We start from the raw sequence: 65,393 nt of genomic DNA, 5'->3' as shown, positions 1-65,393 counted from the left end.
CCGCGCAGCGAGAGGGAAGGTGACAGACGCCGCGCAGCGAGAGGGAAGGAGACAGACGCCGCGCAGCGAGAGGGAAAGAGACAGACGCCGCGCAGCGAGAGACGCTGAGCGACCGACAGGGAAAGAGACAGACGCAGCGAGAGGGTACATTCTCCTCAAACCCAAGTCAGCCTCGGAGTCTGCGGGGCTGCAGAGTATCTCACCTGGCACTTCCTGCAGCTCGGAGTCTCAGGGACTCGCCTGCTCACATGTCACCTGTGTGACACACCTATGGGGAAAGACGCAATGCATTCTGGGGCACGTAGTTCCATGTTGGGTTAAAGGCTGAATCACCTTATCCGGGGAACCTCACTCCACCCGCCAGACTGAGCCCCAATGCTTGCGGGGTGTGAAGATATCACAGGGCCCCATAATGTGCATAGAAACAGCAGGATATGGGGCAGTTGGCAGGGGAGTGTGCGGCAGTCTATTTGTTATGAAGGGCGGCACAGAGCCGGTCCTGTATAACGAATAGATTAATAAAAGAGTTTGCCCACGCCCGGTTTTCCGTTCGGGAGGAGGGGAAACACGTTAACGTTTCACACGACAATCTCCGCGTCTCACTCCGTGTCGTAAGGAGAGAACTGAGAGCCCAGCGGAGGGGAAGGATTTCCTGCCTGTGCCCGAGGGAGGAGCTGATTGGCTTCCCGCTCATTTGCTCTACATGCATCTGAGGGGCGGGGTTAAGGAGCGAGGCTTTGGGCTCCTCCTGCCGACTTTGTATTTTTCGCGTTATATTAATGAGGGTGTGTCAGTCACGTGAGCGGGATCCCCTCTCTGATTGGCTGCCATTCCAAGTGCGTGCCTTCCGGTCTGCGGTCCCTCACTTCCGGCGCGTGTGTTGTCGTTTAGTCTACGCTGCTAAAACTCTCGATTCGGCCAGGTAAGTAACCCGGTCAAACACCGTTGGGTTACGCTAACCAACAAGCCGTGTAACGCTGGCCACTAACCAGTACTTACCCTCCTTATCTATGCACAGATTGCCCCCGCTAATAACCGGTACTAACCCTCCTTAGCTATCCACAGATTGCCCCCGCTAATAACCGGTACTAACCCTCCTTAGCTATCCACAGATTGCCCCCGCTAATAACCGGTACTAACCCTCCTTAGCTATCCACAGATTACCCCCGCTAATAACCGGTACTAACCCTCCTTAGCTATCCACAGATTACCCCCGCTAATAACCGGTACTAACCCTCCTTAGCTATCCACAGATTACCCCCGCTAATAACCGGTACTAACCCTCCTTAGCTATCCACAGATTACCCCCGCTAATAACCGGTACTAACCCTCCTTAACTATCCACAGATTACCCCCGCTAATAACCGGTACTAACCCTCCTTAGCTATCCACAGATTACCCCCGCTAATAACCAGTATTTACCCTCTTTAACTATGCACAGATTACCCCCGCTAATAACCAGTATTTACCCTCCTTAGCTATGCACAGATTACCCCCGCTAATAACCGGTACTAACCCTCCTTAACTATCCGCAGATTATCCCCGCTAAAAACCGGTACTAACCCTCCTTAACTATCCGCAGATTACCCCCGCTAATAACCGGTACTAACCCTCCTTAACTATCCACAGATTACCCCTGCTAATAACCAGTATTTACCCTCCTTAGCTATGCACAGATTACCCCTGCTAATAACCGGTACTAACCCTCCTTAACTATCCACAGATTACCCCCGCTAATAACCAGTATTTACCCTCCTTAGCTATGCACAGATTACCCCCGCTAATAACCAGTACTAACCCCTCCTTAGCTATGCACAGATTACCCCCGCTAATAACCGGTACTAACTCTCCTTAACTACCCACAGATTACCCCCGCTAATAACCGGTACTAACCCTCCTTAACTACCCACAGATTACCCCTGCTAATAACCGGTACTAACCCTCCTTAGCTATCCACAGATTACCCCCGCTAATAACCGGTACTAACCCTCCTTAACTATCCACAGATTACCCATGCTAATAACCGGTACCAACCCTCCTTAACTATCCACAGATTACCCCTGCTAATAACCGGTACTAACCCTCCTTAACTATCCACAGATTACCCCCGCTAATAACCGGTACTAACCCTCCTTAACTATCCACAGATTACCCCCGCTAATAACCGGTACTAACCCTCCTTAACTACCCACAGATTACCCCCGCTAATAACCGGTACTAACCCCTCCTTAGCTATCCACAGATTACCCCCGCTAATAACCGGTGCTTACCCTCCTTAACTACCCACAGATTACCCCCGCTAATAACCGGTACTAACCCTCCTTAACTATCCACAGATTACCCCCGCTAATAACCGGTACTAACCCTCCTTAACTATCTGGTTAATTACCTGTAGCGAGCGTTGCCCGCGCCCCCTGATAGCGGCTGTCCGAAGGGCATCATTTTCTTGTCTCCCCCTCAGGATGTCGAAGAGGAAGGTGACGTTCGAGGACGGCGCTGGTGACGAGGAGCCCAGTAAAAGACGGGTGGGTAATGGAGATGATGATCGGGGAGCTCTGTGATAACCGGGCCAGAGCTGGTTAACGGTTTGCTCTGCTGTTATATGATTGGCTCCTGTGCTGTTAGACCCCTCCCCCGGTAGACGTTACCGTCTCCATTCCTTCCTCCAGTTGGCTGAGGAGGTTGGCCGCCCCGGGAGCCGCTTTAAAGGGAAGCATTCTCTGGACAGCGATGAAGAAGATGAGGAGGAGGAGGAGTGCGGCGACTCCGGTAAATACAACATGCTGGCACCGGAGGACGTGGAGGGTGAGTCGCTGAGTGATCCTCAGCCTAGTGTGTGTGTGGTGGGGGGGTCCAAAACACAGGTATTCTGGACTTTAAATGTAAATGATGGGAATGTTTTAATGCATGTTTAACCCCTTGCAGGACAAGAGAGCGCAACCATAGAGTCTGAGGGGGGAGTGCGGATTACTCCATTTAACCTGAGCGAAGAGATGGAGGAGGGGCACTTCGACTCCGAGGGCAATTACTTCTTGAAGAAGGAGGAGCAGATCCGGGACCACTGGCTGGAAAACATCGACTGGGTAAGGCGTCCGCTCCTGCGCCGCGGACGGTTCAGTCCAGTAAGAATCTAAAAAGGTGTCTCCCGCCGCAGGTCAGAATCAAGGAACGGGCTGAGCCCACCCTGGCAGAGGCAGACGAGTCCGATACCGATGAAGGCCGAGCTCCTCTGGGGATGAAGGCTCTTCTGGAGGGGATATTGGAGCTGCTTCTTCCCGGAGAAACCGTTGCCAAGGGCATTCAGCGGCTTGGGGGGTCCGGGGAGAGGAGAAGAGGGAAGGGGAGGCGAGAGAGAGGAGGCAGGAGAGCGGGACGAGGGAGAGGACTGAGGTCCAAGGAACGTGACGACAGCCCGGCGGAGGAGAAAGGAAGGGCAGATTCTGAAATGGATGTGGAAGAGAGTGGGCCTGATGCGGGGCAGGAAAGGCGCAATGTACCGGGGGGGAAACAGGAAGTGCGCGGAGAATCCACAGAGGGGACAGAAGGCTGTCGTGAGGGGCAGAAGGTCTCCGAACCCGCGGCGGAGCCCCTGGAGCAGCTTATATCTCTGGCCGATCAGATGGTGGCCATCGGCGTGTATGAGGTGTATCAGGACACGTACGAGAAGCTGGCCTACAGGCTGCGGGGTCTGGCGCCCCCACGCGCCGTCGACATGTTTGCGGACGAGGAGGAGGCCCGAGAGGAAACAAAAAGAGGTGAGAGTCCGTGTGAGCCCCCCTAGCCCAGCCCTGTGCTGCGCAGGCTTTAGCGAGGTTGTAAGCTCACGTGCCCGTTTCTCTCTCAGCCTCGCCGTCTGCGGATGACGTTCTTTGGGAATATAAATGGGAAAACACGGAGGAAGCGCAGCTGTACGGCCCGTTCACCAGCTGCCAGATGCAGGTAAGCCGCTGCCGGGCTGGGGGGGCTGCCGGAGGGGGCTTCTCTGCTTGGGGGGGGGGCTAATGCTTCCTCTTGTTTTCTCTGTTCCAGGACTGGGTAGATCAGGGGTATTTCCAGGACGGGGTATACTGCCGGCGGCTCAGCAGCTCAGGAGGGCAGTTCTACAATTCGCAGAGGATAGACTTTGATCTGTACGTGTGATACTCGGCGTTACTAAAGACTGCCGCCGTGTCCCTGCCGCTTGTTTATCAGACGGAAATCAGACGCCGTCTTCCGGTTGGCCGTGAGTGCGGGGACGCAGCTGCAGCCCACGCACAGCGCTGTGTATATTGAGTGTGAGTGTGAGTGTGTGTAGGTGGAAGTTGTAATAAAATACTTTTATTTCGGTTGGGAGTCTTGATGCTTCTCGTTACCCCGCAGTAGGAGTCTTTCTTTCTCTCCGCTACTAGGTGGGGGCATGGAGCGTCTGAATGCGTCACGCATGTTGGGCCCAAGAGCTTGCGCTTGATAAAATACAGTAACATGTCGTTAATGGGAGGATGGAGGCCCGGGACGTTTTCTTTGTAGCCGTCGTGCGGCCGTTGTTTGAATTTAGAATATAATTATAGAATAGGAGACGTGGGGTGAGAATGCGGCTCCGGGAGCCGAGGCGATCTCTCCGCACTTTGCTGCGGCGTTTCATTCGGTTACCCTACAAGCTGTCAGAATTAGGGGTAAAATATATTGTTATAGCGCCATCATATGCTGCAGCGCTGTATACCGTGTCCCGGGATTGGCGATCGGCTGAAAGGCAGAGCGTTAGAAATGGAAGATTCTCACGGGACGCAGGTGCTAAGCGGAGACCTGGGGGGGGACACCGTGCCGGAGGTCTTTTCTGTATAAATATCTGCGGGGCCGATCTAAATACCCCCCAGTGACCCGCTCATTAACTGTACAAAGAACGAGGGGTCGCCCTCTGAGACGGGAAGAGCGAAGATTTCATCCAGAACAAAGGAACTAATCCACTGCGGAGAGGGGGGGTTCTATCAGATACCCCGGCTGCCTCCAAAGGGGTAAAAGCAGAGCATGCAGGGTTAGGGTTAAATGCAATAAACATTAATATTTACGGTGTCTCCATCCAAGCCCATCAGCCTTTTGGAGTCAAGGATTATTTTCCCCCTATGTTTTTTTTTTCTCCTTTCGGTCAAAAGCGTGACTGATCAGTAGTCGGCAGGGCAGCTAGCAGGGCTGCTCGGTGTGTTCTAAGGTCAATACATTCATATTCCGGGGCTCTGTAATACCCCTCAGGATGGCCGTAGAGAAGCGGTTAGACCCCTGGCCCCCGTTGGCTCGCTCGTGTGTTACGGGTGAGGGGAGGTATCAGGGCAGAACCCGTGTGTGGCCAAGGCCAGGCCCTGGTCCCCAAGTCTGAGGTTTAGTGGGTGCTGGTGCGTGATCGAGTCAGGCGGGTCGGGCCCAAAGCCCCCCCCCCGCGCTGCTCCAAATTCGGCTCCTAGAGGGTGGAGGTGACATCAGGCGTTCTGATAGGAGGGCGGCGAGAGGATGCTGCGTTGGGGAAGGGGCTCTCATCACCCCCTGCTGGGGCAGTCTCTGTTGTTAGGAATTGCCCCATTTGCCCTCGAGGTTTAGGCCTGTGATACATGCGGTTAATGTGTGTGCAGCGGGGGCCGCGATGAGCCGCTCTTTGTCTCCACCAGCTGTGCGGCTTTTGCCCCCTTTACCCCTCCCCATTTTATAAACCTTTTTGCATGCTGAGAAATTGCAGGATTTCCCGCCTCTTCAGCTGAAAAGGAACTGCTGCCTGCCCAGAGTGCCCACACAGCGGATCGGCTGCGCCGGGACACCGGGGGGCGCTCTTGTGGATCCCATTTCATCGTTTTGCCCGAACCCCCCCGCCCCGGGATGTGTTCTGCCATCAATGCACTCTCGCGCTCTCTCTCATTCGCACGCACACTCACTGTCATTCACTCGCACGCACGCCCACTCTCGTTCACTCGCACGCACACTCGCTTTGCCTCGCACAGTATAATGACACAGATGAACGAGTTTAAATGTGTGCTTTAATTGCAAGCGGCAAAGTCTCCCGGCCCCCGAGTCCCGCTTCCCGCGTCTCCGGCTGCATCGGTGCCCCTGTGTCTCTGCGGCTGTGTTTGTTGCCCCCTGCGTGCTCAGGCGTTGCAGAGGGATTCGGTGCAGCAGGTCACCACCGTCAGCTTGCCCTGCTTCTTCTTCGCAGCCTGGCATTTCTCCATCGTGGTGCAGAGTCGCTCCCAGACTGTGGGGAGAAGAAACGGGCGTCACACGGTGATATCGGGGTGGAATAGGGGGCACGGGGGGGCTTTCACTTACCCATCACCCCCTTGGTGGTGCTGGCGTAGTCGTTCCTGTCGTTCTCCGTGCCCGATGGATCTTGGATGGCGCGGTGGGTCCGTTGGCACACGTTCTCGCCGGCTTTACAGTTGGCCACGTTCCATTTCTTACAGGCGGGGGGGCCGACGCAGCTGTGGCACTGAAATCCTGGGTGCGGAGAGGGGGGGGGAAACGTTCAGAAGGCGCTCGCATGCTACATTCTGCCCCTAATGCCCTTGCCAGGGGTATCTAGGGGGGCAATGCTATTTTAACAACTGCGTACTTTCTAGGCTCCATCTTTAAGGCGCGGCGGACAGGAGTTATTACCGCTGGGCAGCGGATTATTACCCCCTCCAGATGTGGCACCCCTGACCCTGCAGTAGATCATGATGTAATTGGTAAGGGCCCCGTGTGATGTCAGGGGCCCCGTGTCATGTCAGGGGCCCCGTGTGATGTCAGGGGCCCCGTGTGATCTGGACGTTTCTCACTTACCGGGTTTGTTTGCAGCCGCCGTGATCTCTGTGGAGAAAACGATCAGAATGAATGAGAAGCAGCGCTGCGTCTCTCGCCTCTCCCCGAGCAGTCCCGCTCCGTCAGTCTGTCTCACGGAAACGCCTCGTCAGTCCTGTCTCTCTCCTCCATTCCCCTGCCTCCCTTTTGTCCCCCCGGTCTTTCCCCGTCGTCTCTCTCTCTCTTTCCCCGTCGTCTCTCTCTCTCTCTTTCCCCGTCGTCTCTCTCTCTCTCTTTCCCCGTCGTCTCTCTGTCTCTCTTTCCCCGTCGTCTCTCTGTCTCTCTTTCCCCGTCGTCTCTCTGTCTCTCTTTCCCCGTCGTCTCTCTCTCTCTCTTTCCCCGTCGTCTCTCTCTCTCTCTTTCCCCGTCGTCTCTCTCTCTCTCTTTCCCCGTCGTCTCTCTCTCTCTCTTTCCCCGTCGTCTCTCTGTCTCTCTTTCCCCGTCGTCTCTCTCGCTCTCTCTTTCCCCGTCGTCTCTCTCTCTCTCTTTCCCCGTCGTCTCTCTCTCTCTCTCTTTCCCCGTCGTCTCTCTCTCTCTCTCTTTCCCCGTCGTCTCTCTCTCTCTCTCTTTCCCCGTCGTCTCTCTCTCTCTCTCTTTCCCCGTCGTCTCTCTCTCTCTCTCTTTCCCCGTCGTCTCTCTCTCTCTCTTTCCCCGTCGTCTCTCTCTTTCCCCGTCGTCTCTCTCTCTCTCTCTCTTTCCCCGTCGTATCTCTCTTCGCCGCCTCTTTTTCCCTTTCCCCGCCGTCTCTCTCTTTCCCCGTCTGTCTCACCTAGGATCAGGGCTGCCAGCAGCAGGGCACACAGGACGGCCGCCTTCATGTTTTTTGCGCTCTCGGTCTGTGTTCTCTCGCGCTGTCTGTCTCTTTATATATGCGGCTGTCCCACGCCCTAACCCTAACCCTCCTCCAGCCGCTCACACCCAGCCTCTCCCTGTCCCAAAAACAACACGGGCAGTCACGTGCGAGACACTTACCACCTGAGGGATGGATTAGCCTCTACCACCTATGCTGGAAGGCGGTTCCACTTACTTCCCTCCCTCTCAGTAAAGTAAAACTCCCTTCCATTTCTTCTCAGCCTCTGACTCTCTAGTGTTAGATTCCGGTCTCTTGTTTTCTCCTCCTTTGAAATAAATTCCCACCTGTCCTTTAGGTATTTAAATGTCCCCCCCCCCCGGTCTCTCTCTTCTCTCCCCACTCTCTTTTTCCCACCACCCCCTATCTTTCTTTATTGTCTCTCTCTCCTCTCCCCCAAGCCGGACATATTGAGACCCCTCAGTCTCTCTCTCTCCCCCGTCTCTCTCTTCTCTCCCCCAAGCCGGGCATATTGAGACCCCCCAGTCTCTCTCTCTCCCCCGTCTCTCTCTTCTCTCCCCCAAGCCAGACATATTGAGACCCCTCCGTCTCTCTCCTCTCTCTCCCCCGTCTCTCTCTCCTCTCCCCCAAGCCGGACATATTGAGACCCCTCAGTCTCTCTCTCTCCCCCGTCTCTCTCTTCTCTCCCCCAAGCCGGGCATATTGAGACCCCTCTGTCTCTCTCTCTCCCCCGTCTCTCTCGTCTCTCCCCCAAGCCGGGCATATTGAGACCCCTCCGTCTCTCTCTTTTCTCTCTCTCCCCCAAGCCGGACATATTGAGACCCCCCGTCTCTCTCTTCTTTCTCTCTCCCCCGTCTCTCTCTTCGCCGCCTCTTTTTCTCTTTCCCCGCCGTCTCTCTCTTTCTCCGTCTGTCTCACCTAGGATCAGGGCTGCCAGCAGCAGGGCACACAGGACGGGCATATTGAGACCCCTCAGTCTCTCTCCTCTTTCTCTCCCCCAAGCCGGACATATTGAGACCCCCCCGTCTCTCTCTTTTCTCTCTCTCCTCCGTCTCTCTCTTCTCTCCCCCAAGCCGGACATATTGAGACCCCCCCGTCTCTCTCTTCTCTCTCTCCCCCGTCTCTCTCTTCTCTCCCACGAGCCGGACATATTGAGACCCCTCCATCTCTCTCTTTTCTCCCCCCCCCGTCTCTCTCTTCTCTCCACCAAGCCGGACATATTGAGACCCTCCCGTCTCTCTCTTCTCTCTCTCACCCCGTCTCTCTCTTCTCTCTCTCCCCCCGTCTCTCTCTCTCTTCCCCCCCCTCTCCTCCGTCTCTCTCTTCTCTCCCCCAAGCCGGACATATTGAGACCCCTCCGTCTCTCTCTTATCCCCCCCTCTTCTCCGTCTCTCTCTTCTCTCCCCCAAGCCGGACATATTGAGACCCCCTCCGTCTCTCTTTTCTCTCTCTCCCCCAAGCCGGACATATTGAGACCCCCCCGTCTCTCTCTTCTTTCTCTCTCCCCCCCAAGCCGGGCATATTGAGACCCCTCAGTCTCTCTTTCTCCTCCTTCTCTGCCACAAGCCGGACATATTGAGACCGCCCCGTCTCTCTTTTTTCTCTCTCTCCTCCTTCTCTCTCTTCTCTCCCCCAAGCCGGACATATTGAGACCCCCCCCCCGTCTCTCTCTTCTCTCTCTCACCCCGTCTCTCTCTTCTCTCTCTCCCCCCGTCTCTCTCTTCTCCCCCCCTTTGTCTCTCTTCTCTCCCGCAAACCGGACATATTGAGACCCCCCGTTTTTGCTGATTATTTTTATTCTGTAATCTGCTCCCCGTTTTTGCCTTCTCTGAACTCTCTCCAGAATGTTGATATCCTTCTGTAGATGGGGTCTCCAGCACAGTATCCACTACCTCACATGAGATCCGTGGCCGGTGGCCGACTGGTTTGGGTGGCTGGCCGTTTTTTGCTGCCGGTTGCCGTGGGAAACGCACAGCCGCCATGTTGAAATTGTGCTTTTTTCCCTCCCGTTAATTTGTTGCTGATGAAGGGGATGTGAGTTGGCTTTTTTATGGGGCGGCTTTGGGGTAATAAGCAGAACCCTTACAATACCCAAACGGTAGTTGATACCTGGAGTGGATCTCCAGCATGCTCTATCCTGACGATTAATTAGATGCGATGCAGTGAGGGTTAGCGTGGGGCCCGTGTGTCCTGGCACCCGGCGGCTGGAGCGGGGCCCCGGTCGCTGAAAGGTGTTTTGGGGGACTCATCGTCTGCTTAGTTAATTCTTTTTTTTTTTTTTTTAGCTAGTTTCACGTTAAAGGCTTTTGGAATTATTCCTCCCCGGATTTAGGGATCACACGGCTCTGCTCTGGCAACTAAACCCCCAGGATTACCGGAGTCCATCTGTAACTAGTCCTCTCTAATCCCCACGAGTCCCGTGGCAACTAAACCGCCAGGATTACCGGAGTCCATCTGTAACTAGTCCTCTCTAATCCCCACGGCAACTAAACCGCTAGGATTACCAGAGTCCATCTTTAACCCCACGAGTGACTCCTATTCCCGGTGTCGCAGCCGTCGCAGCACCCCATGTCGTGCGGCGTAGCTGTGTCGGGGGCAGGGTGCGGTGCTCAGAGAGACTGCACGGCGTGTCCCCAACATGTTAACACATGTAGATTGCAGGCATGGCCGTGGGCACAGGCAGCCGTGGCAGGCGTGTTCGCACACGTGAACGGCCGGCTTCATTCCGTGGACTCCAGAGTTTCTCTGTTTATTTGTTATTCAGACGTGTGGACAGAACAGCATTTAGTAGACTGGGCCCACGGATGCCCCCTCGTCTGTGGCCCCCGCTGCGTGTCCAGGGGCCCCCGCTCCTGCTACGGGAAATGTTATTGGCTTTTCCCAGCACCGGTTAACCTCTTGTGCCAGGAAAGGGTTAAGCAGCCGCGGTGTCTTGTTTTTTGGCCCCCGGGTACCGCGTCCGCGCCCTGTATGATTCATGTAACAGCAACCCGGGCCAAGAAACATAAAGTCCCTGAGAAACCGGCCGCTCTCCGGAGGAAACACCCTGTTTATAGGCCGCCTGATCCCCCGTGCCCCGCCCCTGTGCCCCCCTCCACAAACGCCCGCCATGCGCAAACATCCCCAACAAAGCGGTCATTCATTGGTCAGCGAGAGACGCGGGGTCTGCGCGGAGTGTGTGCGTCTGTACGGCATGCTGCCTGCGAATGCTCACAATCGCCCCTTTATTCCGGGGCTCCCGTCATAGTTGCCCCCTGCAAGGGGTAGCTTCCTAGCGAATGTCCCAAAGCGGCAGCTCCGGGGCTTCTGCTTCTCGTTTGCCCCGTGCGAGCCTGTGTTCCGGGGCTATATCCCAATTTGCCCCCGCGTGGGGTACGTGTGGAATAAACGGTCCTCGGCTGCCAGCAGAGCCGCTGTCTCCTCGTTGGGTATCCGGCAGCGACCCCTCCTGGCCGCGTGGAAGACGGCAGTCACCGTGGGCTGAGTGCCCCCTAGTGGTAGGGGAGAGGTTTCTGTCACTGGAGGAGCCCCCGGTGCCTGCTGGCCCTCCGGACACGCGGAAACCGGTAATAATGTCCCCCAGTTTTTCCAGGTCCAGTAATCCCAGCCTAACTAATGCGGGGGGGGGGGCAAAGCTGCTGCCGTATGTGGGGGATGCGTAACATGTATGAGATGTAACGTGTGCGTGTATAGGACGTGTGCTGCGTGGGACTGTTTATGTTGGGTGTCGTGTTACATGTTACGTGTAGTCAGTGACACAGTCTGTGTGGGCAGAGCTGGTAAATTCCCCATCGTGTTTCACGGGGTCCGGGTTCTGCTGGATATTGGTGGTTCTGACCCAGAATCATTGTGCGGCCCCCCGCTTACAATGGTACGGCCCCCGCTGCTGCTTGTGGAGAATTGTGCCGCCCCGCTTATAATGGTACGGCCCCCGCTGCTGCTTGTGGAGAATTGTGCGGCCCCCCATTTATAATGGTACAGCCCCCGCTGCTGCTTGTGGAAATTGTGCGGCCCCCCACTTATAATGGTACGGCCCCCGCTGCTGCTTGTGGAGAATTGTGCCACCCCGCTTATAATGGTACGGCCCCCGCTGCTGCATGTGGAGAATTGTGCCACCCCGCTCATAATGGTACGGCCCCCGCTGCTGCATGTGGAGAATTGTGCCACCCCGCTTATAATGGTACGGCCCCCGCTACTGCTTGTGGAGAATTTTGCGGCCCCCGTTGCCCGTTTAAATAAAACAGACGAGAACCCGTACGAAACAACAGCTTTATTTAAAAGGGAAGAGTCCGCTGCCGCCCGGCAGTAATACTGACGGCCAACCCCGAGCTTTACCATAAAAGTTGCCCCTTTTACACACAAGCCTTGGGGCATGTAAAGTCCGTGATAACACAACACGGGATGAGAGCCGTCCCCAGCGCTCTATCCCAGGAGACGTCTCCAGCGGATGAAAGGATGACAGAGGGCGTCGGGGCCGGAAAAACTTTGCAGATTGAGTGTTGGGGTTATTATGAGACTTAGCGGGGGTCTCGGCTTCATCGTTCTGTTCCTGACCAGGAGAGCCAAGCTGTGGCCGGGGCAGCCATGTTCCTTCCGATCCATCTGGAGGCCGTGGGCTATGCGTCCTCCAATCGTGGTGCAGGATGCCGTGGGAGGCGATCTCAGCCAATCGCAGAATTCCATGGGGTGGGTGATCATCACGGCAAAGGATCCAGATGTTGTGTAAAGATGGACAGACAGGCGCATGCCCGCCTGCTCCCGGGATTAGATCGCGTACGTTCCCTGATCTCGCCGGGCGAGACACAGAGATCTCCTTCACGCCTCAAATTTCTGGTAAATGGATTCAACGTACAGAAGAACTTTCTGCCAATCAGGTCCCTGCGGCTGCAGCATGTGATCCGGAGTCTGAGGGAAGAGGTCGTCGGTGAGTGAGGCTGGACGGTGGGGAGAGGGACAAACTAAGAAGATACTAAACTGCGGACTTTAGGTCAATCTACCAAATAACCACCTCTGACTGGGCATACTCCATGCGTGTACCACACCTTCTCTGATGTAGTCCCACTACAGTCACACTACTCCACTCCACAGACAGGACTGGTTGAGCGTTGTACGAGAGAGATCCTTGGCTCAGATGACCAGATCAGACTTCACTGGATGTCTTAATGGTGGTAGTGGCGGTGGCTCTGGGGCAGCAAGTCTCATGCATTAAGGGGCGGGGTCAGGGGGAAGTGGGTGTAACTGGAAAGGACTGGTAAGTCAGACTCAGTGGGGCGGGGTCAGGGGAGGGGCGTGTAACTGGAAAGGACTGGGAAGTGAGACTCACTGGGCCGCACTCACCAGACTGGTCATCTATCAGAGCTCACTCGAGTGGGGAGTGGGAGGAGGGGGGGGTCTTACTAACCAGCAAGGACGGGATCCCCGCGCTCTCCGCAACCTGCAAGGCCAGCTGAAGATTCCTCCTCTGTGCAAAAGAGAGAAAAAAAGAGAGATCGCCGCTAGCAACCTGCTGGCAGATAAGATCCATTCGCTCCGGCAGCGACCTCACGCACGGCCACATTCCCTCAGTGTATTAACCTCTACCACTTCTGCTGGATGGCTCTTCCATGCACACACCACCGCTAGTATAAATGTCTATGTGTATCTCTCACAATGTAGCAGAGATCAGCTCTGCATGCTGATTGGATGCATGTTGTCTGGATCCACTGGCCAGCTTGGACTGCTGATTGGCTGGCGATGGCATTTATAGGGAGGTAGTACCTTCTCCAGGGGGCGGAGCTGTGTGTACGGGATCCTTTCTGGAAGGTAGGAGTGCAGAAGGGCGCAGAGCGCCATGCCGTCCGCCCAGGAGCTGCTGAAGTTGGTGATAACCACGTGCTGAGAAGACAAAAATACTGCAGAGCATTTCACACCTCACGGGACGCAGAGCATCTCCCCCCGTCACGGGACGCAGAGCATCTCCCACCTCACGGAACGCAGAGCGCCTCCCCCCTCACGGGACGCAGAGCATCTCCCACCTCACGGAACGCAGAGCGCCTCCCCCCTCACGGGACGCAGAGCATCTCCCACCTCACGGGACGCAGAGCATCTCCCACCTCACGGGACGCAGAGCATCTCCCACCTCACGGGACGCAGAGCATCTCCCACCTCACGGAACGCAGAGCGTCTCACCCTCAGGGGACGCAGAGCATCTCCCACGGAATGCAGAGCATCTCCCCCTCAGGGGACGCAGAGCATCTCCCCCCTAATGGGACGCAGAGCGTCTCCCCCCTCACGGGACGCAGAGCGCCTCCCCCCTCAGGGGACGCAGAGCTTCTCCCACCTCACGGAACGCAGAGCATCTCCCACCTCGCGGAACGCAGAGCATCTCCCACCTCGCGGAACGCAGAGCATCTCCCCCCTCACGGAATGCAGAGCATCTCCCCCTCACGAAACGCAGAGCGTCTCCCCCCCTCACGGAACGCAGAGCGTCTCCCCCCTCACAGAACGCAGAGCGTCTACCCCCTCACGGGACACAGAGCATCTACCCCCTCACGGGACGCAGAGCATCTCCCCCCTCACGGGACGCAGAGCATCTCCAACCTCACGGGACGCAGAGTATCTCCCCCTCACGGAACATTCCAAATGCAGAACGTTGCATCTCTTTGCTCACCTTGTAGCCACACGTCCGGTCCTGAGCCCAGCGCAGAAATACTCCTCTTTTAGAGCCCCCATAACGGCGGAAGAACGATCCGGAATCCTCTGTCAGATTCTCTCTGAAGGGGAGACATGGGGTAAGAGCAGAGGTCACAGGGTCAGAGGGCATCGGGGTATTTATGGGGGGTGGGATGTGGCCCCAGTAGCGCGTGGCCCCAGTAGCGCGTGTCTCGTCAGGTACTCACGTGGCTTTGGACTCGTTTAGTAACGTTTCGAGGCTCCCTCTCCTCTCTCTGCGGGACACGGAACCTGAGAGATATATAAATATATATATACATATAACATATACATATATACAATCATTACAGACATGAGCAGATTCAGAGAATTAACCCCTCTATTACCAGACATGAGCAGATTCAGAGAATTAACCCCTGTATTACCAGACATGAGCAGATTCAGAGAATTAACCCCTCTATTACCAGACATTACACACAGTCACAGAGACACACAGCCAAACACAAATACCTGGTGCTGGGTGCAGCTTACACTGAGTTGGTGTGAAGGAGGGACCCAGCCTATCAGGAGAGGCTTCTGAACCTCAGGCAATCAGAAGAGTTGAGAAGTCTCTCCTGATTGGCTGAGACCTCCTTCACTCAGACTTGTCATTCCTGGACAATGCATTGTGGTCACCCTAACCTCCAGCCCACCCGGCCCCGTCCAGCTGCACTTGTTACCCTGCACCCCCTAATTACACGCTATGCCCCACACATTAAAATGCCAAAGCCTTTACTCATCTGGGATCTCACCTGTCTCTTGTGGGGGTCGCTGGGATGGGGGGACACTCATTAAGCTGCTGGACTTCATAATGGGGTCCTGTAATGAAAGGTGAGTGATTGGGGGTGTAGGTGATGCTGGAATGATCAATGTCCTGCCCCTTACAATAAGTGGCCCCACGCAGACCGCTCTCCAAACACTTTTCACCCACCCTTAAATCATCATTTACTCAAGTATGTGACCCCACTCAAATCTGGAACAACCCCCCCTGACAGCTGAGCCCCTCGCGTTCCTGCCCTGTGTTACAGTCATCTTGCCCCTTGTTTAACATGCAGGTCTGATTAACAGCGACTGTCTATGGGTCAGCCCCATAACGTGTGAAACGCGCAGGCTCCTCCGCCGGCTCCGCTTTGTACTGTGACTGCCTGTGCTTGTGAAGAGCAGAAGCTGAGACCCTGGGGGCCGATGTGCCAGGGCAGGCGCTGGCATGGTACCCTCACCCTCAAGGAGGACAGGATGACCCCACGAGGGAGGCTGTGATACCCCTGTAGGGATCCATTCACTGGGGGGGCATCTGCCCAGTCCACTGAGTCATATCTGTGGAAAGAGGGTTATCAGGTTAATGCCGATTAATTACCCCCCAATGCCTCATTAACCCCCGCCGCACATCCCTTAAAGTGCTGCTATCCCCAAATGCACATCTTCCACGAAGTAAAGTCATAACATCTGTATGCGCTCGAAAAGACCCGGGGTTCCCCGAACCGATTTCTCACCCCTACCCTTTATGCCTTATTTAAGCTCTGCCAATAACTGCCCCTGATCTGAGGTACAACACATCTCCTTATAGCAAATATGGCCTCAGTTGCCCCCACCCGGGGTTGTGCCCCACCTCTTGCTCCTCAGTCTCCGGTTCTCTGTCTCGGCTTTCTCCAGTTTCTCCTGGGCTTCCTCGCGGAATCTCTCTGCCACGGACACGGCGGTCTGGAGATCGGATTGTAGGAGCGTCAGGTCCCGCACCTGGCCCTGCCGGAGAAGCCGGGGTCACGTGTGTGGCGGGTCATTAAGGGGCAGTATGTATAGGAAGGGGGTATAAGGTGTAGTATGGCACTATTTATAAATAAGGGGTAAATCCTGCCTCTCATTCTCTCTTTCCTCTTCTCTTGTCTCCTTCTATCTTAGCTTTTCCTTTCTTTCTTGTCTCTCATCTTTTCTCTTTATTCTCCTTTCTCTCACCCCCCCCCCGGTCTTTCTGCTCCATTTTCCTTTCTTTTTTCTCTCTCTCATTATCCTTCTCTCCTTTCCCTTTTCTCCTCTACCTTTCTTTCTGGTCTCATCTTCTTTCTTACTTGTCTCCCGTCTTTCTTTTTCTTCTTTCATAAGCAAAGTGTGCAGGAAATAGTTTGGCAAAAGTGTTTAACCCCAGGGGCAATATCTATAAGAAAGGGGGACTTAGTATAGCTCAGGGGGCAGTAAGTATAGGGGAGGTAAGAAAGGGGTTGTAGGGTGGCTTAGGATTCGGAATGAAAAAGGAGAGGGGTATAAGGTGTAGGATGGGGGCAGTTTGGGGTACAGTTTGGTCGGCCCTCTCTTACCTTCAGCTCCATGAGGTTCTCCGTTAAAGTTTCCTTTTCTTTCTCCAGCTGATAAATCCGATCTGGGGACAAAAATTAGACCATCTGGTATATCTGCCTGCGCTCTGCCGGTAAATGCTCTGCTTCCTGCAGATATAAGCTCTGTTGCCTGCGCTCTGCCGGTAAATGCTCTGCTTCCTGCAGATATACACTCTGCTGTTTGCGCTCTGCCGGTAAATGCTCTACTGGTATACGTTCACTGCCTGCGCTCTGCCGGTAAATGCTCTGCTTCCTGCAGATATACACTCTGCTGCTTGCGCTCTGCCGGTAAATGCTCTGCTTCCTGCAGATATAAGCTCAGCTGCCACTGCCGGTATAAACTCTGCTGCCTGCGCTGTGTCGGTAAATGCTCTGCTGGTATACGCTCTGCTGCCTGCGCTCTGCTGGTAAATGCTCTGCCAGTATGCGCTCTGCTTCCTGGTCTGTGCCGGTATACTCTGCTGCCTGCGCTCTGCCGGTAAATGCTCTACTGGTATACGTTCGCTGCCTGCACTCTGCCGGTAAATGCTCTGCCAGTATGTGCTCTGCTTCCTGGTCTCTGCCAGTATACTCTGCTGCCTGCGCTCTGACGGTAAATGCTCTGACGGTAAATGCTCTGTCAGTATACTCTCTGCTGCTGGCTGCGCACTCACCTTGTAGTTTCTCTTTCTGTGCTCTCTCTTCCTTCTGTCGTCTCTCGTGTTTCTCTGCGCTCTCAGAGTCGTCCTGCATGGCCTGGAAGTCAGTTTGGAGCTGTGTTGTCAGACACTCTGTCACATTCAACCGTTCCCGGCACTCTCTGGCTGCCTGAGGGCGGACGTAGATGTTAGGTGCTGTCTTCTTAGATCTATAATCCGATCCCTTGACTGTCTAACTCTCGTGTGACTGTCTCACGGGGCAGCTTCTGGATTTCCTGTACATTCCTGGAGTGGGGTCTCTCTCTGACTTGGGGGTTTAGTCTGAGTTTTGGTAACATTGAGCTGTCGCTTAGTCTTGAGCTCTTGTCATCACAAACTGTCTCATGTCGCTGTCTCTCTGTTCACATCAGTATCCATACCCCTTCCCCATCGCTACCCCAATCCATACCCTTACCCCAATCCATACCCCATCGATACCCCAATCCATGCCCTTACCCCAATCCATACCCCTATCCCTTCCCCATCACTACCCCAATCCATACCCCTATCCCTTCCCCATCGCTACCCCAATCCATACCCCTATCCCTTCCCCATCGCTACCCCAATCCATACCCTTACCCCAATCCATACCCCATCGATACCCCAATCCATGCCCTTACCCCAATCCATACCCCTATCCCTTCCCCATCACTACCCCAATCCATACCCCTATCCCTTCCCCATCGCTACCCCAATCCATACCCCTATCCCTTCCCCATCACTACCCCAATCCATACCCCTATCCCATCGCTACCCCAATCCATACCCTTACCCCAATCCATACCCCTATCCCTTCCCCATCACTACCCCAATCCCTTCCCCATCGCTACCCCAATCCATACCCCTATCCCTTCCCCATCGCTACCCCAATCCATACCCCTATCCCTTCCCCATCACTACCCCAATCCATACCCCTATCCCATCGCTACCCCAATCCATACCCTTACCCCAATCCAAACCCTTTCCCTTCCCCATCACTACCCCAATCCATACCCCAATCCCTTCCCCCTCGCTACCCCAATCCATACCCCAATCTCTTCCCCATCGCTACCCCAATCCCTTCCCCATCGCTACCCCAATCCATACCCCTATCCCATCGCTACCCCAATCCATACCCCTATCCCATCGCTACCCCAATCCATACCCTTACCCCAATCCATACCCCTATCCCTTCCCCATCACTACCCCAATCCATACCCCTATCCCATCGCTACCCCAATCCATACCCTTACCCCAATCCATACCCCTATCCCTTCCCCATCACTACCCCAATCCATACCCCAATCCCTTCCCCATCGCTACCCCAATCCATACCCTTACCCCAATCCCTTCCCCATCGCTACCCCAATCCATACCCCTATCCCTTCCCCATCACTACCCCAATCCATACCCTTACCCCAATCCCTTCCCCATCGCTACCCCAATCCATACCCCTATCCCTTCCCCATCACTACCCCAATCCATACCCTTACCCCAATCCCTTCCCCATCGCTACCCCAATCCATACGCCTACCCCGGGCGCTACTCCAATCCATACCCCAGGTGCTACCCTTGTCCCTACCCCTGTCCCTACTACTGCATACTATACTTACACAGACTCTGCAGAGGCCTCCATATTGTGAATGGACTGGCTAGGGAGATCTCCCCTGTGACCGACGTATTGGGCAATGGCTCACCAGGGGAGGGGGGTTTGGTACCTCAGGAGGGGATCTGCCCCCCCCCAGACCTGCCTTCCAAGGCCTCGTCTACAAACAGTCACAGGCTATGTCCCTCCTGCTGGTCCTCTATCTTCTCCCCATCTCTATTAATGTCTGTCTCTTTGGCAGTCTCTTGAACTCTCTCACCTGGTTGTCTCTTGCACGTCCTGTCTCTTGTCCTCTTCTACATTTGGCACCTGGAAAACAGACATGAATAATCCTAGAGGTGCCTGAGAAGGTCCGGTTCCTCCAGCTGCCCCATCTGGTTGGATGTCGGGTCCTAGAGGTGAAGCAGCTCCTACCTGCGCTAAGAGCCTCGTACTTGTCCTTGAGGCATCTCATTTCTTTGAGTCCGACGCTCAGATCTTGTCGCACCTCGGCCAAGCGCGCCTCCCATCCTAGGGCAGAGTCCATTATGTGTGGACCCTCGCTGATCATTCTGGGGCTGAGCAGAGCGCCCAGCTGGCTGTGCATGCGCGCCAAGGCATCCGATGCATGCTGGATCCTTTCCATGGCCCGGCTGAAAGGGACACCCCAGGCCTCCTCTCCTTTGGACAGCTCAAAGTTAAGGGGCAGTTGCTCCGGGGAGGAGCCGCTGCCCGCGGGTTTCTGTTCGGGGCTTCCCGCTGGGGTGTAGAAGTGGTCTCGCGTGGGGGACGATGTAGGGGAAAGGTGCGGCTTGTAGAGGGCAGAAGACGAGGGCTCCTTGGGCGACTCTACGGGAAGAAAACCTGATTCTGCATCAACAGGACCTGGGCAGAGGATGCGTCGCCGCGTCTGCCCCGAACCCGAGAGCGGAGCACAATATTAGGACAGTTCCCACGTACGGTTATGTGTTGGTATTTATGCGCGGCTCGCGAGGAGGTCATGGCGGCCGGGTTCAGAGAATTGCCCCGTGATGCACACATTGGGTCCCGAACGCCAACGCTTCCTCGTTAATATCAGCAGAGGGCCCGGCGAATCCTGCCCCACGCCACAACGCTGGTGCAGGGGGCAATAGATACCCAGAACCTGCAGACAGATCGGCCCCCATCCGGCCCCCGTCTAGTCGCCCGTTTCTCCTGCTATAACGACTCAAACCTTAATCAGTCGTTGGTCTCATCTTAGATTCAGGAGCCGTACGTCTATCCCATGCATGTTTAATCCCCTCACTGTATTACCCTCTACCACTTCTGCTGGAAGGCTGCTCCACCACCATCCTTTTTACTCCTGTACTGCAGTCTGTAGGGGAATTTTTGGGGTCTGTCCTAACCGTCCCACCTGAGTCCTCATCAGACTGCAAGTAAAGGTAATATAGAGAAGAGAGGGCGACCCGGCAGAATCGTTACCTGCGTGAGCGTCCGTCGCGGTCTTTATGTTGTTGGCTCCCATAATGAACTGATGGATGCAAATCCAGAGACAGCAGGAGATCCAGAGACACCTGTACTCTAGACTCAGAACTCCCACTCACTGAGTGCCCCCACTCACTTTCAGCTCTAATTCCCCCACTTTCAGCTCTTATTACCCCCAATCACAGCTGTGCAAACCCCCACTCCCTTTCAGCTCTGAGTACCTCCACTCACTGTGCGCCCCAGTCTCTCTCTCCTTGTCCTCCCTTCGTACTCTCAGCGCGCTCTCTCTCTCTCTCTCAGCGCCCTCCCTCTCGTCACCCTGCTTATTTTGTGGTCCCTCCTCAGAAAATCCTGTGTGACTGCATTACTGTTCACACCCTACTCGAGCGCAGGCCTGGCACCGTGACTCAAACTCACACACCCTGCGACGGGGACCACTCCCTGCGACATGCCCCGGCCTGCGCGGCCACCACTGCGACCCTGCAGCGGGGAGATAGAAGCGCTCGGCCATGAGGGGTCTCTTAGTAGCACAAAAAGCACCGATGACATAATCCGGCCCCCACCGGCCCCGAGGGGCCTCACCCCAAAAATATCAGTTGGGCTCCGCGCATCGCATGGCCCCTTTAAATTTCCTAGCCCCACCCCATCGCAAAGGCATGAAGGTACTCCTGACCCCCCCAGCCGAACACACATTGCATGGTGGGGAGACCCGTGTACATGCGCAGAAAGCGCTCAAACTGGTCGGACTCAAAAAAACGCAAAATGGGGGTGTCAGTGATTTTATTTCATCTATTTAACGAGGAGCTCTCACGGTTCCCGCGTTGGGTGGCTGTTGTCATGCGGTCGGGGGGGTTCATGACGAGCGCGCCCCTTACCCCGCGATCCCGTTCGCAAAGCGAGTTGTCGCAGCTTTGAAGTCTTCTTCTCACCGCAACGGCAAAACGCGTCGGCCTTCGTGACAATGCAACCGCGTCACGTACCGCATCATGTACCGCGTATAAGTCACATGGGAAACCAGACTCAGAAGGACACAACGCCATGTGGGTTTCCTGCTCTTCTGCCCCAAGTAACAAAACCCAGGAACCTGCCAACAGATCGGCCCCATTTGGCCCATCTAGTCTGTAAAGACTCACACCTTAACCCTTTCAGTCCTCTTAAGATACACCGGTACATCCTAAAAACCTGTGGCAAGAAGCCCTTTAGGACGTAGAGGTACGTCCTCAGGTTTATTGACAGCCTGGACTCCCCCGCTGTGGCTAGTGTCCTACCAACTGATCGTGTGTAACGGCGCTGGCCCCGAGTGCCAGTACACCGTAAATTAAGGGATGCCCAATCACATGATCGGGCGTTCCCTTCTGGTAGGCTGAGACCCACCAGAAGTTCACTTGAGGACAGGAGAGCCTCAGCAGGGTTTTTCTAGACCCGGCTTGGCTCTCCCCCTGCTGGCTGATCACAATTATTGCAATTGGCAATGCAGGACTATGGAGCCCTGCTCGCTGATCAGAGTGTGATCAGCACAAGCAGATCAGCAGGAAGAGAAGCAGCTTCTCCACCTCCCAAAAAAAAAAAAAAAAAAAATCAAAACGAAAAAAACATAACAAAATGTATCAGATCCCCAAAGGGCTCTCCAGCCACACTGCCAACAGGGTAACCGTCCCAAAACACAAGAAAATCGAAAAGAAATATATATATATTTTTATAAACCGCTCCCCTTAGTCCTCCTACTAAACCGGCGCGACGTCAAACTGCGGCTTAGAAGAAAAATTTTTGAGAAGATAAAAAAAAAAAAAAAAAGTGATTTGCTTTGTATTTTTCAGTCGATTTTTAATCTATGATCGCTAATGGCTGCCCGCCCTGGTGCCAAACAAACCTTTTTTTCACCTGAGGAAATATATTTATTATTTGTTTATTTGCATCTCTTATGGCGCCATTCAGGAGAACTGCTTCCCAAACCATGCTGACCCTGACCCGATTCCAGGCATTACGCCCTATGGGCCAGAGAAACTACCCAGAGCAGAGTCTCCCACCCTGCAGAGGCGGTAACGGGCTAAGGATGAATGAGGTGCGGCGGGTAGACAGGTTCAGCTCTCACTCAAGTGTCTTCACCAAATTATTTCTTTGTAACAGAATTAACCCGGGACCGCACAGGGCCCTGCAGTCACCCCCCGGCCTGGAACCATCCTGAGCTGAGCAAAGGGAAGAGGCAACAAAATAATTCCTCTGACTTAAAGGAAGGGAGCGGATACCCAAACTACCCCGGGGGCAGAACAGGAGAAAGTTAGACTAAAATGAAGACACCGGGAGGGCTTTTACAGGGCAGGACAGAGAGACGAGGGGGTGGATAGGAGAGCAAACAATTTGTTATGGAAATACAAAACCCCCACATAGCGAACACTAACCCCATGAGCTTACACTCTACAACAGAAACGGGCAGGAAGCACCAGAGACGCAAAACAAGATTTATTGTGTTTAAAAACGAACAGAACAGAAAGCGCTCAAAAAACACTCTTCCCTCAACAAAAACAAAAAGGGGGCAATTAATCTGGAAAAGCAAGAAGGAGCCGAGGGGTGAGAGGGCATCGTTCCCCGCAGGGCCGCGAGAAATCTGCACTCGTCTTCATGTTGTCCCTTCTTCGGGTATGAGGGGGGGGGCACGTGCCGGGGGGGGGACCACATACATTGAGGTCTACATAGTTAAATGGGGTGCGAGTTATGGACCCCGTTAACCCCGTTGCTTGCTGGAGGCACCACAAACATTGCAAAGTGCTGAGCTGCGTCAGGCCCCGGCAGGGACGGGGTTACATGGGGGAAACATGGCGGATGGGGGTAACATGGCGGGTGGTCTCCCAGGTCTCACTGCACAGCTTGCTCGTTCCCGCTGCCACTCGTCTCCTGCGGCTTCATAACGTCGGGGAGCTCCGGGGGGCTGGAGAAGGAATCCACCCGGAGGGGCTCGAAGGATTCGCCTACAAAAACAGTCCGGGTGTTACTGAGCCGAGAAGCAAACCGCACAGGGTTAATGTCCCGGGGGAGACCCCGCTGGCTGCACAGGGGCAATAAACGCAGGAGGGGGGGGTCACTCACCTGCGCTGCGGAAGGCCAGTCCCACCGTGGCCGGGGCCTGTGGGCGCGCAGTCTGACTCGTAAAGCCGCAGTCCCCGAGAGTCTTGCTGTCATCCAAGAGCTGGTCGTCCTGAAAGAGAGGCGCGGGTGAGCGGGAAGTGGTGCATGCTGGGTAAGAAGGCAGTGGAGGGGGAGCTCACCTTGTACAGTCGCTGGTCCTCTGGGGGTCTCTTCAGGATGCCCTCGACGATCCGTTTCAGCTCGTACACCGTGGTGCTCTCCTTGGCATCGGTGAAGATCGTGGTTTTGTGGCGGCGGATCATTAAGAAGACATCCTGGGGAGACAGCGAGGGAAAAAGCCGACTTCAGAGGACACAGGGGGTAAAGAGTGGAGGCACAGGGGCAGCTGCTGGCCAAAGAGCTGACCATCACCCCTGACCCATGGGGCAGGAATAAAGGGGTTCCCTCAGCTTAATGTATGGGGCACCCGAGGGGGCGGGGCACGGAGGGCTCCATGTATGCAGCACCCACAGGAAGGGGTATGGAGGGCTCCCTCAGCTCCATCTAGCATGAGCAGCGCATGTCCTTCTCTACACGAAGCCAGACCCCTGAAGCTGCCGAAGCAACTAAACCCACCCCAGGTAGAGGGACCAGCGACAGCAGCCACAACACCGCACACATGGGGGTAATACTCATGCATCGCACTGCGCAGGGGCAGGAGGCAATTACCTTAATAATACTGGGGCAGGCAGTAATGCCCTGTATTATCACCATAGTGATATGGACACGTATGGATTACAAGCTCTGCAGGTCAGTGTGACAAACGCCACCAGCGAGATGCAAAATCCATACCCCTCACACAGCGTAAGAATTCTACATCCTGCCAGCCCCTTCATCTGACCCGCAGAGGGGGACATGTTCACCAAACCACCTCCAGAGGAAGAGGATTTGCCCCCAACCCAACGTGCCTGTGTAGGTCCAAGGGATGGAGTCAAAACAGCCATATTGGGAGGGGCAAGCTGTGGGCAATAACACCGCCATCTTGAAGAAGGCAAACTAGGCTACGAAATACAGCGCCATGGAAACGGATTCTCTCGAACAGTAAACCACCCACACCGCTCCCACGGGGCCCTGACAGCGGCACTCCCTGGGCGCCTGGCTTGGAATACAAGTAGCCGCCATTTTGAGAAGGTCAAACCCACTCAACAGTCGAAGCGCATGTTTGGGCGCTTCCGGGTGGGGGTGATGTCTATACCCCACTACCCTGGGTCTGGGTGGCCAGCGGCAGCTTACTGCGGGTACAAGACATAGTTTATCAGGGAGGTGCCGCCATCTTGGGAAGGTCAAGCACAGGCGGCCTAGGAACGCGTGAGTGATCTCAAACCCCCTGTTAAAAGCTCACACTCTAAGCCGCAAACCCGGCACGACCGCCCTCTGGTCCCAGAACTCACTCACCATCCCGATAATATCCGCCCTCGGTCCGTCTGACCCGGACTGAGCAGCAACAAGACAAAGAGGAGCTGGCCGCGACTCCGGCTGCCTACACAGTGACCTCCCTCCCGGCGAACACCGCGTCCGCGCAGCCGCTAATTGAAGGAGAGGGCGCCATCTTGCGTATGGCAAAACGCCAATCTGCCAACCAAGCTTGGACAGGTGAGGCTGTAGGCGGAGTCTTGGGGGGGCGGTCAAACATGACGTAAACGACTCGCGACTGCTTGCATTTGGCGCGAATTCTGAATCAGTGACAGACGGAGCCAACGGATCCTTTGATCGCGTGGACCTCGCTCGGGTAGTTGCCCCCACCTCCCCGCCCGGCCACAGCCCCAGTTACCCCATTTGATTGAATGACCGGTTGGCATTAGTGTCGCTAGTCTCTGTATCGAATGTCAATTGAGGAAAGGGGCCAGGGGGTAACGTGTTACGGTGGGGTAGAGGAGGGGGGTAACGTGTTACGGTGGGGTAGAGGAGGGGGGTAACGTGTTACGGTGGGGTAGAGGAGGGGGGTAACGTGTTACGGTGGGGTAGAGGAGGGGGGTAACGTGTTACGGTGGGGTAGAGGAGGGGGGTAATATGGTAGGCTCAGGGGGCAGGATCTCTTGCGTTGCTGATTGTCATGTATGTTTGTTTCAGTTTGACCCGAACGCTGGTACCGGGAAGAGGCCCACGGGTTCTGCAGACCGTCTGACTGGATCGAGAGGTAAGGATGTTGCTGTGAAAAGCCTCTGTCTGCCCCTGGGGTCAGAGCCTCGCAAATGCCACATTCAGTGGGACCCGTGCTGCGCTGTTCTTGCTCCCTCGCCCATAGAGTTCCTCGGCCTCATTGGCCAGTTTGGGATAGCTAGCGCCGCGTTGCATGTGTGGTCAATACCGGCTCAGCCTGTGGAGTCTCGTAAACCGCTGTCTTGGGGCTTTTCTGGGGATGCGACCCCCTAAGTTCTCGTTGTAAATGTCGCATCTGTCAGTTAAAAAGGACCTTCAATCACCAAATGAGTTCCTCAGGAATCTTGGCAGCTATGGCGTCCGCCGGTTGGTGGGGCTGTGGACGGAGGATTGTCGGCGCTGCCATAAAGCAATCTGCACCTGATTTGGGGGGGGGGGATCGGCAGGTGAAGGGCATGAGCTGTAGGGGTATAACTTTATTGCCCTTCCTTCCCGCAGGTTACATGTCATTGAGGCTGTTTACTCCAAACGTTGGCTATGCCTGTTCCAAAAGACGAGATGGGGGAGCCCGCTCTGACGCGCACCCCGATACCTGTGCCTGCGCACTTCCAACAGGCCGAGCAAAGCTTCTCGCTGAAGAAGAGGGGCCGCTCGCTCTGCTACACCCTTCCCCCGCGGCCGCCTGTAAAGAGCGTCCTTCCCGTCAGTAGGATCTTTCCCGACAGGCAGCGTTCGTGGAGCCAGCCTCGCCCGCAGAGCGTCTCTTTCCGCGGCCCCCAAACTGTTTCGCTGGCCAGCAAACTCTACGACCAGAGCAAAGGGGACACCTTCTTCAAGCAGTGCTTCCAGAGCATCTGCAAACTTGGCCGAGGGTCTTTTGGGGAGGTTTATAAGGTGAGGCCCGAGCCGCTGGAATCCTCGTGTTCTCGAAGGGGGTCTTGGGGAAGCTTAACAAATAACATTCTGCCCTGTAAGGGGGCAAATCCCGGGAGGTTTATGTATTGTACTCCAGCCAGATCCTGACCTCTTGCGCACTCCATGAATATGGGCTCTGTGTGCAGAGTGGTGCAGAGGGGTAAAGATGGAGCACTCTGTTGCCATGGTGATTGCCCAGCTTTATATTTAACCCTCACTATGTGACTCTTGTTCTCCGTCCCGATCCCTCCAGGTGAGAAGCCGCGAGGACGGCGCGCTGTATGCCGTGAAGCGCTCTGTTTCCCCGTTCCGAGGCGAGTCCGACCGCCAGCGAAAGCTGCAGGAAGTGAGGAAGCACGAACGCGTCGGGCAGCATCCAAACTGCGTGCGTTTTGTACGAGCCTGGGAGGAAAAGCGCCTCCTCTACCTGCAAACGGAGCTGTGCGCCTGCAGCTTGCAGCAACTGTCCGAAGAGGCCGGAGGGCCCTTACCGCCGCGGCAAGCCTGGAACATCATGTGTGACCTGCTGCGGGGACTCAAGCATCTCCACGACCGCAATCTGCTGCACCTTGATATCAAGCCGGCGAACGTCTTCATCTCCCACTCCGGAGTCTGCAAGCTGGGAGATTTTGGGCTGATGGTAGAACTAGACGGCTCGGATGGAGGAATTGGGGAAGCCCAAGAGGGTGACCCCCGGTACATGGCGCCTGAGCTGCTCGACGGTGTGTTTGGGAAAGCGGCCGACGTGTTCAGGTGAGAAGAGCTTTCGGTGCTGGGCTCTTAGGGCTTTTGTTGTGAGTTCCTGACTGATGTCTGACTTAATCTCTCAGCCTTGGTATGACTCTTCTAGAGGTTTCTTGCAACATGGAGCTGCCAAAGGGTGGAGACGGCTGGCAGCAACTGCGGCAAGGGCGCCTCCCGATGGAGTTCACCTCCGGTGAGTACCTCAGCACATCCGCCGCCTGCTGTGTGGCATTTCGCGCTCTGTCGGCACGTTGCCCCTGTACCATGGATACTTAAATCCCTTTGTAGTGCGTTATAACTCGTCCCGTATTGTCCTACCTTCAGATCTGTCCCCGGAGTTCCTGAAAGTTCTCTCTGCAATGCTGGATCCCGACCATCGTCGCCGGGTAACCGTGGATTGGCTGCTTTCGCTTCCTGCTGTCCTGCAGGCCGAGCGCTGGAGGAAGGCGGCATTAGCTACTCAGTGGACTTGGGGGAAGATTCTGGTTGTGTACCAGGTGAGGATGCTGTGGCACTGGATCCAGTGCGTCCATGTTGCAGGGGCCCGCATTGTAACTGGCATCTCTCGTGTCTTCTCTCCCGCAGGTTTTGGTCTTGCTGCTTGCTGTTGTGTTTCAAAGTCTCACACGTCCTGTTTTGTGGCTTCTGCGCTCTGCGGGACTAAGAATACCTGCGCGCTCCCCGCCGTCCTCTCCTACAGCCAACCGGCTGGGTGACAGCAGCATCTCCAGCGACTGGGATGAGGACAGCCTTGGGGATGATGTGTTTGAGGTGCCCCCCAGTCCCCTGGCACCGGCCCGGAACCTGACGTACCACGGCCACGAGCTCCTGGGGAGGTATGAGTGTGACTCGCGGAGTGGCCCTGTCTGTATGTTCATAATGTCACAGAAGAGGCTGTTCCTCATCTTTACTTACTTCCTACAGCAGCCGCCATTCCCCCGACCACCGCCTGTCACGGCCGTCGCTGGGCAGCACCTCGACCCCTCGTAACTTGTCCCCGGATTATGGAGTGAGGAGGAGGTGAGTGCGCCCGCTGCCTGCCTGCGCCTGCCGCCTGCCTGCAAGTCTCCTGGGTCTTATTTGTATTTTTTGGTCTGACAGGTCGGCCCTCACCCTGACCCCAAATGTGAGCAGAATTAGCCAGGACTCTCCTGCCAGCGTGAAAACTCTCAGCCCTGACCCCAGCCCTGACTCGTCTGGTTTTGTGGAAGATGCCCCGCGCTCCTCTTTTTTGCCACGCAACCTCATTACGATGTTTGATGATGCCACTGAGCAGTGAGAGCTGCGGTGCCTCAGGTGGCCGGACTCTGTGCCCCTTCTCTCCCCTGTACATTATTGGACCTTTCCTCGGTGGAGGACGACGAGCTGCTTCTCATGGCCTCTGTGTGCTGTGAACGTAGGGCCCGCGGTGTAGTCTTGGCGCTGGGCGTGCGCCGGCCCGGCAGGCCTCTCTATACTCTTTCGTCTGTTTTCCTCGCGGATGCCTAGTGGCCCTCGGCTACCCTCCTCCCGTACAGCTGGTTAATGTCCGTTGGGGCGGAGGATTCACAGGTCCAGCCCCAGCTTGCAATGACTGCGCCTTTTATGTAAAGCCGCCTGATTAATGCAGGAAACCTTTGATTCATTAATTGTAAAATATGTGTTTTATTTTTTAAATGTAAGGTGGGCAGACTGCGCGCCTCGTGTCTTTTTTTTTTTTTTTTGCATCTTACCGAATGCGACCTGGGTCCTGTCTGCCGGGGGGGGGGGGTTGTGGCGGCGCTCTGGCCCCCTGTTGTTGGGATGCATGCGCAGGCCCCCTGTTGTTGGGGTGCATGCGCAGGCAAGGCCGGACAGGCCAGCCACGGACTCCTCTTGGGTTTTCTCTGGCGGGAGATAGCATTTACAGCCGCTGAACAGTCAGGTAGGAGAGACGTGGCCCTCCACTCTGCATAACCCCGGCCCTCGTGGACAGCAACCACGTTGCATATTAGCAACAGCCACCTATAGGGCAAGTTGGAGTGAATGGGTAAGATCCACCGCCCTTCGCAAGCCGGCTTGTTGCAACCAATGGCGCGGCCCCTCCTGTTACGATTGGATTAGCTGTACCCGCCGGTGCAGTAATAATGCGCTGACACATGCAGTAGCGGAACGCGTCTGGCTTTATTATTGCATTAATACTGGCCTCGTGCAGAGCCCTGTGTGATTGGCTGGCTGGGCTCCGACGCATCGTCTTTATGGACCGGACGCCTCCTCCGGCGGGAAGCGTTCGCGTTCCTTACACACGAGAACGGGCATTCTGAGCACATGCTGGGGCGGGGGCTCTGACCTTTCTTTAAACATAAGTATGGGGCCCAGTGGCCCCTTTAAATAATACATTCAAGTTTTTCTTACAAAGACATTCACTAATCTGTGCCCCACAGGCCATGCCTCGCACCCGGTCTCCCTTACCCCATTAACACCCTTTCTATCCCCAAAGGGCCAGCTCTGCTCACCCCTCCCCCAACCATCTTACAGTGTAAAATAAACGCAGCTGGGGAGAAGGGGCTGCTGGGTGATACCGGTGTTTCAATATGACTCAGTGGCGCCCGTCTGTACATGGAGTGTGATGGCTGAGGCTGTAAATACTGATATGTTAATAACCCGCAGAGGATCCTGACACCCCCCACTTTGGCGGCAGAATCTGTCCTCGCGGATCCTCGTGATGCGGCTTCCCAGCCGCTAGACACGGAGGCAGGAGGCATCTACAAAGTGCTCTACGGCTCATCTATCCTAAACCTGATCCAGGAGAAAATGGCTCTCCACCTCACTCCAGGGGGCAGGAGTAGCTTCCGATCCACGCGAGGTCAGAGGTCACCCCCCAGTGCAGGTACAGGATGCTGATCACCACTAGCACATGCATTATTTGGTGGCTGTTGCACCAGTAGTCAAACTTGCCCGGCCTCAGCCTCTCGGGGAGCCGGGAAATGTTGATGATCCCACCGAGCAGAGCCAGGCAGTCCATCAGGAGGTAGCAGCGCAGGGACGACGGGTGACCGGATCCCAGTCCTGCCCATCGTAGGTAGAAGAAAAGGAAGCGGAAGGCAGCCTGCCACGTGAAGGAGCACAGCCGGCTGACGTTGCTGTGAGCGCTGACGGCGCAGAAAATCACGTAACTGGAGAGGGCAGAATATGCCAGGAGCGCCAGGCTGCGCGTGGCCGGGTAGCACAGGAGCGTGCAGTAGATAATCGGAAGGGCACCTGTGGGGTAGAAGCTCATGATTAAAAAGGGAGTTTGCAAGACAGGAAAAGGCAAATCACGACGCGGAGTCGGGAGGAAGAGCGAGGCCCGCGAGTTCTGCCAAGCGGTGCGTTACGCGACCGAACGCCACTGGGTCTGCTTTAGGCTCCTGCCGTGTCTGGCTTGGCTGTTTCTTTGCAACCATTTTTGGCTCCGGCTCTTAGAGGGCCGCGTGGCTCAGTTGCTGGCAAACGGGTCTTAGATGCCCCCTGAGCGCTTCCTATAGGCTATCGCTGGACATTTTTGTGGGCCAGCGGGACTGCCCATTAGCTCGGCCGGAGTCTAACGCACACAAGACTCCCGTTAAAGACAGCGGCCTCGTGTTTACATCTAAACGCTTACAACGTCTCTGAAGCAGCAGCTTCTCTGACTGTATAATAAAAAAAATCTGATCCCCCGCCGGCTGTCAGAAAAAACTCCCCCTAAAAAGTAAAACCCCACCACGCTTTTATAAATACGCTCAGCTCGGCCCGGAAAGTGCAGTACCCGCTATCCACGGGACGGCGTCAGGGAATCGCTCGCCAGCGCCTCGCTGCAGCTTCCTCCCCGGATCTACAACGCGCAGCTTCCCAGAGAGCGCTCACGTGGCTCAGCACGTTCTAATCGACGCAATTTATTCCAGAACTGACTGGGATCGCCCGTTCCTGACCATCCACCGACATGCTCAGCCGCCCCAGCGTTTACATCACATACCCCAGATACCCCAGCGGCACGGACTCACCTAACGTGTTCACCAGACAGATTCCGCACATGTCGAGAGTGAGAAGCTTCCGGTAAACCGCTGCTCCGCCATGATGGTTCATGAAGAGATGATAGAGGACGCTGCCCAGCTGCGGGCTCACACACGCCAAGTAATGCACCACGCCGAGCCACGGTACCGACAGCTGACGCCATGGAATCTGAAGAGGGAGCAGGAAGAGGAAGCACAAGAGCGGGATCCCTGCAAGAGAAGCACAGCGGTCACCGCGCGTTTCACCCACGTCTACAAGAGAACTTATACGTCACACACCGAGGAATCGCTGCGCGTTTCACCCACGTCTACAAGAGAACTTATACGTCACACCGAGGAATCGCTGCGCGTTTCACCCACATCTACAAGAGAACTTATACGTCACACCGAGGAATCTCTGCGCGTTTCACCCACGTCTACAGGAGAACTTATACGTCACACACCGAGGAATCGCTGCGCGTTTCACCCACGTCTACAAGAGAACTTATACGTCACACACCGAGGAATCGCTGCGCGTTTCACCCACGTCTACAAGAGAACTTATACGTCACACCGAGGAATCTCTGCGCGTTTCACCCACGTCTACAAGAGAACTTATACGTCACACACCGAGGAATCTCCGCGCGTTTCACCCACGTCTACAAGAGAACTTATACGTCACACACCGAGGAATCTCTGCGCGTTTCACCCACGTCTACAAGAGAACTTATACGTCACACCGAGGAATCGCTGCGCGTTTCACCAACGTCTACAAGAGAACTTATACGTCACACCGAGGAATCTCTGCGCGTTTCACCCACGTCTACAAGAGAACTTATACGTCACACACCGAGGAATCTCTGCGCGTTTCACCCACGTCTACAGGAGAACTTATACGTCACACACCGAGGAATCTCTGCGCGTTTCACCCACGTCTACAAGAGAACTTATACGTCACACACCGAGGAATCGCTGCGCGTTTCACCAACGTCTACAAGAGAACTTATACGTCACACACCGAGGAATCGCTGCGCGTTTCACCCACGTCTACAAGAGAACTTATACGTCACACTGAGGAATCTCTGCGCGTTTCACCCACGTCTACAAGAGAACTTATACGTCACACCGAGGAATCGCTGCGCGTTTCACCCACGTCTACAAGAGAACTTATACGTCACACACCGAGGAATCTCTGCGCGTTTCACCCACATCTACAAGAGAACTTATACGTCACACACCGAGGAATCGCTGCGCGTTTCACCCACGTCTACAAGAGAACTTATACGTCACACACCGAGGAATCTCCGCGCGTTTCACCCACGTCTACAGGAGAACTTATACGTCACACACCGAGGAATCGCTGCGCGTTTCACCCACGTCTACAAGAGAACTTATACGTCACACACCGAGGATTCTCTGCGCGTTTCACCCACGTCTACAAGAGAACTTATACGTCACACACCGAGGAATCGCTGCGCGTTTCACCCACGTCTACAAGAGAACTTATACGTCACACACCGAGGAATCGCTGCGCGTTTCACCCACGTCTACAAGAGAACTTATACGTCACACACCGAGGAATCGCTGCGCGTTTCACCCACGTCTACAGGAGAACTTATACGTCACACACCGAGGAATCTCTGCGCGTTTCACCCACGTCTACAGGAGAACTTATACGTCACACACCGAGGAATCGCTGCGCGTTTCACCCACGTCTACAGGAGAACTTATACGTCACACACCGAGGAATCTCTGCGCGTTTCACCCACGTCTACAAGAGAACTTATACGTCACACACCGAGGAATCGCTGCGCGTTTCACCCACGTCTACAAGAGAACTTATACGTCACACACCGAGGAATCTCCGCGCGTTTCACCCACGTCTACAAGAGAACTTATACGTCACACTGAGGAATCTCTGCGCGTTTCACCCACGTCTACAAGAGAACTTATACGTCACACTGAGGAATCTCTGCGCGTTTCACCCACGTCTACAAGAGAACTTATACGTCACACCGAGGAATCTCTGCGCGTTTCACCCACGTCTACAAGAGAACTTATACGTCACACTGAGGAATCTCTGCGCGTTTCACCCATGTCTACAAGAGAACTTATACGTCACACCGAGGAATCGCTGCGCGTTTCACCCACGTCTACAAGAGAACTTATACGTCACACACCGAGGAATCTCTGCGCGTTTCACCCACGTCTACAAGAGAACTTATACGTCACACACCGAGGAATCGCTGCGCGTTTCACCCACGTCTACAAGAGAACTTATACGTCACACACCGAGGAATCGCTGCGCGTTTCACCCACGTCTACAGGAGAACTTATACATCACACCGAGGAATCGCTGCGCGTTTCACCCACATCTACAAGAGAACTTATACGTCACACACCGAGGAATCGCTGCGCGTTTCACCCACGTCTACAAGAGAACTTATACGTCACACCGAGGAATCGCTGCGCGTTTCACCCACGTCTACAAGAGAACTTATACGTCACACACCGAGGAATCTCCGCGCGTTTCACCCACGTCTACAAGAGAACTTATACGTCACACCGAGGATTCTCTGCGCGTTTCACCCACATCTACAAGAGAACTTATACGTCACACCGAGGAATCTCTGCGCGTTTCACCCACGTCTACAAGAGAACTTATACGTCACACACCGAGGAATCGCTGCGCGTTTCACCCACGTCTACAAGAGAACTTATACGTCACACTGAGGAATCGCTGCGCGTTTCACCCACGTCTACAAGAGAACTTATACGTCACACCGAGGAATCGCTGCGCGTTTCACCCACGTCTACAAGAGAACTTATACGTCACACCGAGGAATCGCTGCGCGTTTCACCCACGTCTACAAGAGAACTTATACGTCACACCGAGGAATCTCTGCGCGTTTCACCCACGTCTACAAGAGAACTTATACGTCACACCGAGGAATCTCTGCGCGTTTCACCCACGTCTACAAGAGAACTTATACGTCACACACCGAGGAATCTCTGCGCGTTTCACCCACGTCTACAAGAGAACTTATACGTCACACACCGAGGAATCGCTGCGCGTTTCACCCACGTCTACAAGAGAACTTATACGTCACACACCGAGGAATCTCTGCGCGTTTCACCCACATCTACAAGAGAACTTATACGTCACACACCGAGGAATCGCTGCGCGTTTCACCCACGTCTACAAGAGAACTTATACGTCACACCGAGGAATCTCTGCGCGTTTCACCCACGTCTACAAGAGAACTTATACGTCACACACCGAGGAATCGCTGCGCGTTTCACCCACGTCTACAAGAGAACTTATACGTCACACTGAGGAATCGCTGCGCGTTTCACCCACGTCTACAAGAGAACTTATACGTCACACCGAGGAATCGCTGCGCGTTTCACCCACATCTACAAGAGAACTTATACGTCACACACCGAGGAATCGCTGCGCGTTTCACCCACGTCTACAAGAGAACTTATACGTCACACCGAGGAATCGCTGCGCGTTTCACCCACGTCTACAAGAGAACTTATACGTCACACCGAGGAATCTCTGCGCGTTTCACCCACGTCTACAAGAGAACTTATACGTCACACCGAGGAATCTCTGCGCGTTTCACCCACGTCTACAAGAGAACTTATACGTCACACACCGAGGAATCTCTGCGCGTTTCACCCACGTCTACAAGAGAACTTATACGTCACACACCGAGGAATCGCTGCGCGTTTCACCCACGTCTACAAGAGAACTTATACGTCACACCGAGGATTCTCTGCGCGTTTCACCCACGTCTACAAGAGAACTTATACGTCACACACCGAGGAATCTCTGCGCGTTTCACCCACGTCTACAAGAGAACTTATACGTCACACCGAGGAATCTCCGCGCGTTTCACCCACGTCGTCTACAAGAGAACTTATACGTCACACCGAGGAATCGCTGCGCGTTTCACCCACGTCTACAAGAGAACTTATACGTCACACCGAGGAATCTCCGCGCGTTTCACCCACGTCTACAAGAGAACTTATACGTCACACCGAGGAATCTCCGCGCGTTTCACCCACGTCTACAAGAGAACTTATACGTCACACACCGAGGAATCTCCGCGCGTTTCACCCACGTCTACAGGAGAACTTATACGTCACACATCGAGGAATCGCTGCGCGTTTCACCCACGTCTACAAGAGAACTTATACGTCACACCGAGGAATCTCCGCGCGTTTCACCCACATCTACAAGAGAACTTATACGTCACACACCGAGGAATCGCTGCGCGTTTCACCCACGTCTACAAGAGAACTTATACGTCACACCGAGGAATCTCTGCGCGTTTCACCCACGTCTACAAGAGAACTTATACGTCACACACCGAGGAATCTCCGCGCGTTTCACCCACGTCTACAAGAGAACTTATACGTCACACACCGAGGAATCTCCGCGCGTTTCACCCATGTCTACAAGAGAACTTATACGTCACACCGAGGAATCTCTGCACCTCATACGAAGAACACAGTTTCTGGTCAAAAGCATCCCACCGAAGCAAGCGAAAAAAATCTCCACTCTAGAGAACCGCGGACTCCCCAACACGTGGTCAGGACTAACCCTGACAGGAGAAAGTCCTCCCACTCTGTTATCGGGCGACACGCGTTCCTACGGCTGCAGCACACGGAGATAACGCTGCTTCTAAATTATTCCTAAGGATGTTCGTGTCGGGTTCAGGTCTGGAGTTTATTTACACAAATGATGACAGTCGTGACCAAACCACAGCTCAGTGCCTGCAATCGAGAGCGTGGCGGCATCACGAGCCCGTATGACGTGCGCACTCACCCGTGTATGTATTAATTATATATTTATATAAATGCACAGTCAGGGTGTACGGGGCCGCCTGCTCTCACGCAGATTTTGCAGGTAAGACTAGCTGAGTTTGCAATGTCCTCCTAATTCCTAAATCAGCTTTCTCAGGAACCCGGACGCTTATCCTTGGCGGAGGAAAGACGTTCGCAGCCATCTCCAGCTAGACCAGTTTACGTGGAGCTGCCTCCTCGCAATACATCTTAATTCCATCGCTGTACACGTTTGGCAGGCAGTATGGCGGTCTTAAGGGTATCTAAACACTTCCGAAGGCCTCTGTCCGAGCCACTAACCCGCCCCTGAACCGAGCAGAGGAACGTGGCTTTCGGGAGTCGGTGGGAGCAGTTTGTATAAAAGCTGCGTGGGATTTGCATTGAGAACCCTTTCTGGGGTTAACGAGGCCTCGGCTAATGGGAGCGCATGGCATGCAATCGGCCACCAAGCGGTTATTTTGCGCCTCCAGCACCGGGGCAGCCACCTCATCCCCAAATACACGCATTTCCCGTCCGTACATCACAGACGCCCAGGGAGACTAACCAGCAGCCCGCTGACAGTGAGGAGGGTCAGATCTCAAGGGGGTATTTGAGGTGGACAGGCCAAGTACCCTGAGGCCCACAGCGGCTCCAATAGGAAGCTCCTGTTACACGACCCCAGAAGGAGCAGAGGTCACAGCAGACCCTCGTTACAGGCCTTCACCCCAAATACTGCCCGGCTCCTAGAAGGTAGATGGGGCTGCCCACAAATCTAAAGTCTCCCAGAGCAGAACCCCCGGCCATATGAGGGCCGAAGGGTACGAGGCGGCTGGAATCCAGGTCATGACTAAAGAGATTAGGATTTAGAGCTCCTTATGGGGACACTCCTCGTGCTCACCTTAAAGCTCTTAAGTACTTAAGACTCCTTCTGTAACCCTTTGATAGCAGTTAATGCTTAGACAGTCGGAGGAATAAACCCAACAAGACTGCCCAAAGCGGCAGACGGACGTAGTCCTTGAGCGGACACTCCCTGCAGCCCTTGGTCCGGAGGAATGAGCATAGTACATGCACTTTACTAAATACAACACCCGGTACAGCATAACCTCATTTACACCGCAGAACCCGAAGCCTTTCCCGGGTTTAACACGTCTATGGGGTTTATTCACTAAACCGAGTTCTGTTTCTACGCTTTGTCTTCACAAGACATTATGAAGGGCCAACCCCAGTGAGCTTCTGCTGCAGGAAGAGATTAGCTGGCTCTGTATAATGTATAGTTAAATCACCCATTAAATTATACATGATGAGGCCAGCTCAGCCCGTGTTTGTTGGTTTATAAAGCACCATCAGATTCCGCAGCGTGGTATAAAGGGTAGACAATTGGCATATAACAGGGGAGGAGGGCCCTGCTCACAGGAGCTTACGATTTTCTTGCTGGAGAAACCAGACAATGAATCGTGGAGTGAGGGGGACGACGCCACAGCTCTCCCTTGAGTGAATAAGCGTTAAAAAGGATTCACATTCATACGAGGCGGCAGAGGATAACAAGGCGCAATCAGCCCAACGCAATGTTACAAAGAAAGCATGCAATGTGGCTGTGTAAACGCGCAGCCGAGAAGGCGCATTCACTCGCCCTGCTGTCCTTACTGTCCGTATGCCGCTGGCGGCTGCTCTGCCGGTGCCCCTGGCGGCTGCTCTGCCGGTGCCCCTGGCTATAAGGCACGTTTACGTTCCTGGATCCTCCGGAATCGCTCTATATGAATTCCCTTCGGTTTCTCGGCTTGTTAACCTCCGAGAGGCAGCATCGTATTACACGGCTTAACACATGCACAGGCAAAGCTTCTCACTACCCCTCACACGCCAAAAGCTGCAGCCAGCAAAACGCTCCCCGGGGCAAAAAAAAAGTGAGCATTTATCAAAAAGCAGAAGGAGCCTGTGATGAGTGCAGACAGACAGCTCCACGGCCCAGCTAGTGAACTGAATGACGGGAGGCTGCTTGGCTAAACACGCCGACATCGTAAGGCACATCAGCCAGCGAACCGATTCCACCCATATAACCGCCGGCAGCAAGAGAGCACCCAAAGGGGTGGCGCTCACCTAATACCCTATTGCCACCGCGCGTTACACACATCCCTTCATCGCAACAACACACAGGACGCGCTAATGCTGAGTGCAGATGTCACCGGCACGTATTCAGAGACACGTCCCCTCACTGTGACCTTACATCCCCTTTACTGCACTATGTGCCCCCATCGCCCCCCCCCCCAGCCTCACCGTGGGTGTAGATGTTGCCCAGCTCATTGTGCAGGTAGAAAAGGCTCCTCATACACTCCGCTCCACTGGCCACCGGTCGATATCCCGTTAACACAAATTTATTGAACTGCAGATGCGGCGGGGAGCTGGCCCAGTCTAGTAGCCGTGGGCCATTAAGGAACGCCATATGTCCTGCGATCACTCGTAACAGACTTCTCCTCGTCCCAAAAAACAGAGACAGTTCAGACATTTGTATTTCTAAGTCTTTCTAACCAAATGAAGTCGTAGCAGCTCCGGCTTATTGGCCGGTGAGAGGGTAACGCCGGTGGCAGAATAGACTCTGAAAGCGGGTTTTAGGGACCTTTTCTTTCATGGCGGACGGAGCACACCGGATTTTGTTTAACAAGAAGAAAAGTCCAAACGAAGAAGTCACAGTCTCCCAACAGAGCAGCTTCCACTACATGAAGCCATTCCTCATGCTTTGCCCCCTTCTTTGGTGAAAGCGAGAGGCTTGGAGTCCTCTTCTGGTCACCATCGGCTCCAACCACATAACCAGCAGTGGTTTCTACAAGCGGCCAGAGAACTCCTTTTTTGAATGAAACCCAAAAAACAACTTCTTTTTCAGTTAAGAGCCGGTGGATCTCCTTAGCAGCGATCCGGATTTATGGCCAGGACTCCAAAGTCATCGCGGGATTTATGGAGATGAAGGAGCCCCACCTCCACACCTTGTCAATGTAAGAACCTCTGCTACACCAGGGGCATTTCTCCTCCATTGCATGCTATGGCTGCAGGGGCAATTACATTCATCTTGCCCGGACCCTGTCGCTCATGTAAAAAGTCTGTTACATGTAAACAAGACGGATAAAGGGCTGGCAGGGCACTAGCCCTGTGTCTCTGGCTCCTGTCAATGCCCAGAGTTGTCATTTCTTCAGCCGCCAAGTCTGCACCATCCCCACTGTGCCCCAGCCACCAAAAGCTCTAGAACAGCCTGTCCAGGGAATGGGTGCAGGGGCCAGACTGCCCCAAATGCCCAGGGAAGGGTTCACCTCTCTGTCGGTAGGCCGGTGTGTGTGTGTGTGTAGGGGGGTCTCTGTCGGTAGGCCGGTGTGTGTGTGTGTGTATAGGCGAGGGGGGTCTCTGCTCACAGGCTGTGTGTGTGTGTGTGGGGGGGGGATTTGCTGTTGCGAGTGTGTGTGTGTGTGTGTGTGTGGAGGTCTCTGCCGGCAGGCTGGTGTGTGTGGGGGTATTTGCTGGTGTGTGTGTGTGGGGGGGTCTCTGTCGGTAGGCTGGTTTGTGTGGGTCTCTCTCTGCCGTGTTTAGGGGGTTCTCCCTGTTGGTGGGAAGCCGCTCCCTACCTGTCGGTGCCTCTTGTGTAAGTGTTTCTCTGGGTGGGAGACACGGGGTCGGCCTCTCTCCTTTGCTGAGGGGATATCCCGGCTACCGGCAGTTTACTTGCCCATCCTACATTCCCGGCCTCCTGTCAACTGCCTCCAACCCCTTCCCCCGGTCTCCCCGCCCCTCCTCCGCCCGGTGCCCTCCGCGGCTCCAGCTCTAGACCTTTCCCGTGACAGGGACAGTGAACAGGATTACGGGACACGACCCCTCCCCGCACACGGCAGCCGTTATAAAGCCTTCCCGCCCACAGCGCGAGTCAGTCGCTCCACAGTCCCCGCCCTCTGCACGAGCTCTTACTGCGCTTCTACGAGTGGGGCGGAGCCAAGAAGCGCTGCACGATACGATGGTCCGAGGAAAGGGTGTGGCCGCAGCGCGCGGTCCGGACATGGGGAGGGGTTTAAAGCGTGTCCTTCAGCCTATCAAAGTAGGAGCCGGTTGTTAAGGGTAAAACCCAAGAAGCTAGAATATAAGGATGTCGCCCCGGATTCACCGATCGGTGCTTAGCTCTATATGCAGCCCGCGCTTTCTGCGTGAGGAACGCAGAGCCCGAGGTGTATCGGGGGTTAGTAATGAGCTGCTCAATATAACAGCTCTAACCCTCTGTCAGCAATACCCCCGAGGGAGAGAGAGAGAGAGAGAGAGAGAGAGAGAGAGAGAGAGAGAGAGAGAGAGAGAGAGAGAGGTTATTACCCACCCTTAGAGAGAGAGAGAGAGCGAGGTATTACTCACTCCAAGAGAAAGGGGCTGCTGTCAGCCTGCTCTAAATAACCTGCCCCGGCCTTCTGTCAGCAATACCCCAGAGAGAGAGAGAGAGAGAGAGAAGGATATTACCTACCCTTAGAGAGAGAGCGAGGTATCACTCACCCCAAGAGAAAGGGGCTGCTGTCAGCCTGCTCTAAATAACCTGCCCCGAACTTCTGTCAGCAATACCCCAGAGAGAGAGAGAGAGAGAAGGATATTACCTACCCTTAGAGAGAGAGCGAGGTATCACTCACCCCAAGAGAAAGGGGCTGCTGTCAGCCTGCTCTAAATAACCTGCCCCGAACTTCTGTCAGCAATACCCCAGAGAGAGAGAGAGAGAGAAGGATATTACCTACCCTTAGAGAGAGAGCGAGGTATCACTCACCCCAAGAGAAAGGGGCTGCTGTCAGCCTGCTCTAAATAACCTGCCCCGAACTTCTGTCAGCAATACCCCAGAGAGAGGTGTTAAGGGTAGTTCAGAGCCCTGGAAAGTCGCCGGTTGGGGCTTCATCACTCACATGGATTAAGAGATTTTGCATAACCAGCTGCAGCCCCCGTTATACATGGACGGTGTATGGAGACTGTCACGGAACTTGGGTGGCAGAAGACTGCTTAGCCAGTTTGTAGTTTTTTCCCCCGTTTCTTCATTCTCCCCTAGGAGTACAATCACACCCTGATGTTAAAAACCCAGCAGATCATCATTTCCTGTGTCCTGCGTCTGACCAGGACCTAGCCGCGGAAATCAGGGAACTGTATGGCGGCTATGACCCGCGGCGACACCCGTCATCGATTGAGACTGTCGGTACGGACGCCCGTTGTCCTGCCACGTTGCTCTTTTGAGGTTATACAGTGTTCGTGGTGAGCTCTCTAGTGATTTATTTACCAAGAGGCGAAGACACAGAGTCATCAGTTGAGACTTGAGGAAAGGAGATTTCAGCGTCAGCAGAGGAAAGGGTTCTTCAGCAGAGGAAAGGGTTCTTCACAGTAAGAACAGTAGGAATATGGAATTCTCTGCCTGAGGATGTTGTATTATCTAACTGGATAGTTTTAAGAAACGTCTGGATGCTTTTCTGGTGAAGCATAACATGAAGGGCTACAGCTGTTAAAAGGACAGTTATATTAGGTAGTTTATCCAGGGAGTAATCTGATGGAATCAAGAAGGATTTTTTCCCCTGTTGTGGCATAATTGGTAATTGCCCCAAGTAGGGTTTTTTTTTGCCCTCTTTTGGATCAGCTTTAGAAGCTAGGTATGTGTAAAAGGTTGAGCTTGATGGACTAAAGTCTTTTTTCAACCTACTTTACTAACAATTGGAGGTGGTTACGATGAGGGAGCTCATTTGGGAACCCCGGTTTTATCACTAATCTTTAGGACCGGGGTTTACTCAGGCGCGACTATGGAACTCTGGCCTGGCTACTGCGCAGAATATTCCCGGGGACGTCATTCAGGATCCCGATGTCGGATCACGCCGCACTTTGGAACACAGCATCATCAGACCCTGAGCTCTCTATTGATCCGGGATTGATGCTGCTCCCTCGGAATCACCCCGAAATAGTGACTCTTTGTCGGGTAGATATGGTTGGCCATAGAAATACGCGGAGGCTATGGGCTGTCTGGGCATCGTGTTTGGTTGATATGATTATGCTCCTTATCTGTAATCTATAATTCCGTATGTATGCGTTGTCCCAATGAACTATTCCTGTTATCACCTCAACATTGGTGCTGTCTAATGCTTGGGGTGGGCTGCTATGATAACTTATTGTCCATTTTAGGACAATAGCAACACTGGGTAGCTCAGCTTTGGCTAGCCACAGTGTCAGCGAGGCTCCATTTGATCTACGGTCCATCTCATCAGAGCTAGACCTGTCCAGTGCTGAAAGGGTTAACCATAGAGTCTTGGATTGTGGGAAGCATGTTTTGGCAGGTGTACCCAGTCGGGGTACAGGTCATCCTGTCACAGAGACCCTTGGACAGAACCAGTTTATGGGCTCATGGAGGCTCCATGTGAGTGCTTATTACAGAGGTAACCCCTTAAGGACATGTGGCAGAACAGGTATTATTTATAAGGTCAGTGGTATGAGAGTGGCAGCCGCTAACACGGCCCTGTGCGTTCTGCTACCAACATTGTGAGGGTTCAGGGATTACCACTCCTATCACACATCTGAGATCATAATAAAGAGATGCGTTTCAGTGGCAGGTACTTTTTAATTGCCGTTTTTCTCGGGAGGTTTCGTCACTCCCGGTGATTACACTCCTTCTAGAACCATTATCTGCGGAGTATCAATTATACATCTTCCCGTTTCCAGCCCTGACGTCTTGTTCTGCGCTGAAATCTACAGCCGGTCCACCGCTCTGCTGCTGGTCTGTGCTGCCTGTGTAGCCCCAGGCCACAGAGCTTATGACACATTGGCTTCTGTTCTACGTGTGCCTGGATATTTGTGCCCTGTAAGCGCTGGTTTCCAGGGCCTCTCAGCAACCTCCTCTGTCTCGGAGCTCATATCCTTCAGTCTGAGAGGTTCACGGGCATCACAGCAGTGACCTCACAGAAGTCTGGTTGACACAGGTGAGGTCTCCGCTTCGTCCTTTCATGTGCCTGTAAAGCATGGAGCAGGACGAGGGCCGCACACCGGCAGCAGGAGACAAAGGGATGCAACCCCAGGCTGAGTATCTGGAAAATCGCAAAGAGAAAAGCATTCAGAGCAAACAGTCACGTATCTTACGACCAATGAACAAAGTGCTTCGGCGCATGTCTCACGTACCTCCGTATCATGTATCCAGCGCATAAAACCAGCAGGGACACGCTGGCTGTGAGAAGTATCCAGCCTGTCATCAGAAAGAAGCATGGTGAGAGTGTGCTCCATTACGGTCCACGTTTACAATAACATGCACTCTCTGCATCCCACAAAATGAATTACAAGCACTTACTGGATACCAACCCCTAGACGCCTACTGCCAGAGGAACCCCTTTAGATGGTGGAGCCTTTGGCTGTTACATGCGCTGTGCATACTTTACAGCACCTTCATAGGGGAGCCGTGACTGGATTACTGCAGGGTTGTCTGGACTAACCTTTGCCAGATGCAGTGTGCTCTGTGCTGTGCTTTTCTGCTGTGTTGACTGGTGTTTGCAAACTGACGTTTTGTGCATTTAGGGAATTTTCAGAATCTGGAGACGTGGAGACCCCTGGGGATGACAGCAACTCCAGACCTGGAGCACAGAGAAGACACTTAACCTCCATCGTTCCTTAGCACTGCTGCCCTCACTCCCTTGGCTCACCAAGAACTCTCACTCAGACTCTGCTACTGTCCCCCAGCTTCTCCTGCCCAGCTCCACTACTCATACCCCCCTTTTCTGTAGATTACGGTACAGTCCTACAAAGTGACGTGAACCCCATATATGAAGCCCACCACCCTACCTCCCACAAGCATTACCTCTGTAGGCTATTGCGTAGCCTGGTCCACTATGTGCCCGATCAGCCTGGAAGGATACCTGAAGATGACCCGTTGGAAGTATTATACTGTTTGGAGGCTTTTCCCCTCCTCTAATCTGGACAAGGAGGCCCCCATTGGTGCCATCTCTCAGCTCAAGAACATCACTGGGGTCTAGAACCTGGAAGGAACGGAACTGGAGCTCTATAGCGTTGCTGCCAGGTGTGTGGACTTCCCAAAAGCATGTGCTACCAGGTCTGTAATCGTCAGGGAAGTCTGGAGAATACAGAACACCATGGGGAGTAGAGAGGTTCCCACGGCATGCACCAACCCACACTGTGGAGAGATAATATGATTAAACGTGTGTATGCTGGAAGGTCTATACGACTAAACAATGAGCTCTACTGCTATTTGCGCTCATGTTGGGGAGCACTGCGCATTCTTAAGAATCCTTTGCCCAAATTGCTCGCACTCGGCCTTGCATACATCGTTCTAGATTGCTTTACGTATTTTCTTGGGGATGCCTAATGGGTTCCCGCGTTTGAAGTCCATCCCTCTTGATGACCCCGTGGACTACCCCCCGTGGAAGAGAGGCAGAGCAGTGAACCTGGATAGTTGGGGACACTGATCACAGTCAAGGATGGTAACCTGGGAGACGGACCCAGAATCAAGGAGGAGGCTGTGATCATACACCACGGAGACAGCGACACGCTAATCTCACGCCTGTATTCTGTACGTGGATATATACTCACCGCTGTACACGCTGATCCTGCCGTCTCCCCCGCACAGCTCGTTGGGTCTCCCAAAGCAAGCCTGGTCACACTGAGAACTGCTGCCCCGCTGCTGCAACCTGGACACGTCTGAGAGGTCACCACAAAAACAGGCGTATCCTGCCTCCACGCCGGCGTACTGAGTGGGGGTAAAGTAATAAACGCTCAGAACAAAGAACGAAAATTCTGCAAAAACAGAAACAACTCTGTGCCACCAGCCTGTGGCCCTCCCACAGTGTGGACCCCCCGTACATTAGTGCAGGGAAGTCGATGGAGCCTTTTAATTTGGAAATGTGCCTGCCCCTCGTGGAGTCTCTAAACCACGCTGTTACATTTCTGGCTGATTGTTTTAATACACGGTAAAGGTATCCAAGAAAGCTGTCCTTAAAGAATTTATAAGGAAAACGTCATTACGGTGGCTTTTTTTTGCCTCCTGTATGGATGATGCCTGAGGGCAGCAATGTAGCCAATTTATTTTTCTCATGACGTGTGTATGTCCGCCTCTCGGCACACAGAACAGCCGTATCCCTCGGGGTATCGTGTGCTGGGCCCCCTGTTGCACCCCTACCTGGTACCCTTTCCTGCGGCAGAATCGGATACACGTCTGGACTGTCAGTTTGGCAGAGGTTGCGCTGGCGCCACTCAGAGCTGGTGGAGATCCCGAGTCCACAAAGCATCCAATGTATCCGGGCACTGCAGAGAGAGAGACACGGAGACATGTGTCATACATGTACTAGGCAAAGACGTGGAGCCAAGCCTCATGCATGAATAAAACACTAGCGGCGTTACATGTGTAAGAGAATTCTATTCTTGTCACCCAGCCTCCATCGCCAACCTTCAACCCCTAGACCACCCAGCCTCCATCGCCAACCTTCAACCCGTAAGTCACCCAACCTCCATCGCCAACCTTCAACCCGTAAGCCACCCAACCTCCATCGCCAACCTTCAACCCGTAAGTCACCCAACCTCCATCGCCAACCTTCAACCCGTAAGCCACCCAACCTCCATCGCCAACCTTCAAATCTGTAGTCACCCAGCCTCCATTGCCAGATGTCACCCTAGTTTCCCCAATCATGTCCCAAATTAACGGAGTCTGGAAACTAAGTCTATATGTTTCATGTATATTTTAATGACATGGAATCCCAGACGTGGAACCCCCACCGGGATCATTACTGCAGAACTGGCTGCTGCTGCCATCACTCACTGTTGCATGCTGGGATATCACAGTACTTCCAGTAGATCCCATCTTCTGTCTCCGACACGTAACACCATGGCTGGACGTCGGAATCGGGGTTCCTGGAGGATTAAGAAAAGTTACTGGGCTTAGATCACTAATTTTTACAGATAAGGTGGTTGATGCCGGATCGACGGGGCTTCCAGCTAGGCACCGGTAATACCAAAGGCGAACGCCAGCTACCAGTGTGTCCATTCACGTGCCTAACACTTCAAGGTGTATTGTAATTACGCCACGTTCTTAAGCCACGTACCCCAAGACATGTGGTGCCACCCGGACTTGGGCTACAGATCTTGCAGGTAGAGATCTCGCTGCTCCACCCCATGAAGGACATGTTGTAACCCAAAGTCAGCTGCAGAGTTTGTGGATGCTGACACCACCCTCCCTGCCCCCCATATTCCCAGTACTCATCCTTCATCCCATTACCTGCAGTGGTTGTGGGTTCCGAGCCCCAGCTCCCCGCTGGGATCTGACTGGATGTTATACGTGTGTTGTGTGGTCTGGTTCCAGTAAAGACAGGGGGTGCGTTCAGGTCCCGCGTGGCTCACGGACCCCCGATAATCCTTCCCGTTCACCGTGTAGCATTCTGACAGCTCTGAAGTGTGAGACATTAGTCACCCCAAAGGTCTTCTCACTCCAGCACGTTATCAGACTAATTACATCGCCCGTATTCCCCAAGCTCCGTGTTCCAGTCCCCTTACTGTATGGGTAAATGCCCCGATGTGGCCCCAGCGCATCGAGCACTTTTGCCCTTTGCGGAATATTATATAGTATTTACAGGACATGCCATACTATGTCCGAAGGCTGCGAGTAGCCACAGACGGCTGCGTGAAACGTGCCTCAGAGGGTGGCAGGTGAGTTTTTACATGTAAAGTCCTGTGTCAATGGGCTTCAAAGAGACAGCTGCTCTCCTTCCAGAGACTCCCTCCTCTCTAAACCAGGACCCGCAGCTCCCTGCGCCAATCCCACTTCAAAGGACAGCCCGGGGGAGAAGCTACTCCCGCCTGAACACGCCGAGCTAGACACCCCGGGACAGGAATGTGATGGAGAAGGAGCTGTTACCGGGTTCGGGGTAACAATAGAACAGCACCTTAATCTGCCCCTTCGCTAGAGGGGCAAACTATCCCTCTCTAGGAAGCGAGTAAGGATCAGTCTGTGACCCACAGACAGGGTGTAGCAGTGGCGCCGATGGGTGCCTGGAAGTAAATACCCACTTACCTGGTGATGGGAAAACTGAGCCCACACTCAGAGCAAGTTCCAGCAGCAGACACCTAAGCACAGCATCTAAAACCACTGAACAATCAGCCATGGCCCCAGCGAGACGTCACACTAACAACCTCCCGGATGCTCACACGACAGCCCAAATATGTCCATAGGCATGAGACCTGCCACCAACCCTTGGAAGAAAATGAGACTTCGCTTGATGAACGGTCCGCAAAATAAATCTGGTTTGGTGCGGTGAAAGTTTCTGCAAAAGACCTGACTCTGTCTAGTGAGAGTGTCTCTGAGGGGCTCTGTTCGCTTCCCCATTTATAAGCAGAGCACTGGGAGGGGACGCAGCCCGGAGCCGTCTCATGTTTCTACCTGTCTCAGCTCGAGAGAGAAGCACAACCTGCCGGGAGACACCAAACTCATCTTTATTCTAAAAATAAGGCAATGCTCTTTCCTGTAGCACAGAAAGCACTCTGTCTCTCCAAGGGTCCTCTGTAGTAGCGGGTGCAGTGTAAGTGCCCCCCAAACATCTAGCTCCCCTGTAGTAGGGGGTGGAGTGTAAGTGCAGAGGGGGGTATGGACCTGCCACTGGCCATCCAGATTTTTATACATTTTGTAAACCCTTAACCTGCCGCCGGTGCCTGGAATATCAGTAAATGGACCCTCAGACACAAGCAGAGTCGCAGCATGTAAAGGTTTATTGAACTCTTGTAACCCACACCCTGCTCCTTGCGCACGCACATTCCCCACTGCTGACAACCCCTGGAGGGCCCAGGTAACTCACAGAAGCTCTTCCATTGCTCCTTTGCAGCAACAGGTCCTCTGAAAGTCCCACCTTCACCACCTGAAGTCTCCATCTGAACGGGTTATCAATAAATTAATAATAACTGAGGAACCTGGCCAATGCTTTCGTTTTCTGTGTGTGATGAAGATGATGATGATGATGATTGCAGCCAACAATTAGTCGTCCTCAGAGCTAGACTCGTCCTCAGATAGATCTGCCACCGGAAAACGTAAAATGGCGGCCACCCCAGTCAGTTGGCTCAGTTCTGCAGAAAGGTGAGAGGGTAAGAAGATAGTCCCCATGCTTCCATTGGCCGGCTTCTCTCCCTGTTTTTCCTCCACCCTTGTTTAATCATCTTTGGTTAAACATCTCCACGCCTGGCATCCCCAACAGCCAACATCAGTTTCAACTCACACGCAGCGTCCATACTTCTCTCCAAGCACGGCCCTGTTGGACATCATATTCTCCGCCCCCCGTTGCCCCATCCATTTGCCCACTGCCCCTCTTCCTCGTGTCACTTACGTTCTCCTGAGACGTGTAAACTGGAGAAAATCCTGCAGAAAAGACAGCGATTGTAATCCATCATCATTCACAAAGTGCCTCATCACCCCTCATCTTACCCCTGTGTATCATACACTACCCCACATGTGTCCGACTCGCTCACAAGCGCGGACAGAGGATACCTTATAGGACAAGATGTGCTCCTATCTAAGGAGGCTTCATATAATGTAACCAGGAGAAGGCTTATGTGACTTGTTTGGTGAACATACTGGCCATGCGAACATAGCATGATCACCTAGAGCCCACAGTGCAGGCCGCGGGGCCACCATCTTCCCAGCCAGGAGGCATACTCTCCTCACCTCACTGCACCTCCATTATCCTTCACACTGTCCACGAGTCTCACATATCGGCTCCGTGTGGCCACGTCCTGGTGTCTGGAACAGCAAAGGGAGCATTAAGTCAAAACATACCACGGGAGACAGAAAGGAAAGAGACATGTAAAGGCAGTGTTTGGGTGAACAGAGAGAGACAGCAGGACAGGCGGTTGAGAGGGCGTCTGTAACACTCTCACCTGAACAACTCATCGGTAACAAGCAGGGTGTCGATGGCCAAAGCCTCATTAGCCTTCTCCACTTGCTTAACCCTGCAATGGCAAAGACCGCACGTCGTCATAAAACTCACACTCAGCGCGGTGACCGGTGACAGATCAGTACAGTACAGACACCGGGGTAAGACGGGCACCCTCAGCCGGTACACCCTGCACTGCGCCAGCTGCCAGATCCGCGGGTGGGGTGCTGATTGGAAGCGCAGATAAGGATCCCAACAGGATCTTACTGATTAAACCTCAGGGGTAACACGTCAAGCTGGAACCTGCCCCCGAACGGGAATAACTGGGGGGGGGGGGGCGCGAGCAGGGGCCCGCGCGGGGGGGTCGTGCAGGGGCCCGCGCGGGGGGGATTGGCGCGCGTGCAGGGGCCCATGCAGAGTCTGCTCACCCATAGAATGCTCGATCCGGTTCATTCTTTAGCATTTTGTAGAAATCTCCCAGAGCTTTTATCTCCGAGGCGGCCTGGAGAGCAACGAGAAACGTGAAACTCGGGCAAATAGGGCATGCGCAGCCCCCCGCGACACTGCACACACTTACCTTGGTGTCCGCCAGGCGCGCCGTGACCACCGGATCACACAGAACCTCTAGAACAGAGGCACAGAAATGTTAGGACCGTGCAAGCGGAGAGCGGGCGAGCAGAGGGCGCGGAGAGCGGGCGAGCAGAGGGCGCGTACCTGTGAGTGAGTACTTGTGTCCCGACGAGCTGTGAACTTGGAGGAATTTCCCGCGGTTTTCCAGAAGGGTTTTGATATCTTGTTTTACAGCTCGAAGGAAAAGGAATTCACAAAACTGCTCGCGGACAAACCCCGGGGAGGCCACGAGAACGACCCTCACCACTGCGTGGACAGAGAGACAGCCTCGAGTGACACACTGCGCACACAGAGAGCGCGACTCTAAAACTCAAAAGAAGGCGTTTAGAGAAACCATTCAGCTCGAGAACACTTACCCTCAAAGTTAACGTGTCGGAGAATTCCCTGCATCACCTGCTCATAGAACTTCTCCAGAGCCTGGAAGAGAGTGCAGTGGGGGCAGAGACCGTGTGTGAGGATGACCCGAGACACGAGAGCGCAAGCGCGGGGGGAGAGAGAGCGCTCCAGCGCAAGGGTGCCAGGAGACCGAGCAAAAGGTAAGGAGAGAGTGCAGTCCACGTGAAACGCGGGGGGGGGGTTATTCCCACACAGTCGGGGGGGGCAGTTACACAGAGCCAGGGGGGGTGTTACTCCCACACAGTTACACAGAGGGGGGTTACTCGTACACAGTTGGGGGGGTAGTTACACAGAGCCGGGGGGGGGTTACTCTCACACAGTCGGGGGCAGTTACATAGAGCCGGGGGTGTACCTTTTCATGCTGGGTGCAGTTACCCCTCCTCTTTCGCGGGATGTTGGTTTCTACCTTCGCCCGGAGAAGCGTCATACTCGGCGTCACCAGACAGATGTGCGCCAGCCCTTCCTGCATAACCACGGCGGCCACGTCAGCGCTGAACGCGGGGTCACACGCCTGTTCTGTATGAACGGCACACACGTGTACGCATCAGTTACCGGACAGGGGCCGTCTCTCCCACTAACCGGGGGGGGGGGGGGATAACCCCGGAGTTGCCCGGCTCCCGGGAGACCCGTCACCCACTGGGGTTCCCAGAGTGCTTAGTATATACAGTACCACGCGGCGACTAGACAGCGATCACTCTCACCGATCCTCTCCAGAACCACGCTGTCCCACTGCTTTTTCGCCAAAGTGAACTTGCGGTTCAGCTCCAGTTCTATAGTGTGATAAGCCCCCATCTAGAGAGAGAGAGCGAGTGTGAGTGAGACAGAGAGAGAGCACTGTCAACAGACAGGCGGAGGTGGCAGAAATATAAAAGGGGGAGATAGGTCAGGGGATGAGAGCGAGAGAGAGAGAGTGTGAGGTCAGGGGGAGAGGGAAATAAGCCCCATCTAGAGAGACAGTCCGAGAGTGCGGACAGAGGGCTCCTGCAGCCGCTATGTGCACTAACGCTATTTACACAGGGCCACAGATACTCGTGCAAGAGTGCCACGGATCTAATGAGACGCCCGCATATATATATACACACAGAAAGCGCTCCCTTCGAGTCCAAAGGAGGAGCGATTGGCTGCTTCATGCAGTGGACGGGGCATCTCCAGCATTTGTCTATGAAAGTACTAAGTAACTCTGCGAGGCGGTCTCTTTTGGCCGTGTTCTGGGCGGGAAGCGGGGGACGTATTACCGAGACGCACCAGCTGGGAATGGGTTCCTTTACCTTAACATACTGGTTTTCCTGGATATTGATTCCTTTGACCCTCAGCTGACAAGCCTGGGAGTCAAAATCGATGGTCTCGACACAGATGGTGAGGGTGGTCCGCACGCGGTTACTGCCCACGCTGCCGGTGGCCGACTCTGTCTGCACTTTCCTAGAGTGGTAGCGAGTAGAACGTATTCACTGCCCAAGAACTGGCTCTTTACAGCACATAAACACGCAAACATGTAATAAGCGCGCAGACGGAACAGACGGACCAATCAGGAGCCGCCGCTCAGTGCAACACCCCCTCACCTGATGGTGGAGGCGCGCAGGCTGTCGCCCACCTGCAGGAGGTTGTACGTGTGCCACATGTCCTCGGCTTCCTCGGGAATCAGCGTCACCTGCCTGGGAAGATGTCACAATCCATCAGCTGCAAGACCCCCGGGGGAGGGGATGCAGCAGACCACCCCTCCTAACGCATGCCGCGCTGGGCACTCCGGGCATCCTCCCCACCAATTACTCACTCTTCTGTCCTCGGGCCCTTTGTCACTCCGCAGGCTCCCAGCTCTGCCCCATACCTTCCCAGGGGCCTCAGCTCTGCCGCCGCGCTCTCACAGGGGGGGGGACCCCAGCTCTGCCACCGCGCTCTCACAGTGGGGGACCCCAGCTCTGCCGCCGCGCTCTCACAGGGGGGGACCACAGCTCTGCCGCCGCGCTCTCACAGGGGGGACCCCAGCTCTGCCGCCGCGCTCTCACAGGGGGGGACCACAGCTCTGCCGCCGCGCTCTCACAGGGGGGGACCCCAGCTCTGCCGCCGCGCTCTCACAGGGGGGACCCCAGCTCTGCCGCCGCGCTCTCACAGGGGGGGACCCCAGCTCTGCCGCCGCGCTCTCACAGGGGGGACCCCAGCTCTGCCGCCGCGCTCTCACAGGGGGGACCCCAGCTCTGCCGCCACCCTCTCGCAGGGGACCCCGGCTCTGCCGCCACCCTCTCGCAGGGGACCCCGGCTCTGCCGCCGCCCTCTCGCAAGGGGGGACCCCAGCTCTGCTGCCGTGCTCTCCCAGGGGGGGACCCTAGCTCTGCCGCCGCGCTCTCACAGGGGGGACCCCAGCTCTGCCGCCACCCTTTCGCAAGGGGGCCCGGCTCTGACGCCACCCTCTCGCAGGGGACCCCGGCTCTGCCGTCACCCTCTCGCAGGGGACCCCGGCTCTGCCGCCACCCTCTCGCAGGGGACCCCGGCTCTGCCGCCACCCTCTCGCAGGGGACCCCGGCTCTGCCGCCGCCCTCTCGCAGGGGACCCCAGCTCTGTCTCAGCGCTCTCACAGGGGGCCCCAGCTCTGCCTCAGCGCTCTCACAGGGGGCCCCAGCTCACCCTGCATTGTCTTTCTCTATATCTTTGCTGATTAGCTTCATTGTGGCCCCGGTGCAACGGGACTCCTCTTACAGCCGCCTCATTAACAAGTACAGACACTCAGATGGGTGTAGCAAGATGGCCGCCTGAGCACTTCCGGCCCCGTCGGCTGATGAAATCCTGCTGGGCCTGCGAACGATGACATACAGGCAGGGTGCAGCAAGATGGCTGACTTCCGCTCTGATGTACAACAGCCGCCATCTTTACTCCTGGCAAATCTTATCTGATTTCCGTGCGGTAGGGGGCGCGGTGATACCATGTATTTACCGGACGAGCCGCCTTGTGCCTTCCAGAAGAATAGCGGATAGAACTCAATGACAAGACGGAGTCTTTAGCTCAAGTCATTCAAACAAAATGTAATGTCACATAAGCCTCGGGACCTCAGAGGTCCCTTCTTCAGATAGAATGAATGTTTCCCTCTCAGGAGGCCTTTGAGGTCCCGACAGTTCCTGTAAGAAAGACCAGAGCAGCAGTTCAGCCATTATCAGTAAGGGCTGGTGACCCGGCCACTGAGAAGCGTCACGGACCGTCGTATGTGGACCTGCCTCCCGGCGGGGATTCCATGACACCCTGGGGTGATGGGGATCTATTATGTGTGAGGCTCAGTAATCGCCACCCGAGGGGGTCACGCCCTGGGCGGCTTCCACATGCTAAATACCCTCCCTGAAGGGCCCTGTACCGTGCCCCGGGGCTAACTGCCCTCATCGTTCTCCTGCGGCCGGGAAGGAGGCTCGGCCGGCTCCCCCTAGGGCTCCCCCCAGATGGGGGCTAAACAGCGCTAGGGCTCGGCCACCTCATCGGGACTGAGAGGTAGCGACGCGCCTAAACTACCCCTTGTACCCCGGGCAAGATAAGCTCCCTATTTTATAGGATAGAACTGGCCTACTTACCCCCATGCCCTACATGCCCCAGGTAAAATTATCGCCCTGCTGTAAGGGGCATTTTGGTGTCTGTCCTGTGGCTGGTGGGAAGCTGGTGCAGCTGGATTGGGGTAACTGTTTCTGCCCTTAATACCCCATTCCTCTCTGCGGTGTTTGGGGGGGTGTTCCCAGAGGCGCGTGCCCTCCCCATAGAGACCAGCTCCCGGGGGGCTTCCATGTCGGAGCGTGCAGCCCCCCCAGCACCTTCTCAAGCTGTGCTGGCTCCGGGCCCCTGGGCAGCAAACACCTAGAAACCCAAAGCTTCCTGTCCGCCTGCCAGGAAGATTACTGCAAATAACAACTACCCATGTGACTGAAGGGAGGTTTACCTTACTGAGAGAGTGGTAGATAAGTGGAACAGCCTCCCAGCAGAAGTGGTATAGGGTAATACATTGGGGGAATGTAAACATGCATGGGATAGACATACGGCTCCTGAATCTAAGACGAGACCAACGACTGAGTAAGGTTTGAGTCTTTACAGCAGGAGAAACGGGCGACTAGACGGGGCCGCTGGGGGCCGATCTGCCGACAGGTTCTGGGTTTCTATGTTTATTTTCCCCGACCTCAGAGGTTTCTCTAAGTATTTAGACGCATGACTCTGGGGTGAGTCTGGGGTATCTCTGGGGTATGAGGGCAGAATGCTGGGGAACACAGGTGCAGGAAGGTGATGTGGGGGGCACACGGGGTAGTTGGGCAGTACAGGGGGGTCTGTGTAGGGGTGGGTAAATTGGGTGGGGCAGTAGATGGGGGCAATGAGGGGTTAATTGCTGCTATTGTTCTCTTGTCAGCAGGGGGGGGAAACTCAAACAAACAGCCCATTCTTCTGTATCAATAGCTGCAAACAGCCCCTTCCTGCCCCCCCTGCCCTTTGATCTTGTGTTTTTGGTATTCCTGCCCAATATATCTCTGTGTGCGACTGCAGAGCATTACGTGCCAGAGCAGAGCCACTGCAGAGCGTTACGTGTGAGAGCTGAATGACTGCAGAGGATTACGTTCGACTGCAGAGCATTATGCATGAGAACAGAGCGACTGCAGAGCATTACGTGCAAGAGCAGAGCGACTGCAGAGCATTACGTGCCAGAGCGACCGCAGAGCATTACGTGCCAGAGCAGAGCGACCGCAGAGCATTAAATGCGACCGCAAAGCATTATGTGCCAGAGCAGAGCGATTGCAGAGCAGTACGTGCCAGAGCGACCGCAGAGCATTACGCGCATCCACAGAGCGTTACGTGCAACTGCAGAGCATTACATGCCAGAGCAGAGCAACTGCAGAGCATTATGTGCAACCGCAAAGCGACCACAGAGCATTATGTGCCAGAGCAGAGCGATCGCAGAGTATTATGTGCCAGAGCAGAGCAATCGCAGAGCGTTATGTGCCAGTGCAGAGCGTTACATGCGACTGCAGAGCATTACGTGTGAGAGGAGAGTGACAGAGTATGTATGTATAGTAGGCTGTGTGTGAATATGGTGGCACACAGTAAGTATAGCAGGGCAGAGTATGTATAACGGGGCAGAGTATGTATGTATGGATGGATGTATAAAGGGGCAGAGTATGTATGTATGTATGGATGGATGTATAGCGGGGCAGAGTATGTATGGATGTGTGTATAACGGGGCAGAGTATGTATGTATGTATGGATGGATGTATAGCGGGGCAGAGTATGTATGGATGGATGTATAACGGGGCAGAGTATGGATGGATGGATGTATAACGGGGCAGAGTATGTATAGCGGGGCAGTGCACACCCTGCATCAATCTACCCCCCACTGACATTCAGCCCCAAGTTCTGAGGCCAAGAGCTGACACTCTATAGCAGGTAGTGATGTTCCCATCCCCCCCACAGGCAGGGGTTTCAGTGAAACTCCCTCCCCCAGGTGCAGATTTTTGCTCCCACCTGGTGATGTTTGGATGATGATGTCATGGGGGAGGGCAGATCTCCTTATATTGAGCTGCTGGGGGGGCCAGATGGTACTCAGTCTCACTGCTTGCTGCTACAGGTAAGAGGAGGTTGGTGGCTTGTGTGGATTGCCCCATTAATGTGCAGGGGGGGTTTGCTTTGTGTGTTGCCCCATTAATGTGTTGCCCCATTAATGTGTGTGTGGAGGGGGGTTTGCTTTGTGTGTTGCCCCATTAATGTGCAGGGGGGTTTGCTTTGTGTGTTGCCCCATTAATGTGCAGGGGGGTTTGCTTTGTGTGTTGCCCCATTAATGTGTGTGTGGAGGGGGGTTTGCTTTGTGTGTTGCCCCATTAATGTGTGGAGGGGGGTTTACTTGTGTGTTTCCCCGTTAATGTGGAGGGGGGGTTGTCTTCAAGTTTGTTTGTTTGTTTTGTTTCCCTCCCTGGTTTTGATGCTTTCTGGGTGCGTTTATGAAGCCATGTAAGCATTTGTTTGGGGTTTCTAGGGCTGTAAACCCCACTCTGCCCCCACCCCCCCGCATGTTCTGTTTTTAAGCAGGTTAAGTCGCAGTGGGGGTACTTGTGGGGGATGTTAAGTAATGCGGAAGGGCTGCATACCTGAATTGGTGATCTGGGGACCCTGTATAATGTATAGTTGGGCAAACCAGTACTCTAATGGATGTGTCTGAGCCATAGAGCTTGCAATCCAATGCCTATCAAGCTCATTGACACTGGGAATATTTGGGGGGGGGGGGACGTATAAAGTTGTGTAACTTCTAGATGCTGTCTGAATAGGAGACCTCTGAGGCTCCAAAAGCTTCTGGAACCTTTTGCCGTCCCAACAAGTTACTAAATTTAATGGCTTTGCTTTTGGCTACTAAGTCTGTGGCTGGGGGGGGTTGGTTACTGGGTACACGGCTTCTAATTGCTCTCTCTCTTCCAGACGGTAACAAGAATGGCATCTACTGGTCTCCAGATCCTCGGCATGGCCCTGGCCCTCATCGGGTGGGTAGGGGCCGTCGTCACGTGCGCTCTGCCCATGTGGAAGGTGTCGGCCTTCATCGGGAATAACATCGTGGTGTCGCAGATCGTCTGGGAGGGCTTGTGGATGAACTGCATCGTGCAGAGCACCGGCCAGATGCAGTGCAAGGTCTACGACTCGCTGCTCGCCCTGCCGCAGGACCTGCAAGCCGCCCGGGCCCTCACAATAATCGGCATCTTGGTGGCCCTGCTGGCCATGCTCATTGGCATTGTGGGCGCCAAGTGCACCAACTGCGTGGAGGATGAGAATACCAAGGCGAAGGTCAGCATGGTGGCCGGCGTGGTCTTCCTGGTAGCCGGGATTCTCACGCTCATCCCGGTCTGCTGGTCCGCCAACACCATCATCAGGAACTTCTACAACCCGCTGGTTCCTGAAGCCCAGAAGCGCGAGCTGGGGGCCTCTCTGTACATTGGCTGGGCGGCCGCTGCCCTGATGCTCCTTGGGGGAGGGATGCTGTGCTGCTCCTGCCCCAAGAAGGAGAGCACCCCGTACACGGCCCGTTACACGGCCCCCACCTCCCAGCCGCGCAGCGACTACCCCAGCAAGAACTACGTGTGAGGACCACCCGGGGACTCTTCGTGGACTCTGTGACCACATTGCCTGTCATGGCTGCCAGTCCAGAGACTGTGGTGGGGGAGGGGATTGGAAGGGATTTTTATATATATATTTTTTTTTCACTGGAATTACTCAATAAATACGGTTTTTATATGGTAATGCTGTCTCTTCTATAAGTAGCACTCATTGGCTGCAGGTACTGTGGGGGGAGGCTGGCCCCTTGGGAGATTCCTGCTTTAACACAGGTGAGCTGGTCACAGGTGTCATTCTATTGGCTGGAATGGAGGGGTGAGGCAGTAGCGTCTTTCTGCAGAGGGCAATCCCTCTGGAAATGGCTGGCCCAGGATTGCTGAGCGGCGTGTCTCTTACAGCATTTGCCCGCTGACCACACTGACTACTCTCAGCCAGACACCATCCTGTACCAAATTCCGCGCACACATTTCACACTTTCTTCTGATTTGTTGAAATTGATTTATGGAGCTGGGCTTCCTCACAATGGTGACCATAACATGTGACCACAATTTACACCCCCCCCATGTCTCAATGGGATCTTCCCCCAGCCTTAATCTGATTGGATCCCTTGCCCTGTCCCACCTTGATGGCACACGTCCTACCCTTTGCTGATTGGATCCCCTGCCAGATGGGACTGTCCGATAACTTGGGGTAGAGCGTGTTGGACCCGCAGTCCTCTACCTTGGGGTTCCAAATGATACAGATACAGGTTGGGGGTTGTATGTAGAATAAGATCTGATTATTACGCTGCGTTGTGGATGTATTTATCTGCTTATCACAAAGACCACAAATAACGCTCTATTCTAATCCAATCGTTTTACATAAAATGGCAGAATGCCCATATTTACCAAACGCAAGGAGGAGAAGGAGGGCGACAGATACTTGCGGTAGCTTCCAGAATGACCTTGCACCTGGTTTCAGCCGAAACACTGGGGTCCTGCATATTTGTCCAAAAGTGGGACAAAGTCCGTCCTGTGTTCCTCCACAGGACCCGATGCTCTGTTCCCGTAGAATCCCCTACATGCATACGTGATAGCGTACTCTCCCGCCTCATTCCAACAGGCTCCCCAATAGCACCCCTAATCCTGTACCATGGGACTTCCCCTTGTCTCGTCTTGATGGTATGCCCTTGTCTGATGGTACCCCTCCCCTGCCATGTTCTGATGGTATCATCAAGTCTGATGATGCCCCATTCTGATAGTATCCCTAAGTCTAATGGTACGCCTCCCCTGCCCGTCCTGATGGTATCCCCCTGTCCTGATGGTACCCCTCCCCTGTCCTGATGGTATCCCCCAGTCTGATGGTAACCTTTGAACGCTGAAGTTTGGGGCGTCTTGTCTATAGGTCTAGTTGATAGTTATTTCTATTAAAGATTTAACCCCATAAACCCTGATAATGTATTAAAGAGAGTAACTGAGATGTGAATGATAGTTTCTGTCCCCCTCGCACCTATCTATCTATCACCTCCGTGTGAGTATCGCGTTCCGCTGTGAGATTCCTGCTCATGAATGTCTCGGCTTCCATCTAACCATCAATGACCCCGTACACTAGGCTTCTGTGACGTTAATAGACTGTCAGCTGTGTGACCGAGGACTGTTCTCTATTCCCGACAAGTAAATGAATGTGGGGTTCTTGGCAGACAGGGGCCCGAGCCTGGGGCTCCACATGCAGCCCCTCCATGCTGGGTCGCCTTGCCCTGTTGCCTTGACAAGGAGACCTGCTGGCGCCCTCCCTGCACGAAACCGATACAACCCCCCCGGGGCCGTCCAATGGGGAGTCCTGCATGGATACCTCAGATGCATGACGCCAGACCCCGAGGGACCCCCCGCCATACCCAGAACCCAAAGAAACAAGGGAGGCCGGGGGGCTTCACTCTGTATAACTTACTAAAACTGAAAGGATATCCCCCCTGTGAAGAAATAAATGCCCCTTGGGAGGGGTAACAGATAACATTAACATAATCCTTACCAGAGGGTCCCTATTGGGCTATCACCTAAAAGATACATTGGGCAATTTACGGCCAGCCGGGTCATGCTGGCCCTGCGTGGCCCCTTCAGGCCAATCCTAATTTTAATGAATCAATTTCGGGTTCTGTACCCTGTGACCCAATCCGAGGTTCCACAACATGGTGTCTAGACCTGGTCTAGCAATGTGGTGGACACATGGCATAGCCTTCCAGTAGAGCTGATTAAGGAAACCAGAAACACAGAGCAGGGGATGACATAAAAACGTAACTGCCCCTTACAAGAGTTAGTAGGGGGTCAGGACAGGGTTAATGGGGGTTAGTCAGGGTTTGTGGGGGCCAGTTCAGATGAGGGTTAATGTGGGGTAGATGAAAGTTAGTGGGATGGTAGATGAGGGTTAGTGTGTGTGTGGGGGGGTAGAGGAGGGTAAATAAGGGTTATAGGGTTAGTAGCAGTGACTGTCACTGGCTCAGACCTGTCCGGTAGGAGGGGTCACGGCGCTGGGCTGGGTTAAGGTGGGATATAAAGACCCTCATTCATCTTGGCTCCTGTGTCCTCTCCCTGCTCACATCTCCGCTGCCCTCTTTGCTCATCATGCTGCCTGCGGCCGGTCTGGGGCTCTGCCTCATCCTCTCCCTCGTCAGGAGCAGCTTCCAAGGAGGTGAGTTCAGTCGCTTTATCGTATACATTGTGTTTATTGCTATTTGTGTGGACTGGAGGGGCAAAAAACACTCACTTTGGGCTCAATTCACTAAACTGTGAGTTTTCCTGTCTTGAAGCTTCAAAAAGTGCATTATGACAAGCAGTCCCTGTATAATGTATAGATAAATCAGTGACCGGCCCCCTGTATAATGTATAGATAAATCAGTGACCGGCCCCCTGTATAATGTATAGATAAATCAGTGTCCGGCCCCCTGTATAATGTATTGATAAATCAGTGACCGGCCCCTGTATAATGTATAGATAAATCAGCGACCGGCCCCCTGTATAATGAATAGTTAAATCAGTGACCGGCCCCCTGTATAATGTATAGATAAATCAGTGACAGGCCCCTGTATAATGTATAGATAAATCAGTGACCGGCCCCCTGTATAATGTATAGATAAATCAGTGACCGGCCCCCTGTATAATGTATAGATAAATCAGTGACCGGCCCCCTGTATAATGTATAGATAAATCAGTGACCGGCCCCCTGTATAATGTATAGATAAATCAGTGTCCGGCCCCCTGTATAATGTATTGATAAATCAGTGACCGGCCCCTGTATAATGTATAGATAAATCAGCGACCGGCCCCCTGTATAATGAATAGTTAAATCAGTGACCCGGCCCCCTGTATAATGTATAGATAAATCAGTGACCGGCCCCCTGTATAATGTATAATTAAATCAGTGACAGGCCCCTGTATAATGTATAGATAAATCAGTGACCGGCCCCCTGTATAATGTATAGATAAATCAGCGAGCCGGCCCCCTGTATAATATATATATAAATCAGTGACAGGCCCCTGTATAACGTATAGATAAATCAGTGACCGGTCCCCTGTATAATGTATAGATAAATCAGTGACCGGTCCCCTGTATAATGTATAGATAAATCAGTGTCCGGCCCCCTGTATAATGTATAGATAAATCAGTGACCGGCCCCTGTATAATGTATAGATAAATCAGCGAGCCGGCCCCCCCTGTATAATGTATAGTTAAATCAGTGACCCGGCCCCCTGTATAATGTATAGATAAATCAGTGACCGGCCCCCTGTATAATGTATAGATAAATCAGTGACAGGCCCCTGTATAATGTATAGATAAATCAGTGACAGGCCCCTGTATAATGTATAGATAAATCAGTGACCGGCCCCTGTATAATGTATAGATAACTCAGTGACCGGCCCCTGTATAATGTATAGCTAAATCAGCGAGCCGCCCCCCCTGTATAATGAATAGTTAAATCAGTAACCGGCCCACTGTATAATGTATAGATAAATCAGTGACCCGGCCCCTGTATAATGTATAGATAAATCAGTGACCGGCCCCTGTATAATGTATAGTTAAATAAGTGAGCCGGCCCCCTGTATAACGTATAGTTAAATCAGTCAGCCGGCCCCTGTATAATGTATAGTTAAATCAGTCAGCCGGCCCCTGTATAATGTATAGTGTCATGTGGGAGTGTGAGTTCACACTCGGCTGTCACTGTGCGCACATCCCACCCATCTCACCCATGTAAAAAATCACACAGCAAGGTGAGAAAGATGGAAGGGGAGGTGAAGATTAAATTAAGGGGAGGGAGGGAGGAAAAGAGAGGATAGATAGAAGGAGGGAGAGAAGGAGAGAGAGAGGAGGAGGAGGGAGAGAGAGGAGGAGGAGCCACAGGCAGAAATGTTTATAGTTTTATTTCATTTTTATTTAAAGGATTAAAGCCTCAGCTTCACTCTGGAGGGAGTTCTGTCTACCAGCCGGAGTATGTGAGAGGTGAGCCCCCACTCCACATCAGCTGGGTCCTCGAATCCCACAACTGGGCCCCCAATCCACATCAGCCGGGCCCCCGATTCCCACAACTGGGCCTCCAATCCACATCAGCCGGGCCCCCGATTCCCACAACCGGGCCCCCAATCCACATCAGCCGGGCCCCCGATTCCCACAACCGGGCCCCCAATCCACATCAGCCGGGCCCCCGATTCCCACAACCGGGCCCCCACTCCACATCAGCTGGGTCCTCGATTCCCACAACTGGGCCCCCAATCCACATCAGCCGGGCCCCCGATTCCCACAACTGGGCCCCCAATCCACATCAGCCGGGCCCCCGATTCCCACAACTGGGCCCCCAATCCACATCAGCCGGGCCCCCGATTCCCACAACTGGGACCCCAATACCCACAGCGGGGCCCCGACACCCTCATCCAGGCACCTGACTTTGAGCCATGCATTTCATACTGACACCCACAACCAGACCTCACACCCGCAGCCGGGGCGTCCCTCACCCGCAGCCGGAGCGTCCCTCACCCGCTGCCAGGGCATCCCTCACCCGCAGCCGGGGCGTCCCTCACCCGCAGCCGGGGCATCTCTCTCTCGCAGCCGGGGCGTCCCTCACCCGCAGCTGGCACATCATTTCCACCAGACTCTTCCATGTTTTTCACAAATTCCATTTTGTTTATTAGGAGCAGGGGCTGCACAGCCAGGAATTCCTGGGCCCCTGGGAGCCAAAGCAGGGGGTACGTGATGTTTTATAGCGCTCTTGCAGTCTCTTCCTCCTGCTGTGTCCTCTGTCTGTGGCTGACGCGTCTGTCTCTTTTTTCTCTGCAGGAAGTTACCCGCAGGTTCCCTCTCAGGGGTATCAGCAGAGTCCATCCAGTGAGTGTTGGGTAGCATTTTGGTTAAGGGGGCATTTGAGGGCAACTTGAGGCATTTACCTTCGGTGTCTGTTGCAGGTTTTCAGAATGGTTACGGAGGACTCGGCGCAAAACCTGTGAAACCCGGTAAAAGATCCGTCTGTCCCTCAGTATGTGCCCCACAGCCACAAAGAGCCCCTCACCCCACAACAACTGCCCCTCACCCCACAAAAACTGCCCCACACAGTTCTGCCACTGGAGCCAATGGCATATTACTGCCAGTGGCATACAGTGGATATCAGACTCAATAACCCCCAGTGTGTGTTTAATGTGCAGCTCACCACTTAATAAACAATAACTCACGAGGAGTGGGGCACAAAGAGATCTGGGGCATTTATTCTTCTCCTCATCTTATCTCTAAATTTGAATATCCCTTTTCCTCTCCCTTCTCTGTGAGAGCCATTCTCTCTCTCCATTCTCTCTTTGCGTCACTCTCTCCATTCTCACTGAGAGCCATTCACTCTCTCCATTTGTCTCTTGGAGTTCCCTTCTCCTTTTGTGTTTGCTCTTTCCTCTCTCCTTTCTCTCGAATTGTCATTAATTCTCCTCCCTCTCTGTGACCTTCTTTCCCTCTCTGACCGTTCCTCTCTTCTAATTTATTCCCAGGTTACTCTGCACCTCAGCCGTCCTATGAAAATGGTGAGTGTCTCTCTGCCTCGCCGACTTCGTCTCTAATTTAATACATAGGATTAAATAAATTGACTTCTCTGGCATTAGTTGCAGGTCTTGGGCGATTTCCACAGTCTGCCAAACGTAAACCAGGTGATTATATGAACACGCGTCTGCATCTTCATGCATGTAAAAGTGTAAGCGTGTGTGTTTCCTGTGGATATAGCCATGTATGTATACATAATTATTTTTGCTATGTTTACCCTGATGACTGATGTCTCTGCCATCTATTTTCCTTCCTAGCACCCCCCAATGCACTGCACCCATACTGCACCCATACTTTGCACTGCACCCACACTCCTCTGCACCTCCATGTTTTCCTGCACCCCCTTATCTTTCCTTCAACCATTTTTTTACGGCAGGTTATGGAAATGGAGCAGGAAGTTTTCCAAGTAGCCTTGGCCAGAAAGGTAACCACTGGTAAACACACAGTGACTGCAGGGAAATTCCCCGCTATACACACACAGCCTACTATACACACAGTGACCACAGGGTGTCACCAGCACTCACATAGAATGTGCCTGCTATACACACAGTGACCACAGGGTGTCATCAGCTCTCACATAGAATGTGCCTGCTATACACACAGTGACCACAGAGTGTCATCATCACTCACATAGAATGTGCCTGCTATACACACAGTGACCACAGGGTGTCACCAGCACTCCCACAGAATGTGCCTGCTATACACACAGTGACCACAGGGTGTCACCAGCACTCCCACAGAATGTGCCTGCTATACACACAGTGGCCACAGGGTGTCACCAGCACTCCCACAGAATGTGCCTGCTATACACACAGTGACCACAGGGTGTCACCAGCACTCCCACAGAATGTGCCTGCTATACACACAGTGACCGCGGGGTGTCCCCAGCACACACAGTGACTACAGGGTTATATCCAATATATATATATCAATTTCAATACATTTTATTTTTTGTAGGATTTTCTGGAAAACCTTCCAAAGCAGGTACGCCTTCTTCCTTTTGCATCCTCTGTTCCTCTCATTATTTTCTCTCCATCTTCATGTTGTTCTTCCTTTCCCTGTAGGTTATGGAGCTGGCAGTTACCTGAATGCTGGGGCACAAACAGGTAACAACAACAAGGAAGGTCCGCCCATAGGGCATCAAGATAAATGGTTTCAATAAAATATCTCTTTTAATTTGCTTTCTAACTTCTGCCCCGTTCAGGTTATGGAGCTGGAAATTACCCAAATCCTGCAGCCCAAGGAGGTATTATCTGGAGCTAGTGCTCATTGTCTATGCTTTGTCTCCTCTTTGTCTGGGGCTAATCTTTCTATTTCACCTCCTTCGTTGTCTTTTTCTCCATATTACAGTTGTTCTCTTTCTCTGTATTACAGTCTTTTCTTCTGTTGTTCCTGCAGGATATGGAAACGGAGCAGGAAATTACCCCAGTAACCTCCCCCAGCAAGGTAACAAGCTGTGCAGGCAGCCTTTATTTTACATTGACTCATTTTACAGCAATTCACACAATCTTAAGGTTTCCATTTAACATCCCACGTGGAACTGAATCATGGTAGACTCAGGCATACTGTTATATTGTCTTTTTTTTAAATTCTTTTTTGTGTTCGTTATAAGTAATCCTCAGCGTGTTTCTGTGTGCTATTATGGTGCCTGCCATTTTTACTGTCTTATTTAAAGCTGAAATCCTTATATTACCGTTACCCTACTTTTCAGTGAAAGGCAAATCTTTTTTACTGTTATAACAGCTAATAAAACTATGTGTTGAGACATTAGGCCAGGAGCATAACCCCATTTATATAACGTATTATATGTAAAATTCAGTATCAGTATTTCAGTTTTCCTGAATATAATTCTATGGTATACATTAAGAAAGCCCAGAGTGTCATTGGAACATCAGAATCCACAGGAAATATGCCTATTATAGAAACATTGATAATGGGACATTTGCATAGAATGTGCCTGCTATAAACGCAGCGACGACAGGGTGTCACCAGCACTCACATAGAATGTGCCTGCTATACACACAGTGACCACAGGGTGTCACCAGCACTCACATAGAATGTGCCTGCTATACACACAGTGACCACAGGCTGTCACCAGCACTCACATAGAATGTGCCTGCTATACACACAGTGACCACAGGGTGTCACCAGCACTCACATAGAATGTGCCTGCTATACACACAGTGACCACAGGCTGTCACCAGCACTCACATAGAATGTGCCTGCTATACACACAGTGACCACAGGGTGTCACCAGCACTCACATAGAATGTGCCTGCTATACACACAGTGACCACAGGGTGTCACCAGCACTCACATAGAATGTGCCTGCTATACACACAGTGACCACAGGGTGTCACCAGCACTCACATAGAATGTGCCTGCT

At 53.8% G+C, this 65,393-nt stretch overlaps 10 protein-coding genes across 30 annotated transcripts in view; 4 read left to right on the top strand and 6 right to left on the bottom strand.

Annotated features, from left to right (window-relative positions):
• Positions 1-236, bottom strand: part of LOC128501297 (sesquipedalian-1-like) — a 1,232-nt gene extending 996 nt beyond the window's left edge. The window contains exon 1 of the mRNA XM_053470722.1: positions 204-236. The gene's annotated coding sequence lies outside the window, so the exon portion shown is untranslated. The remainder of the gene's footprint in view (positions 1-203) is intronic.
• A 457-nt stretch (positions 237-693) lies between these two features.
• On the top strand, positions 694-4,327 carry CD2BP2 (CD2 cytoplasmic tail binding protein 2). The gene is made up of 7 exons (XM_053470719.1): positions 694-922; positions 2,462-2,525; positions 2,670-2,805; positions 2,926-3,083; positions 3,155-3,755; positions 3,845-3,939; positions 4,030-4,327. The coding sequence occupies exons 1-7, from the start codon at positions 780-782 to the stop codon at positions 4,138-4,140; spliced, it is 1,308 nt and encodes a 435-aa protein (XP_053326694.1). The 5' UTR covers positions 694-779; the 3' UTR covers positions 4,141-4,327.
• An 8,080-nt stretch (positions 4,328-12,407) lies between these two features.
• LOC128501621 (cytospin-A-like) lies at positions 12,408-20,463 on the bottom strand. 3 transcript variants are annotated; one of them, XM_053471170.1, is made up of 13 exons: positions 20,332-20,463; positions 19,306-19,719; positions 19,151-19,200; positions 17,283-17,436; positions 16,612-16,673; positions 15,909-16,042; positions 15,520-15,616; positions 15,052-15,118; positions 14,488-14,551; positions 14,259-14,361; positions 13,367-13,483; positions 13,011-13,070; positions 12,408-12,514 (listed from the first exon to the last, which is right to left on the bottom strand). In XM_053471170.1, exons 1-13 carry the CDS (start codon positions 20,372-20,374, stop codon positions 12,425-12,427), a joined length of 1,455 nt encoding a protein of 484 aa, XP_053327145.1. In that variant the 5' UTR covers positions 20,375-20,463; the 3' UTR covers positions 12,408-12,424. The 3 variants fall into 3 exon arrangements, with proteins under 3 accessions (XP_053327145.1, XP_053327146.1, XP_053327147.1); XM_053471171.1 differs by having other exon boundaries at positions 15,909-16,000; XM_053471172.1 differs by lacking the exon at positions 13,367-13,483.
• A 2,316-nt stretch (positions 20,464-22,779) lies between these two features.
• Positions 22,780-25,145, bottom strand: ELOB (elongin B). Its single transcript, XM_053471349.1, has 4 exons — positions 24,853-25,145; positions 23,598-23,732; positions 23,419-23,527; positions 22,780-23,300 (listed from the first exon to the last, which is right to left on the bottom strand). Exons 1-4 carry the CDS (start codon positions 24,853-24,855, stop codon positions 23,188-23,190), a joined length of 360 nt encoding a protein of 119 aa, XP_053327324.1. The 5' UTR covers positions 24,856-25,145; the 3' UTR covers positions 22,780-23,187.
• Positions 25,102-28,890, top strand: PKMYT1 (protein kinase, membrane associated tyrosine/threonine 1). The gene is made up of 9 exons (XM_053471348.1): positions 25,102-25,186; positions 25,528-25,594; positions 26,056-26,451; positions 26,726-27,225; positions 27,303-27,409; positions 27,541-27,713; positions 27,802-28,052; positions 28,141-28,236; positions 28,318-28,890. The coding sequence occupies exons 3-9, from the start codon at positions 26,095-26,097 to the stop codon at positions 28,493-28,495; spliced, it is 1,662 nt and encodes a 553-aa protein (XP_053327323.1). The 5' UTR covers positions 25,102-25,186; positions 25,528-25,594; positions 26,056-26,094; the 3' UTR covers positions 28,496-28,890.
• A 444-nt stretch (positions 28,891-29,334) lies between these two features.
• On the bottom strand, positions 29,335-39,305 carry PAQR4 (progestin and adipoQ receptor family member 4). The gene is made up of 3 exons (XM_053471829.1): positions 38,289-39,305; positions 31,197-31,415; positions 29,335-30,435 (listed from the first exon to the last, which is right to left on the bottom strand). Exons 1-3 carry the CDS (start codon positions 38,515-38,517, stop codon positions 30,002-30,004), a joined length of 882 nt encoding a protein of 293 aa, XP_053327804.1. The 5' UTR covers positions 38,518-39,305; the 3' UTR covers positions 29,335-30,001.
• A 3,281-nt stretch (positions 39,306-42,586) lies between these two features.
• On the bottom strand, positions 42,587-47,296 carry KREMEN2 (kringle containing transmembrane protein 2). Its single transcript, XM_053471493.1, has 9 exons — positions 47,050-47,296; positions 46,258-46,426; positions 45,802-45,893; positions 45,166-45,290; positions 44,580-44,736; positions 43,831-44,163; positions 43,469-43,606; positions 43,161-43,224; positions 42,587-43,069 (listed from the first exon to the last, which is right to left on the bottom strand). The coding sequence occupies exons 1-9, from the start codon at positions 47,138-47,140 to the stop codon at positions 42,928-42,930; spliced, it is 1,311 nt and encodes a 436-aa protein (XP_053327468.1). The 5' UTR covers positions 47,141-47,296; the 3' UTR covers positions 42,587-42,927.
• Positions 47,297-47,718: 422 nt separating this feature from the next.
• Positions 47,719-52,679, bottom strand: PELO (pelota mRNA surveillance and ribosome rescue factor). The gene is made up of 13 exons (XM_053471491.1): positions 52,541-52,679; positions 51,481-51,573; positions 51,190-51,340; positions 50,623-50,713; positions 50,274-50,437; positions 49,882-49,942; positions 49,610-49,771; positions 49,473-49,519; positions 49,324-49,397; positions 48,900-48,971; positions 48,688-48,762; positions 48,350-48,381; positions 47,719-48,092 (listed from the first exon to the last, which is right to left on the bottom strand). Exons 1-13 carry the CDS (start codon positions 52,579-52,581, stop codon positions 48,004-48,006), a joined length of 1,152 nt encoding a protein of 383 aa, XP_053327466.1. The 5' UTR covers positions 52,582-52,679; the 3' UTR covers positions 47,719-48,003.
• Positions 52,680-55,358: 2,679 nt separating this feature from the next.
• LOC128501648 (claudin-4-like) lies at positions 55,359-57,151 on the top strand. The gene is made up of 2 exons (XM_053471202.1): positions 55,359-55,496; positions 56,339-57,151. Exons 1-2 carry the CDS (start codon positions 55,419-55,421, stop codon positions 56,993-56,995), a joined length of 735 nt encoding a protein of 244 aa, XP_053327177.1. The 5' UTR covers positions 55,359-55,418; the 3' UTR covers positions 56,996-57,151.
• A 2,384-nt stretch (positions 57,152-59,535) lies between these two features.
• GREP1 (glycine rich extracellular protein 1) overlaps positions 59,536-65,393 on the top strand; it is a 26,709-nt gene continuing 20,851 nt past the window's right edge. For 13 of the 19 annotated variants that reach the window (XM_053471298.1, XM_053471304.1, XM_053471297.1 and 10 more), the window contains exons 1-12: positions 59,536-59,629; positions 61,376-61,435; positions 62,122-62,175; positions 62,267-62,314; positions 62,392-62,439; positions 62,959-62,991; positions 63,070-63,114; positions 63,381-63,431; positions 63,965-63,991; positions 64,072-64,113; positions 64,212-64,253; positions 64,406-64,453. In XM_053471298.1, coding sequence (XP_053327273.1) covers positions 59,563-59,629; positions 61,376-61,435; positions 62,122-62,175; positions 62,267-62,314; positions 62,392-62,439; positions 62,959-62,991; positions 63,070-63,114; positions 63,381-63,431; positions 63,965-63,991; positions 64,072-64,113; positions 64,212-64,253; positions 64,406-64,453 — 565 coding nt within the window. In that variant the 5' untranslated portion in view covers positions 59,536-59,562. The remainder of the gene's footprint in view (positions 59,630-61,375; positions 61,436-62,121; positions 62,176-62,266; positions 62,315-62,391; positions 62,440-62,958; positions 62,992-63,069; positions 63,115-63,380; positions 63,432-63,964; positions 63,992-64,071; positions 64,114-64,211; positions 64,254-64,405; positions 64,454-65,393) is intronic. The other 6 variants (XM_053471303.1, XM_053471300.1, XM_053471302.1 and 3 more) reach the window with 4 other exon arrangements.

The sequence above is a fragment of the Spea bombifrons genome, chromosome 7 (assembly GCF_027358695.1).
Source record: "Spea bombifrons isolate aSpeBom1 chromosome 7, aSpeBom1.2.pri, whole genome shotgun sequence".
NCBI lineage: Eukaryota > Metazoa > Chordata > Amphibia > Anura > Pelobatidae > Spea > Spea bombifrons.
Note: the sequence above shows the minus strand (reverse complement) of the source record. Positions and strands in the feature narration are given on the sequence as shown.

Coding starts and splice junctions, on each gene's coding strand:
- CD2BP2 (XM_053470719.1), top strand. CDS start 780: ATGAGGGTGTGTCAGTCACGTGAGCGGGATCCCCTCTCTGATTGGCTG. Junction 923..2,461: donor AAAACTCTCGATTCGGCCAG/GTAAGTAACCCG, acceptor TCTCCCCCTCAG/GATGTCGAAGAGGAAGGTGA. Junction 3,084..3,154: donor GGCTGGAAAACATCGACTGG/GTAAGGCGTCCG, acceptor CTCCCGCCGCAG/GTCAGAATCAAGGAACGGGC.
- LOC128501621 (XM_053471170.1), bottom strand. CDS start 20,374: ATGGGAGCCAACAACATAAAGACCGCGACGGACGCTCACGCAG. Junction 19,201..19,305: donor GTACGAGGCTCTTAGCGCAG/GTAGGAGCTGCT, acceptor TCTGTTTTCCAG/GTGCCAAATGTAGAAGAGGA. Junction 14,552..15,051: donor GCGACCCCCACAAGAGACAG/GTGAGATCCCAG, acceptor TATATCTCTCAG/GTTCCGTGTCCCGCAGAGAG.
- ELOB (XM_053471349.1), bottom strand. Junction 23,528..23,597: donor AGGACCAGCGACTGTACAAG/GTGAGCTCCCCC, acceptor CCTCTCTTTCAG/GACGACCAGCTCTTGGATGA. Junction 23,301..23,418: donor ACTGGCCTTCCGCAGCGCAG/GTGAGTGACCCC, acceptor CTGTTTTTGTAG/GCGAATCCTTCGAGCCCCTC.
- PKMYT1 (XM_053471348.1), top strand. CDS start 26,095: ATGCCTGTTCCAAAAGACGAGATGGGGGAGCCCGCTCTGACGCGCACC. Junction 28,053..28,140: donor GGCCACGAGCTCCTGGGGAG/GTATGAGTGTGA, acceptor TACTTCCTACAG/CAGCCGCCATTCCCCCGACC. Junction 28,237..28,317: donor GATTATGGAGTGAGGAGGAG/GTGAGTGCGCCC, acceptor TTGGTCTGACAG/GTCGGCCCTCACCCTGACCC.
- PAQR4 (XM_053471829.1), bottom strand. CDS start 38,517: ATGTCTGAACTGTCTCTGTTTTTTGGGACGAGGAGAAGTCTGTTACGA. Junction 31,416..38,288: donor GGGCAACATCTACACCCACG/GTGAGGCTGGGG, acceptor CTTCTCTTGCAG/GGATCCCGCTCTTGTGCTTC. Junction 30,436..31,196: donor CTGTCTGGTGAACACGTTAG/GTGAGTCCGTGC, acceptor TCTACCCCACAG/GTGCCCTTCCGATTATCTAC.
- KREMEN2 (XM_053471493.1), bottom strand. CDS start 47,140: ATGGCTGATTGTTCAGTGGTTTTAGATGCTGTGCTTAGGTGTCTGCTG. Junction 45,894..46,257: donor GGAACCCACAACCACTGCAG/GTAATGGGATGA, acceptor TTAATCCTCCAG/GAACCCCGATTCCGACGTCC. Junction 45,291..45,801: donor TGATATCCCAGCATGCAACA/GTGAGTGATGGC, acceptor CTCTCTCTGCAG/TGCCCGGATACATTGGATGC.
- PELO (XM_053471491.1), bottom strand. CDS start 52,581: ATGAAGCTAATCAGCAAAGATATAGAGAAAGACAATGCAGG. Junction 51,574..52,540: donor ATAGAGAAAGACAATGCAGG/GTGAGCTGGGGC, acceptor ACATCTTCCCAG/GCAGGTGACGCTGATTCCCG. Junction 48,763..48,899: donor GTTACCGATGAGTTGTTCAG/GTGAGAGTGTTA, acceptor TTGCTGTTCCAG/ACACCAGGACGTGGCCACAC.
- LOC128501648 (XM_053471202.1), top strand. CDS start 55,419: ATGGGGGAGGGCAGATCTCCTTATATTGAGCTGCTGGGGGGGCCAGAT. Junction 55,497..56,338: donor CTCACTGCTTGCTGCTACAG/GTAAGAGGAGGT, acceptor TCTCTCTTCCAG/ACGGTAACAAGAATGGCATC.